The sequence below is a fragment of the Podarcis liolepis genome (genome assembly GCF_965112155.1).
Source record: "Podarcis liolepis genome assembly, chromosome: 9".
In the NCBI taxonomy this organism is placed as follows: Eukaryota; Metazoa; Chordata; class Lepidosauria; order Squamata; family Lacertidae; genus Podarcis; species Podarcis liolepis.
The window spans coordinates 3621975-3690461 of NC_139564.1; the positions used below are offsets into that span (position 1 = coordinate 3621975).

At 48.0% G+C, this 68487-nt stretch overlaps 2 protein-coding genes and 1 pseudogene across 4 annotated transcripts; 2 read left to right on the plus strand and 1 right to left on the minus strand.

Annotated features, from left to right (window-relative positions):
* Positions 1–7128: 7128 nt before the first annotated feature.
* On the minus strand, positions 7129–8301 carry LOC310686588 (G-protein coupled receptor 151-like; the record flags this gene model as incomplete). Its single annotated transcript, XM_083460417.1, has 1 exon — positions 7129–8301. One exon carries the CDS (start codon positions 8299–8301, stop codon positions 7129–7131), a length of 1173 nt encoding a protein of 390 aa, XP_083316543.1.
* A 19059-nt stretch (positions 8302–27360) lies between these two features.
* LOC310686495 (thymosin beta-4-like) lies at positions 27361–27700 on the plus strand (annotated as a pseudogene). The gene has a single exon. The product of its transcript is annotated as a thymosin beta-4-like (transcript).
* Positions 27701–39153: 11453 nt separating this feature from the next.
* On the plus strand, positions 39154–59943 carry LOC310685779 (RING finger protein 145-like). Of its 2 annotated transcripts, XM_083458695.1 has the most exons (11): positions 39154–39800; positions 39854–40087; positions 42377–42485; positions 44193–44284; positions 44761–44996; positions 47699–47877; positions 49189–49329; positions 51246–51428; positions 53313–53460; positions 56812–57168; positions 58415–59943. In XM_083458695.1, the coding sequence occupies exons 2-11, from the start codon at positions 39916–39918 to the stop codon at positions 59183–59185; spliced, it is 2388 nt and encodes a 795-aa protein (XP_083314821.1). In that variant the 5' UTR covers positions 39154–39800; positions 39854–39915; the 3' UTR covers positions 59186–59943. The 2 variants fall into 2 exon arrangements, with proteins under 2 accessions (XP_083314821.1, XP_083314820.1); XM_083458694.1 differs by having other exon boundaries at positions 39555–40087.
* Positions 59944–68487: the final 8544 nt, after the last annotated feature.

Consider the following 68487-nt stretch of genomic DNA (forward strand, 5'->3'; position numbering starts at 1 on the left):
AACAGGCATGCCCAAAACTTTCTCAGCTGTGCCTCACAGAAGCCTATGGAGAAATGCAAAACCTCTGCAAAGCCTTCCACTGGGCCTCTCCACTTGTTCGGTCTCCAATGAAGCATGTAGAGTTCAAAGCTTTAAGTAAGGGGGGGATTATGCTAGCTAAAGGCACATAATAGGCTGCCTTAGATGTGCCTTTACAAAGTGGGGAGGCTCCGATAATTGGCAGGCGTCGGGCAAAAGTGCCACCTGCAAGAGACAAGTCAAGCTGGAAGCTTGTTAAGTCAGGCCCACTCGAGCACTTTCATTTTCAAATGAGGGAGAGATCTCCAGAGCTGGAAATGGGGGAGGCATTGTATCACATTTTGCTGTCACCCGTCAATCATCAGCTGGCTTTCACGGTGCTCTACAGAGGAGAATTGTGACATTGTTGTTGTGATAGTCATCCCTTTATAATCAATTAATTATAGCGATTGTGATTATGATAATCAACAACAACAATAACATATTTCGGAGATTCTGTTAATGAGATCTAGCGTGTTTTCTTATGGAAGACAATCTTACTCGGCTACGAGTGATCGCCAAAGAAGAAGAAGGTGTCACACCCATCAACCGTCTCGCTTTAAACGGGACATCCCAAAACTGCAGAAGCCACCCCAGCTTCTGATGGGATCTCAGAATGTCCCCCTTTTTTGGTCCCAAACATCCGAAAGAACTTTCTTAGAGTAGGAGCTGTTTGACAGTGAAGCAGACTTCCTAGGGAGGTTGTGGAGGTTTTTAAGAAGTGGTTGGATGTGCATCTGTCATGGATGCTTTAGCTGAGAGTCCTGCTTTGCAGGGGGTTGGACTAGATGACCCTTGGGGTCCCTTCCAACTTTACAATTCTATGGTGGGCAACTGTAGGATTGGGATAATGGACTAAATGGGTCATTGGCCTGATACAGCTGGCTCTTCTTGTGTTTTTCTGAGAGGGCAAACAGTTGTACCTTCTCCTTTCCTTTTGGGCTATCCACTTGGATTTTTGAAATCTGTCTGCTCCCCTATCCACTCCCAGCCCACAGTCTTCTCCCCCTAGACTACCATGTTTCCTCGAGGCATTCCTAGGTCGGCTTTCTCATCCAGAGAGGAGGATCACTGCCGGCTCTCTGCCTCCTCCATATTCATGCGCCTGGGCCACAGGTCAGTTTCCCCATCAGACTGGTGTGCTTAACATCGCTTACCTCTATAAATAGCTTGGAGGTATTTGCAGAGATGGCCCCCGTATAATTCCCTGGCATGATTATGAATTCTGACAGCATTTAAGCTGGCAAAACAAGAAAGGCCCAACCAAGCTGGCTGGCATTCTTCTCTGCTCTCATGTGACTGAGGACAAATTATCAAAAGAGCTTAAAAGATTGCAAAGCTTTATTCTGTATTAGTTTATTGTTGAATGGGTTCCCCCCCTTTCCTTTTCAGCTACCCAGACCAAAATCCAGCCTTAGTTTGAAGGGAGGTGGGAGTCTGATGAAGAACAAAGACCAAGAGAGAGGGAGGAGGGGAAATTATGTATTGTCATGGACTCATGTGGCTTGCCATGGCGCTGTCTGTGGTCCCTTTCTGGAACAAGGATGCAAGAACTGCCTTGGTGGATCAGAGGAAGGTTAAGGGGTGGGAAACCTGTGGCCCTCCAGATATTGTTGGACTACAACCAGGGCCGGGTTTAAGTTTGATGAGGCCCTAAGCTACTGAAGGTAATGGGGCCCAGCTGTCCTTTGTCAACAACAAATTGTCGCTGTTTTTTGTATATGCTACGTGGTAATTTATGGACCTTATAGGTATCTAAAGCCATTTGCACATAACAAATGGGAGCCTCCACAACACAAAACACTGTTGCTGTATGTAGGTTTTATTTTATTTGTTTTTCATCTTACATTTTGGAAATGTACATCCACTTGTTGTTTTTTCCTTTAATTTTTTTGGGGGCCCCCAAGAGAGTGGGGTCCTAGGCTATAGCTTGTTTAGCTTATACATAAATCCAACACTGACTACAACTCCCATCAGTAAGAAGAACATGGGAAGAGCCGGCTGGATCAGGCCAGTGACTCATATAGTCCAGCATCCTGTTCTCACAGTGGCCAACCAGATGCAAGCACAAAAAGAATTATCCTCTGTGGAGGTGACGCTCCGCTTGTGCTGAGGCAAACCTCGCACCAGGCATGCAACAGTGTGCCAAGGAGCGTTGCGCCCACGCTCCCTGACCTTTTGCCTTCTTGGCTAGAAAACAGGGGTTTTCCCCTGACCGTTTATCCTCTCACAGATTTGGTTACTAGACATAACACTTGGCTGGAGCATGACCGGGGACGCAGATGTAATCAAGTATCAGGGGAACATCTGAGGGAAACACCTGCTGACATGTGTATTTGCTAATGCTGGAAATGTGCTTAGATGGAAATACGTCATGTTCAGAACGTTTTCACTACTGTTTCCAATTGCTGACTTCTGCTAATAAAAGGAGCCTCTGAAGAGCTAGTCGGCAGCTTGTTTGGGGCATGCTTGCCAGCGTGCTTCTGCACACCTCACCTGCATCCAACCTCCTGTCGTCCTCGTTATTCCTACAATCCTCTCCTGTTGTTTCCAGCGAATGGCATTCAGAAGCATCTCTGCCTCCGTCTGTGATGGGCAGAGCAAAGCCATCCTGGCTAGTAGCTGACATAGCCTTCTTCTCCATGAATTAGTCCATTCCTCTTTCCAAGCCATCCAAGTTGGTGGCCATCCCTGACTCCTGTGGGAGTGAGTTCCACAGATTAGCTATGCACTGCGGGAAGAGGGACTCCATTTTATGTGTCCTGAATTCTTTGACAGTCAGCTTCATCAAATATCCACGAGCTCTAGTGTTATCAGAGAGGAAGAACAACTTTCCCCCGGCCACTTCCTCCATGCCCTGCAGGATATTCTAAACCTCCATCATGTCACGTCTTACTTGCCTTTTCTCTAAACTAAAACCTGTCCACAAAGCTGCAACCTTGCTTTATGGAGGAGTCACTCTGTCCCATTGGCGACTTTGGTGGCCTGGGGTATCAGACAAAGGACATCCCCAGTCGTACTTGTAGATGCCAGGCTTGAACCTGGCTCCTTTGGCCTGCATAGCAGGTCGTGAGTCACAGCCCTCCAGTGTATGACCATCTCTATACGTGTGTCTGGATCGGTCTTTGCTAACCTGGTGACCTCAAAATGTTTTAAACACTGCAACCCCCACCTGCTCCAGACAACTGGGAGTTGTAGTGTGAACATTTCGAGGGCTCTAGGTTTGCAAAGCCTGGTGTTGATATAGGGATTACTGTGTTGTTGCTGTTTTTTTAATAAAAAAATCTCAGCTCCAACACCTCTTGTTCATTCTCTATGCTTTTATTTAAACCAAAAAAAGAGCACATTTAGAAAACACAATCCATTGCATTCTTCATGTTCACTTTCTTCCCAAGGAATTGTCCTTCTCCAATTGAAGTATGCCTCTTTTTTCCAAATAAACATCTACTGTCAAGGGGAGAGGGGTTTTCTTCCTTTCAGAACAAGGTGGCATCCCTTTCTTTAAAGCAGCCACACACCCCCCCAGGGGAGAACAGGGGGTGGGCAGTTGGTAGAACTTTTGTACAGTGGTTGAGATGGTTTGAGGGTGCTGCAGAAACAGCTCCTGACCAAAGCCCTTCTCTAACTAAGGCTGCAGTCCCAGGCACACTTAAAACGAGAGCAAATGTGCAACTTACTGCCAAGTAAATTCACATACGTTTGTACTGCACAGGAAATAAAAAGAAAAGCCAGGGAAAGGAAACAGCATTACAGTGGTACCTCAGGCTACAGACGCTTCAGGTTACAGACTCCGCTAACCCAGAAATAGTACCTCGGGTTAAGAACTTTGCCCCAGGATGAGAACAGAGATTGGGTGGCGGTAGCAGTGGGAGGCCCCATTAGCTAAAGTGGTACCTCAGGTTAAGAACAGTTTCAGGTTAAGAACGGACCTCCAGAACGAATTAAGTTCTTAACCCGAGGTACCACTGTATGGGGAATGGTTGAGGGAGTTGGTTGTGTTCACTGTTCAGCCTGAAGAAGAGGACACTGAGAGGAGATACCGATAGAAGCCATCTTCCAATAGCTAAAGTGCTGTCACGTGGAAGATGGAGCAAGCTTGTTTCCTATTGCTTGTTTCCTCCGGGTTGCAGACTCCGAAACAATGACTTGAAAGAAAGGAGATTATGTCAAGACATCAGGAAGAACTTTCTGGCGGTAAGAGCTGTTTGACAGTGGAACTGACACTCTCAGAAGGTGGTGGACTCTCCTTCCTTGGAGATTTTAAAGCTGAGGTTGGATGACCACCTGTCAGGGATTCTTTAGCTGTCATTCCTGCATTGCAGGAGGTTGGATTAGATAACTCTCGGGGTTCTTTCCAACTCTACAATTCTATGAAGGTTATGAACTTTACAGAGAGAAAATGGGGGGGGGGGTTCCTCTCTGGTGGGCTCTCCATTAGTGGACAACCAACTGTCAGCTCACAACTCTAGTGCTTACATGTTCCTCTTATATCTGTGGGAGAGAGCATCTTGCTTCTCTCTGGAACAGGGGTAGAGAACCTCAGACTCGGGGACCAAATATTGTCCTCTGGCCCTTGGAACTTTCATTGGCCACGCCCCCTCTCCAGGCCACACCTCTCACCAGCCCTGCTTTGCACCTCAAGTGTTTTTTCACCAACTGCAATGTGCCCTTGAATTCCCACTTGTCTGGGTGGAGGATAAATGCACTTGCTACTCCACCCACTTTTGGCCTCCAGCCTCATCAACCATGAGGCCCTTGTAAGGTTTCTCTGAAGGCAATGTGGCCCTTGGGATGAAAAAGGCTCCCAAGTCCGGAGTAATATTCTGCACCATCTCTGGATAGCTAATGTGGGCCATCTCCTTGTCCTGAAAACCAACACACTACAAAAGGGAAAAGACGGAGGTGTCCTGGAACCAGATATTTCACTTACTAGCTGAGAGCCCTGTTGATATGTCTTGCAGTCTTGGTTTTGGCACAATACTGATAGGTTTTGGTCTGTTTTTAAAGCCATGAGGGTGGGGAGAGTTACTGTTATACCGCCAAAATTCAACAATGAAGAATATATTAAACATGGTGGTTCCTTCTAGCAAAGAATGGTGGTTCTTGTTTTTATTAAGCTGTAAGTTACCTAAACAGAAAAGCTCATGTATGGTGCAAGATACACCCCCCTTTCCATAAACTTGGAGCCATTCGTGGAAGGTATAATATACATAAAATGAAATCTCTGAGACCATATACGTGGGTGTCTTTCTTATGAGAGGGACAGTCACTCACTGCTTAAAAGCCACCATTACTATTGACAGCTAAACAAGCAATAAAGATAGAAGCCTCTTTTGCAATACCATTTTTTTGGTGGGGGTGGGGGTTTAGACATAACATTCCTTTCCCCACCACGTCCCCTAACTACAAGCACCAGATAAACTTTCTCCAAGTTTCTCTTTTTTCAGCGTAGACACATACACTTGACATTACCCTGGGAAGAGATAGGGGTGAAAAGCAGGAAAAAAGTGTGTGTGTGTGTGTGTGTGTGTGTGTGAGAGAGAGAGAGAGAGAGAGAGAGAGAGAGAGAGAGAGAGAGAAGTTGGGGCTTGTTTTCTTGTTTTGCTTTGTTAGGGGTGGGAAGCTACTAGAGGCAACACATTAGGTTGCCATGGGCCTCCTTATCTCACTGGGGATTATTTGTCAATGGGAAGAGGAACAGGGTCATCTTCCAACATGAGAGCATCAGCAATCTGGTTTCGGAGGACATGCCACTCAAAGGGAGTAAGGTGGAATTTGGGGGATATAGATAACATGGAGCACTTATGGGGTGCTTTGCAGCGTTTGAAAGTATTTCTCATTATGTGGCTACCCTTAAGACAGTCCCTGTAAGGTAGGGCCAATAGCAGTAATAATAGTCCCATGTTCCATATTGTGGGGATTAAGTGAGTGATGAATGACACACACACACACACACAGAGAGAGAGAGAGAAGGGGTGCCAACTTGAGTTAATTGGGGGGCAGGTAAGCCCCACCCTGCATAATCGATCACAAGATGCAGCACACATACTCCATTTGAATGGCAATGCCCATTGACTTTGGGGCAGGGACGGCCTTCTCAAATATTTTAGGGGGGGGGCCTGAAGGGACCTCGGCCCCTAGGAGTTGGTGTGTGTGTGTGTGTGTGTGTGTGTGTGTGTGTGTGTGAAGGGGAGGAGAGACTATCTCACAAAAGGGCCCCTAGTGAGGGACAGACACAAGGTGAGGTGAAAAATTCATGCCTGGCTCTCCCATATGACTTAGAGAAAGGGGAATATCAGATGTGGATCAGGGTCACAACACTGGGGGTTTAACACACAAACTGCACCTGCAAGCCATAATTAGCCATGGAGTGGGAGAGAGAACGAGAAGAGTGGGTGATTCATGGTTGAAGAGAGATTAAAACTCAGGACAACGCAGCTTCTACTTTTAATGTCACTGCAGTTCTTCTCTCTCTCTCTCTCTCTCTCTCTCTCTCTCTCTCTCTCTCTCCAATATGGTGTCCTAGTTAGTGGGTCAGGTTAGTAGCACCTGGGAGATCAGGGTTCAAATCCCCATTCAGTCATGAAGTTCACCGGAGGATCATGGGCCAGTCACGCACTCTCAGCCTGACCTACCTCACAAGACTGTTGTGAGGATAAAACGAGGAGAAAAACTATGCATGGCATCTTGGGCTACTTGGAGGAAGGTGAGCTATATATCCAATCAATCAATCAATCAATCAATCAATTTGCAGGGGGGCGTCAGAATGTGCCCATTTCAGGAGGAAAAGGGGGGGTAGAAAAGATCGAATGAAAGCGGTGGTTCAGGCATTATTATTATTATTATTATTATTATTATTATTATTATTATTAAAAATTACTTAATGTGAAAAGCAGAAGCAAAGTGTTGGAATGCAATGATTCCGCCTCCTTCAAGGAAGCCACCTGCTCGTTTGCTTTTTGGAAATGGGGTGGGGGCGGGGCTTGGAAACAACGGGAGGTGGCGAGAAACAGCAGCAGCAACAAGTCCTACAAACCGGAGAAAAGCGGCTCTCCCCTCCCTCCCCTTTTTTCAAGGGTCTCCCTGGTGCTCCCAGGGGACCGGGTCGCTCTCTTCCCCAGCGACGGTGTTCCTCCGGTCCTTCCAAAAGTGCTCCACGTCGGGCAGAACTTTCTCCTGCGCCGCTGCCGCCGCTTCCCCATCCTCCTCCTCCTCCTTCAGGTCCTGCAAAGACTGGGGGGTCTCCTCGCTCCTGGGCCTCCGGGCTTCATCTCCCCTGCAGCTCAGCCCCCTCCTGAGGCTCCTCAGCCCTTCCCGGAATTCCCCGGAGGTGGCCAAAAAGACGCCTGGGTTGAGCGCGCCATCAAGAAAGATGAGGACTTCAGCAGCGAAGATCAAAGCCGGGGGCGGCTGGGGGCCCCCTCCGCTGTGCCTCTCCCACAGCCAGGCCACCCAGGCAGGCAGCCACGTGGCCTGGAAGAGGAGGGTGAGGCCCAGGAGCACCCAGGTCACCTTCTTGCTTTGGGGGCTACCGGGCTTGGCCAGTCGGTTCCGCCTGCCCCCTCTCTGGGCGCGCAGAGCCCTCCAGTAGCAAGAGAAGGTGAAGCCCGCGGGCGCCAGGTAGGCGATCAGGGGGTAGACCTTACTGAAGACGTCCATGAAGTTGACGGCGTAAGGGGGGCTCCGGAAGACGCAGTAGAGGAGCCCGCTCGGGGCGCCGCCGGCCTCCAGGTAGGTGAAGAGCAGGTGCGGGAGAGGCAGGATCAGCGCCGCCAGCCAAGCCGAAGCTAGGAGCCCCGCCAAGCGCCGCCAGCTCAAGCCCAGGCACTTGGAAGAAGATGATGATGAAGAAGAAGATGAGGAGGATGAGACCACATGCTTGTACCTGGCTTGCCCCACCGCCGCCCAGGTGAGGCTTTTGGCCACCAGGCAGCCGTGGAGGAGCCAGTCCGTCGCTTTGCAGACGAAGCTGCCGAAGACCCAGGAGCGCCGCGAGTAGGTGGCGATGCGCGTGGGGAGGCAGCAGACGACCAGGATCAGGTCCGCCGAGCACAGGTTGAGCACCAAGGCGTTGGCGGGCGAGATCTTCCCTCTTCGGAGCTCGTGGATGAGGACCGTCAAGAGGAGCAGGTTCCCGGCCAAGCTCGCCAGGCACAGCCCGGCCAGCAGGAGGGGAAGGACCGCGCTTCCAGCGCGCCCCCACTGGGGTCCGCCGGCGGAGAAGACGGCTTGGGAGCTGTTCATGGTGCTGAAAGGTTCCTCCGCGGCCAGATCCGCGCGCAGTGGCGTCGGAAGAAAAGCGAAGTGAGAAGGCGCGTTGGGTTGAGTGGGTGGATGGAGAAGGGTTGCTGTCAACTCTCTCTCTCTCTCTCTCTCTCTCTCTCTCTCTCTCTCTCTCTCTCGGAAGGGGAGTGGGTGGAGGTGAGGAGGTGGGAGGAGAGAGGACTACGCCAAACCTTCTCGACAGGGAATCCGGAGCTCTTGACCGTGGTAGCTGGAATGGAGCGGTTGCTTATATTTCCTCCCAACCCCCTACTCCGGGGAAAGAAGTCACCCACCAGAGAGGGCGACCCGGAGGAGCTGCAGGCGGGAGAAATGAGTCAGGCGCACCTGGGCAGGTGAGCAAAGGACGGAGAGATCGGAGGAAAGTGAGAGGCACGCCTGTAGCGCTTTCCCCCTCAAAGGGCGTCCCGCGACTCCAAAGGGCAGGGAAAGGCAGCTCTGCGACCCCTGGTCTTTTCGAGTTCCTGGATTCTGAATGAGTGAGTGAGTGGGTTTTTTTGGGGGGGGAAGAGGCCGAAGAAGCGCAGAGCAACAAGTCTTGCCCTCTCTCACACATGCACTTTTCCCGGTCTGGAATCTCAGCAATTAAAAAAGAGCAATCACTCTCTGGTGCGCTGTGAAGAGCCGCGGAGCTGTCCACGAAGCGTGGTGCTGGAATTCCAGCGTCAGCGTTCGTCTTCCCGTGCAGTGATTGGAATGCCTGTCCCGCCCGCTCTTTTGTAAGGGGAGAAAGGCAGCCTGGTTCATTATGAAACCTACAAAGGGCTGCTCTGTGTGGTGTCCCCAATTATTAATCAAGCCCCCGTCAGCCTTAAGAATAATAATAATTTTTTAATAAAACCAGCAGCTAAGGGATAGCCTGCCTTAGTTCAGTGGTGGAGCATCCTCTTTGCGTCAGGGAAGTATAAGATTCAATGCCTTTCATCTCTAGGTACGGCTGGAAAAGTCTTCTGGTCTGAAACACTGGATAGCCTGACAGTTATTGTAGAAAATACTGTGCTAAAAGGACCAATGGTCTGACTCTGCATACAGCAGATTAATAATAATAATAATAATTTTTTATTTATACCCCACCCTCCCCACCCAAGGCCGGGCTCAGAGCGGCTTACAAGCAATAATAAAAACAAGATGAATGATTACAACTTAAAAACAAAAATAAAATACAACATTAAAATAATGGAACATTAAAATATTAAAATGTAGTCTCATCACAGCAGGAGAAGGAAAAGAAAAAAGAAAGAGAGGGAGGGAGGGAATCAAACTGGCTCCAAGCCAAAGGCCAGGCAGAACAACTCTGTCTTACAGGCCCTGCGGAAAGAAATCAGATCCTGCAGGGCCCTGGTCTCATGAGGCAGAGCGTTCCACCAGGCTGGAGCCAGAGTTGAAAAGGCCCTGGCTCTGGTTGAAGCCAATCTAACTTCCTTACGGCCTGGGACCACTAGGGTGTTGTTATTTATGGACCTTGAGGCTCTCCGTGGGGCATACCAGGAGAGGCGGTCCCGTAGGTACGAGGGTCCTAGACCGTGAAGGGCTTTAAAGGTCAAAAGCAGACCTTAAATCTGACCCTGTACTCCACCGGGAGCCAGTGCAGCTTGAAAAGCACTGGGTGAATATGCTCCCATGGCAGAGACCCCGTGAGGAGCCTCGCTGCAGCATTCTGTACCCGCTGGAGTTTCTGGGACAGCTTCAAGGGCAGCCCCGCGCAGAGCGAATTACAGTAGTCAAGCCTGGAGATGACCGTCGCATGGATCACTGTGGCCAGGTCGGGGCAGGAAAGGTAAGGGACCAACTGCTTGATGCGGTGAAGGTGGGAAAATGTCGCCTTGGCTGTTGCTGTAACTTGCGCCTCCATGGAAAGGGAGGCGTCAAGGATTACACCCAAACTCTTAACGGAAGGCAATGGCATTAATTGGGCCCCCGCAAGAGAAGGGAGTTGGTCCCTCATCCCCATGCCATCCCGACCTAGCCATAGGACCTCTGTCTTCGAAGGATTTAGTTTCAATCGGCTCCCACGAAACCATCCAGCCACAGCTTCCAAGCATCTGGTGAGTGTGTAAGGGGCCGAGTCGGTGTGGCCATCCATCAGCAGATAGAGCTGAGTGTCATCAGCATATTGGTGACAGCCCAGCCCAAAGCTCCGGATAATCTGGGCAAGGGGGCGCATAAAGATGTTAAAAAGCATCGGGGAGAGAATTGCGCCCTGCGGCACTCCACACACCAAGGCGCGATGACATTTCCCTCCCTAGTGCCACCCTCTGTCCCCGACCAGAGATAAAAGAGCACAACCAGTTACGGGCTGTGCCCTGTATCCCCACGTCTGCGAGGCAGTGGTCCAGAAGATCATGATCAACCATGTCAAAGGCTGCTGACAAATCTAAAAGGATCAGCAGTCCTGACCTGCCTCGATCCAGTTGTGTACGGAGATCATCTGTTACGGCAACCAGAGCCATCTCCATCCCAAAACCAGGACGGAAACCGGACTGAAATGGATCTAATGCCGATGTTTCCTCCAGAAACCTACCAAGCTGTTCAGCAACCGCTCTCTCAATTACCTTACCCAGGTAAGGAAGATTTGAAACTGGGCGGTAATTGGATAGGTCTAAGGGATCTAATGAAGTTTTCTTTAAGAGTGGACACACCACTGCTTCCTTCAGTTCCCCTGGGAATGTCCCCGTGTCAAGGGACAAATTGATAATTTCAACCAGGGGGGTCCGCGCAACATCTGGACACAATATGTTGTGGAGAACTATATGTAGAACAATAGCCAATGCTCTCACTCTCATTTTGAAAAGAGATCTAGCCATATTCTGCAAATAAAGAAATCAATGATACCATACTATACTACACTGCACTGAAATGTTTAAATGCACTGAAATGTTTAAATGTTATTTGATTGCCCTCGAATGTTCCTGCCACTCTTGCCGCCCTGTCCAGCCACGCCCACGAGAACCACTGCTAAAAACTTCCTTTTTTCTCTTTCTTTTTCAGTAGGGATGTGTTCTGAAATTGAAATGTAAAGCCTGCATTGTCCCCTGGACACCCCTTCTCACTCATTTTCTTGCTGTCTTTGCTGTTTGGGGGCAGGGGGGCTTCCTCTGTAAACTGGGAAAAAATCATAATAATTTCCATCTCATTTTCTGAGTGCTCAAAGGATTCCACCTGAATATTGCCAGTTATCTTTTCAACAACCACATAAGATAATTAGTTTCATTGCATCCATATTGTCAGGCAGGGGTGGGAGTGTGGTGTGTGGCTGGAATAATAAGGGATTTATCCCACTGCTGGGATGTGGGTGGCACTGTGGTCTAAACCACTGAGCCTAGGGCTTGCAGGTCAGAAGGTCGGCGGTTCAAATCCCCGCGACGGGGTGAGCTCCCATTGCTCAGTCCCAGCTCCTGCCAACGTAGCAGTTTGAAAGCATGTCAAAGTGCAAGTAGATAAATAGGTACCGCTCCGGCGGGAAGGTAAACGGCATTTCTGTGCACTGCTCTGGTTGCACCAAAAGCGGCTTAGTCCTGCTGGCCACATGACCCGGAAAAACTGTCTTCGGACAAACAGCAGCTCCCTCGGCTAGTAAAGCGAGATGAGCGCCGCAACCCCAGAGTTGTTTGTGACTGGACGTAACTGTCAGGGGTCCTTTACCTTTTATCCCACTGCTATCATGGGGTCATTGTGTAGCACCAAGCAAGTGATTCTCAGCCCCAGCTTCCTATCAGTAACATGAGGCTAAAGATGGCCTACTTTACAGGTATGTTGTGAACACAACGAGCCAAATCAAAGCTGATGTCTGTGTTTGAGGTACCCAGATGGGCAGGGTATAAATAATGAAATTATTCTTATTATTATTAATCAGTGAATGAGTGTCTCACTCTTTCAAAAGAGAATCAAAATATTAGGGGTCTTTGCCCAACATGGGGTATGAACCCACAACCCTAATATTAAAAGTCTCATACTCTGCTCACTGAGCCATCCTCGAAAGATGACATTTTTATGTATCACATGAGAAGTGTGTGGCATGAAATCTGCCTAATACTTGCAGGCAGATAAACAAAAGAATGCACAGAACTTTGGGACTGTTGTGGGGTGGGAATTCCAGCATCAGCCGAAATGCACCTTTCCCAGAAGAATGCAAGTTGCATTAACTGATACCAAATTCCTTTGTTCACACTCCCTTTGGTAACATCCTCTTTTGTGAGCGCTTTGCAATCTTGTCTCCTGCTGTTTATTGAAAAGGAAATCCTGGATTCCGAACTCAAAAACAAACTGGCACAAGCTGTCGACAGAAGGCTTGGAGAGGAAACTGGCTCCCTCCAGCTTTTGAATAAAGAAGATGCGAAGTCAACAAGCTGCCTGTTGGTGTTTGCTTTCGAGGATGATTCAGACACACACGCCGTGAGGAATTTTAATAAATAAAATGAGATTGCATCAAAGGCCGGTTTGTTTTTCGAATAAGAACCAAAATGTGGTGTCATGTCGTGTGCATCTGTTGCACAAAAGATCTTGATCATATCCAGCTGCACCCCACAAATAATGTCCACTCGCACATCGGCACCCCACTTTCAGGTGAGCCCATGCAGTCTGTGTCACATTGAGGCATGTGCCAAAGAGGCCACTCCAGTTTACTCAAGCCAGTGAGCCAAGCTGCACTGTAGATGAAAAGGAGGGAGCCACACAGGGTCACTATCTAACAGGAGGATTCCTTTTGTTCTGCCCAGACACTGAGGCCCAGCACCAAGGGCCTTCTGGCAGTTCCCTCATTGCGAGAAGCAAAGCTACAGGGAACCAGGCAGAGGGCCTTCTTGGTAGTGGCACCTGCCCTGCGGAACACCCTCCCATCAGATGCCAAAGAGATAAACATTCAGAAGACATCTGAAGGCAGCCCTGTTCCGGGAAGTTTTTAATGTGTGACATCTTAGTGTATTTTTGGTCTTTGTTGGAAGCTGCCCAGAGTGGCTGGGGAAACCAGTCAGATGGGTGGGGTACAAATAAATAATAATAATAATAATAATAATAATAATAATAATAATAATAATAATTATTATTATTATTATTATTATTATTATTATTATTATTATTATTATTATTTTGGCAGAGGCAGGTTTAGGGCAACAGATGCTGGACTAGAGGGGCCACTGGGTTCTACTTATGTTATCTTTAGATAATAATGTGCATTATGCCGCTGGCTTCAAAATGCGGCAAGGCAGTCTGGCTGCAACCGGGCACCTCCTGCTCATTCAGCTGAATGGGGCCCTCAGGCCCTGCCCCCAAAGTCCTCCCCTAAATGGTGCCACCAGCCGTACCTCTGTAGCAGAAATGAAATCAGAGGTAGCTTCGAGCAGAGAAGGAAAGTGCAATGCGGAAAAATCCTTCCTGCGATGAACCAGCCCAGGTAGAGAGGTCAGCACGGAGCAGTTGCTAAATGAGGATCAATTCACCCAGGGAATCAGTCTTGGCCCCCTTCTCTTCCTCCCCCTCCCCACCAATCTTTGTTAGCAATGTCACCACTGCTCGGTGTTAGGCTGACTTACTAACCTTATCTTGATTGCCTGTCATCTTTCTTAATCAAAGCGCTTTGTTGGTGCAGGAGGTGGTGAAAGGAAGAGGAGGGGACAGATTCTGAACTGTTGAGTGTTTACCTGCACAGAGTGTCCTGCAAATTTGAAACACCCCTTGGAGGAGTGACTCACCCCATTCCCCCCCCATTAAACCCTTTCCCCTCAATAAGTTATCATTATGAATTCATGCTGGGAGTGATGTGGTGGTGTTGGGGGGGGGGACGGTGGGGAGGAAATGTGTAAAGTGGAAGAGATGGGGAGGGGGAGGCAGCCCATGGAAGAAAATGACCAGGTGAGCCAAATGCAACCACCTGACTTCCTTTGAGGAAAGAGGCTCTTGACTCAAATGAGTCCTCTTGAAATTAGATAGTCTTGAAGAAAGGAGGTGGGACAGTTTATGAAACTGCTGGGATCGAGTTTGGACGAAGGGAGAGATGGAGACCTGTTGACCTGCCTATCTATCTATCTATCTATCTATCTATCTATCTATCTATCGCCCGCCCACCACCCTAAGATCCCACGGCAGGTCACAACATTAAAACGCAACATTAAAAACAGTTTAACTCATCCAACAACCATAAGAATAAGGCGGGCCCTGAAACTCGAACCAGCAGCTTCAGGTTACAAGAAAGGAGATTCTGACTAAACTTCAGGAAGACCTTTCTGACAGCAAGAGCCCTTCGCAGGTGGAAAAGACTCCCTCCTGGAGGGAGGTGGAAAAGACTCTCCTTCCTTGGAGGTTTTTAAGCCGCGATTAGATGTCATGGATGCTTCAGTTGAGATTCCTGCATCGCAGGCGATTGGACTAGCTGACACTTTTGCTCCCGACTCTACAATTCTATGATTCCAAGTGTCAAAAGCCAGGATAAAGAGGTGAATTTTCAGCTCCCTGCAAAAGTTTTACAGTGAAGGTTCCAGGTTCACCTCTGTGGGGAGGAAGTTCCAAAGCTTAGGGGCCACCCCAGAGAAGGCCCTCTACTTCTGAAGATGGAGATGTTGGGTGGATTCGGAGAGCAGGATACAATATTGTTTATTATTTACCCTTCCTCTCATTCACTTGTGTGAGAATAATGTCTAGTTAGCAGAGTTTAAAATTACAACCCCTTCACAGAATAAAATGTGGAAACCTCTGAGGCAAGGTTACTTAACCTTATTAGTAATTACCCAGGGTGCTTTAGCAGAATGGACCTTCCCCTTTTTATCCCTCCAAAACAAAGGAGGAACACAGAAGTCTGTAGTGTAAAAATAAAAATAGTTTTTACTTACATAAAGCTTCGGACTTGATTCAGGAGTAAGCATCAGGGAAAATAACTCAGGCAGAATCTACTTTTAGATTACAGAATTCATGGTGGAGATCAAAATGGAGTCTGTGCTCAGGAGAGCACAAAACAAGCAACCTCTCTCTCCAGTTCTGAACGGGGAGGGTGTAGTGAGAATTACCGTGTTTTGCTTTTCTTAATTTACCCACCAGAGGGTATGACCTGACAGAGTGCCCTCTTTAGGAATTTAGCAGGGAACTCCATATGTCCTAACCCTTTGCTTGTCTGACAACACATGAATTTTTATTTTGGCTGCAGCATTATTCCTCACAGGAGGAACTATGAAAGGGATCCCCCTGTGCCAATCTCAGCACCCTGAAGGGTTTGTAAGGAAGAAGGTGGCCATTCTGATACCTGGCTAGCATGGTGTTTTTGAGTATCATTCACTAGTGCCCAATTTTAAGCCCTCAGTAGCTCCTGGAGTTGGGCCACTCTGGTGTCCCATAACTCTTTGTCCATCAAGGTGGTTTTTAAAAAAATCATTTTGTTGAATTTTACATTTTTATCATAATAGCAACATATCATAAAACAAAAAATAGTACAATTCCCAACCCCCAAATTCCCTCAACTTCCTCTTCTGGTTTTAAACATATTAACTTCTCCTGCTTGCTTTATATCTTGATCTTAAGTTCTTTAAATTCAATATTGTTATACTTTCACAATTTTAACATCATCTTTATAATTTCTATGTTTGTTTTCTTAGTTGTACGTGTTTACTCAAACCCTGCTAGTGAGTCTATTTCTTTGCATTGTTTCTGTAGATACAACCTTAATGGTTCCCAATCTTTTTTTAAAGTCTTTCTATTAGCTTTGCCATTTCAGCATATTCCACCAATTTTTCCTCGCCATTCTTCTTTGGTTGGTATTTCGTGGCTTTTGCATCTTTGGGCTAGGAGTATCTTAGCCGCAGCTGTAGCATACATGAAAAGTTTCTTCTTCTCTTTTGGCAAATCTTGACCTGAAATGCCTAATAAAAACGCTTCTGGTCTTTTAACAAACTTTATCTTAAACATTTTTAAAATTTTGTTATAGATCATATTTTGTCCATCAATGTGTTGATGAAATGCATCTCCCACCCTTCCATCAATGAACTCAGAGTAATAAACTGCAAACAAACAAACAAACAAACCATTTTTATTCCCACAACAACCCTGTGGGGTAGATTAAGCTGCAAGGTGTGATGGTCTGAGACTCAGGCTCGGACTTGGTACCAGAGAAGACTCAGTCTGCACCAGATCCTTTGCCTCAGGTGGCATCTGAACCAAGCCTGGGGCCTGATCCTGAAGAGTCCCACTCTGCACAGGTTCCCCTGCAACAAGTACCAGCTGGGCTGAGTCAGGGGGCTGAGCCTGCCCTGGCTCCAGATGTGGGGATGACCTCCTTGCCTCCAGCTGGGCCATCACTTACAGCTGCTCCACTACCGGTTGGGTCAGGGGAGGCTGAGGCGGCCTCTGGGTCCAGTAACCCACCAACATCTCCCGAGCTGCAGAGACTAAGGTCTGAGAGAAGGAGAGACCTGAGTACTCGCAGGAGGAGTGCTTGCCTTTGGGCAAAGCAGGGAGGTGAGTCGCCGGGGGATCAGGAACGGCCGCTACCCTGACAAAGATAAAAGGCTGTCGGACCCCGCCCCAGGTTGAGGGAGCAACATTGCTGTTTGCTAGAACCTGCCTGAGATCCTGTACCTGTCCTTGCCTGGTTTCCTGCCTCGTGTCCTGCCTTGGCCCTGTTGGACTGACTCCTAGTGGAACCTATGGATTCTGCACCGGACCTGGACCGCGGTTCTTGGGTTACCCACGGACCCAGCAGACGAGGTGGTGAATGTCCCATAATCAGCCAGTGAGTGTCATGGCTCAGGGGGAGGAGAATTAAACCTCAGTCCTCTCAAGTGCTACTCCAACACTCTAACCACTATACTACATTACCCTGGCTCTCTAAAAATGGGTTAGAGGAGCACAAGCTGGAAGCAGATATTCTGAGGTGCCCTCCTTAATTTCTCAAAGTATCATGGGCTATAAATAAAACAAACCAGCACACATAGCCCCAAACTGAGGTTCCTTCTATATCCAGCACCCCAGGATAAACAGATCATGGAAAGATACACTCCAATTTAAAATTAGGGTGGGGGGTTCAAACTGCAGGTGTCCCTGAAAACAAAATCACATTAAAAATAGAGCACGTCAAGAGAATCCACAAAGCAGCAGGCAGGGGGGGGGAGAGCATAATCAAAAAATTAATAGACATGTCTGATTAAAAACAACAGAAACAGTCTGAGTGGAAGCTATCCTCCCCGGTTTGCAGGATCACTGTTCACTGAAAAACAAAAATAACAACCAAGTATAATTGACGCAAAATTGACTCTTGTCAGACTGAGTTACAACTGCCATACACAAAAATAATCAGGGCAGTTCCACCCACCCTACTTAGATTGCACTGACACCTCTGCAAAATGCAGATTCTTTCCATGAAGGCAAGGCAAGGTCCCTGTGGCATCCTTTTGGCAGCGCCACACACCTCGTTCCAGGGCATCTGGCTTTGACAGGCAAATTCCAAAGCTCAATCAAGTCCTTTGATTACCGTTATTGAGAAGCTCTGGCAGCAGATGCCTTGAAAACAGTAATTTGCAGGGAAATGGGGTGGGGGGGTGGGGCGAGGAGCTTTTCAAACATCAAAAATCATTTTATTAATCTGTAGGAACTTGACACCTTAATATGTGGGTTGATTTACCTTGAAAGGGAGAGGAATACAGAGAGAGAGAGAGAGAGAGAGAGAGAGAGAGAGAGAGAGAGAGAGAGATATGGATGGATCGCTCTTAGAGGCAAAGAGGGATGTGCCTCCCCGCTCAGCTCACAGTAAAAGCATCTGGTGAAGATTCCCAGGAAATGCAATGAAGAAAAGATGAAATTCATTAACCTGGCTCTATCTGCACACACACACACAAACACCCGCACACACCCGCACATGCACACACAAACTGTTGGGTACTTAATTTCTGCAAGCCTTTGAGCACCACAAAACTCCTTGCTTGGGAGAAGGGTTTTCACAGAAGCATAGATTTCGTAGAATTGTGGAATTGGGACCCTGAGGGTCATCTACTCCTCCCCTTGCAATGAAGGAATCTCAACACACCTGGTCTCCCAGATCCCACTTCAGTGCTCTTACCACCACCCCACACTGGCTCTCTCCACTTGCTGCAAAGTCAGGTATTTGACGGCTAATACGTTGCATTAACTTGCTGGCATCTGTCTGTCTCGGGAGACAACAGAGGAGTGCGCCTTTGGGGTGAAGTCAAAGCGTTGGGGAGTTACAGCGCCTGCTGTGGCTGTAGAGACCAATATGGGAGAGACATGTTTTGTTGCAACTGGGGCAGATGAAGGCATACAGTTTGGCTGCTGCAGATGCACGAGGGTGTTTCTTCTCTCTGCAGTCCTCCCAGCAGTCATTCCTCCTCTGGTCACTGCTGTGGGTGCATGACCTGCCTGCCTGCCTCTGGGCACTGCGGTCGTCTGCAAGGGATCCCAATAAACAGTGGGGTTAATGTTGCCAGCCTGCGGCATCCATGCAACACAAACCCTGCAGCAGCTAAGACCTGCCTTTTTGTTCTTTGCACACAAGCTTTGGACAGCCTTGCCCCTGCTTTTCTCCTCCAGTCCTTGCCCAGATTTTGTGAAGCGTCTCCCTGGATATACAGGGAGAGAGGAAGGCACCCGTCTTGTGTTCAGAACTGCCTGCCAAAATCTCCATGGCAACAGGAGCAACTTGCGCAGGTGCAACCGAAAGTTGCCCATGAGGATCAGCAGGAGAGGAAAAGGTGCAAAGACTGAAACCTGCATAGACGCTGTGCCTCATATTCCTGCAGTCATTAAGGTTTTTTTGGGGGGGGCGGTGTATGCTCTGCGCACTGGTTAAGAGCCTTTGGCTCCCCCTGTGCTCTCTGGAAGTCATTTGCACCACTTTCGGAGTCACAGGTCCCTTCCATGCATTGGAGCTAAGTGGACAGCAACAAAGTGCCTTGGAGTGCATTGCATGGTGGTTTCTCTAACGCTGAGCTGGGGTTGCTGCTTGAATTAGCAACAAGAATTCTGCTAAAGGAAGAGCAGGGGGAAGACCACTCACTGCTGAAAGCGGGGGTCCTTTAAATGGGCAAGGACTGCCCCCCCCCCCCAGCTGTGCTACCTTAAGATACTCAAGCTCTTAAACAAAGACCATCTCTGGTCTAAATAAAAAAAATCCTTCCAGTAGCACCTTAAAGACCAACTTTAGAGCACCAAAGAGCACCTTAAAGACCAACTTTACACAAAAAGGGACTCCACATGGACCCTTCCTGATGGACGCAATACCACACTGGACTAACTTAGTTGGTCTTTAAGGTGCTACTGGAAAGATTTTTTTTATTTTGACTATGGCAGACCAACATGGCTACCTATCTGCATCTCTGGTCTGTTTCAGAATGGATTTGCTTGGGAACATAGCTGCTTATACTGAGCCAAACCATTGGGCCATTTAGCTCAGCACTGTGTGCACTGACTGGCAGCAGCTGTCCAGGGTTTCAGACAAGGACCTCCCAGCGCTAACTGGAGATGGACTTAGACTCCAAGTTCCAGAATGCTCTGCTCCTGAGCTACTGTGTGTGTGTGTGTCCCCCCCCCCCCCCCGCTCTCTCCAGTTAAACAGCCGTCTTTCCTACCCAATACATCCCACTACAGACCGCTTGCCTCCATCCTAGAGGCCAGACTGCAATATAGGTCAGCGTTTAATTTTCTCCCCACTCCGGCTTGCAGACAGAAATTAGCTCCGCGTGGCGGCTCCAGCTGAGACAAGCTGTCTCTGGGGACCTTCCTCTGTTCCCGAGGATGCCAGTTTTCTCTTGTCTCCCTTCATAGCCATGCAAACTGCAGCTGCTTAACTCCCTTCTCGCACGACTAACTTGCGGGGGGTGGGTGCGGGGAGACAGGTCTGATGGCTTCCGGGGACTTCCAGGCCATGGGAAGAAGGTGTTTCAGTCTCTATCCTTGGAGAGCCTAGACGTTGGCTGGTGTGCAGTATTTGTTGTTGTTTAGTCGTTTAGTCATGTCCGACTCTTCGTGACCCCCTGGGCTAGAGCACGCCAGGCACTCCTGTCTTCCACTGCCTCCCGCAGTTTGGTCAAACTCATGCTGGTAGCTTCAAGAACACTGTCCCACCATCTCGTCCTCTGTCGTCCCCTTCTCCTTGGGCCCTCCATCTTTCCCAACATCAGGGTCTTTTCCAGGGAGTCTTCTCTTCTCATGAGGTGGCCAAAGTCTTGGAGCCTCAGCTTCAGGATCTGTCCTTCCAGGGAGCACTCAGGGCTGATTTCCTTCAGAATGGAGAGGTTTGATCTTCTTGCAGTCCATGGGACTCTCAAGAGTCTCCTCCAGCACCATAATTCAGAAGCATCAATTCTTCAGCGATCAGCCTTCTTGATGGTCCAGCTCTCACTTCCATACATCACTACTGGGAAAACCATAGCTTTAACTATACGGGCCTTTGTTGGCAAGGTGATGTCTCTGCTTTTTAAGATGCTTTCTAGGTTTGACATTGCTTTTCTCCCAAGAAGCAGGCCTCTTTTAATTTCGTGACTGCTGTCACCATCTGCAGGGATCATGGAGCCCAAGAAAGTAAAATCTCTCACTGCCTCAATTTCTTCCCTATTTGCCAGGAGGTGATGGGCCCAGTGGCCATGATCTTCATTTTTTTGATGTTGAGCTTCAGACCATATTTTGAGCTCTCCTCTCACCCTCATTAAAAGGTTCTTTAATTCCTCCTCACTTTCTGCCATCCAGGTTGTGTCATCTGCATATCTGAGGTTGTTGATATTTCTTCTGGCAATCTTAATTCCAGCTTGGGATTCATCCAGCCCAGCCTTTCGCATGATGAATTCTGCATATAAGTTAAATAAGCAGGGAGACAATATACAGCCTTGATGTACTTCTTTCCCAATTTTGAACCAATCAGTTGTTCCATATCCAGTTCTAACTGTAGCTTCTTGTCCCACATAGAGATTTCTCAGGAGACAGATGAGGTGATCAGGCACTCCCATTTCTTTAAGAACTTGCCATAGTTTGCTGTGGTCGACACAGTCAAAGGCTTTTGCATAGTCAATGAAATGTGCAGTATAGAAGAGTCAATTTGCTTCGTTTGGAAAGTAACTCCCTTTTCTCACTGTCCCATAACTATTTCCTGGGGGAGGGGGTGCTTCGCAGTGTCCACCAACCCAGTTCAGTCCTGAGAGTGTTGTTGTTGTTGGCACCTGCATGTCTCGGGGGACAATGGAGGAGTACGCCTTCAGGGTAAAGTTAAACCGTTGGACGCTTGCACGCCTGCTGTAGCTGCAGAGACCAAGAGGGGAGAGACATGTTTTGTTGCAGCCGGGGCAGCTGAAGGCATCTGGTTGTGCTACTGCAGATGCTCTATGGAGTTTCTTCTCTCTGTGCTCCTTCCAGCGGTCATTTCTCCTCTGGTCACTGCTACGGAGGCACAACCTGATTGTCTGTCTTCAGGCACTGCAGTTGTCTTCAAGGGATAGCGGGGTTGGTGTTGCCAGCCTCTAGGCCATGTTTGCAGACATCTTTGCAATGCAGACTTCAGGCCTGGTGCCTGAAGCTAGCTCCCCACAGAGCACGTCCTTGGGGGTCCTGCCGTCTTCCATGCTGTGGGCACGACCAAGCCAGCGTAGACATCGCTGAGACAGGAATGTGAACCCGCCCTTCCCATGTGAAGGGCTGGCACATGGAAGAGGGAACAAACTTGTTTTCTCCTGCTCCAGAAAGACAGGACACAACCTATGCCTTCAAGTTACATGAAGGGAGATTCTGACTAAACATCAGGAAGAATTTTCTGATAGTAAGAGCTGTTTGTCAGTGGAGCAGACGCCCTCGGGAGGCTGCAGACTCTTCTTCCCTGGAGGTTTGTGTGGGATGTGAAACACAAGAGCAGTCAAGTACAACATTCCTAGAGTGAACATGTTTACACATGGGGAGGAATGTTTGTCCAGCCAGCAGGTCAACTTCCTGTTCCCTTCTGGGCTGGGACAGACTTCCTCTGCATGTGACTAGAGGTGGGCGTGGACTCACCTGTGAAGGTAAGGACAAAAGCACAGGGCAGGGCAGCTATCTCTCTCTCTGTGACTACATGCATCGAATAAGCAACATCTGCTTAGCCAAAGATGCTCTCTTGACTTCCAGCCAAGAGAGGACAAAGGGACTGTCTCCTTATGAGATAGTTTTCAGGTATATGTTACTTCTCTAAGCAAAGTTTGCCTTCTGGGATCCAATTGTGAACAAAATGTGAGTAAACTCTTTTTATACTTTTATAGAAGACTGTGTCATGTCTTATCTTTTATGAGGGAATAAAGGGAAAATACGAGTTTGACCAAACTGCAGGAGGCAGTGGAAGACAGGAGTGCCTGGCATGCTCTGGTCCATGGGGTCACGAAGAGTCGGACACGACTAAACGACTAAACAACAACAACAACCAGAACAGTTATTATAGAGGCTTTAGCGAGTCTGAGCAAATGCATCCGCTGCAAGTTTTAAAAAAGGGGAATGTTACTCTGCTAAATTGTGAACTTGTTAACACAAGTTGGAAAGGCTATAACCCAACAATATATCCTCTCCTGCATCCCTGAACATTCCCACAGTTTGTAAGCAGATGCTGGATTGTCATGGATGCTTTAGATGAGATTCCTTGTGGTGGGAATGCAAATGCATTAAAAAAAATACTGGGCAATGATATACAATGAACTGAAAAAAATGTTTAAAATGAATTTTGGTAAACATCCTGAAGCCTTTCTACTAGGTATGGTATCTCAAATCAAGAGCTACCAAAAGAAAAATGGACATTATTTATGTATGCTACAACAGCGGCAAGAATCTTTATTGCACAATACTGGAAGATGGAAGAAATACCATCAAAAGAACAACGGCAAGAAAAATTGATGAACTATGCAGAATTGGCTAAGCTAACAGATAAATTAAGAGAGAAGGACAAAGAAGAAGAAGAAGAAGAGTTTGGATTTGATATCCCGCCTTTCACTCCCCTTCAGGAGTCTCAAAGCGGCTAACATTCTCCTTTCCCTTCCTCCCCCACAACAAGCACTCTGTGAGGTGAGTGGGGCTGAGAGACTTCAGAGAAGTGTGACTGGCCCAAGGTCACCCAGCAGCTGCAGGTGGAGGAGTGGAGACACGAACCCGGTTTCCCAGATTACGTGACTACCGCTCTCAACCACTACACCACACTGGCTCTTCAAAAGGACTTCAGAAGAGTTTGGGAACCATTTACAGTTTATTTGCAGAAACAGCAAAATGGGCTGGACTCACTGGCAGGGTTTGAATAAACGTTCACAACTTTATTTATAGTAACAGATATTTTAGAGAATGATAAGGGAATTTACTTTGATACAAAGCAGGACACAATAAACAAAACCAAATAACTCAGTAGAGGGGGAGTTGAGGGAAGTCCGAAGGAGGGGAGGGAGAACATTTGTATACAATATGATGAATGAGATTTGTATTTTTATTTGTTATAAAACCCAATAAATATTTAAAACGGGGGGGGGGGGATAGATGAGATTCCTGTATTGCAGGGGGTTGGACTAGATGACCGCTGGGGTCCCTTCCAACTCTGCAATTCAGTGATTCTGTGCTGAGCTAGGAGAGGCCACTGGCCTGACCAAGCAGGGCTATTTTTACGTTCTTTTTCATTAGGAAAGGTTGCATCACACAAAGAGCTCTGCCCTCCAGCATTTCAGGGCTGCTAACCTTCCTGCCACTGCTGCTGGGCCAGCATCTTCTGTCTCCTCACACTGCCCAATGGTAGGACCGGCTCCAAGGTAGACCAGAAAACACCTTGCGCTGTCTGATTTCTCCCCCCCCCCCCCCGTTTCTCTCGCTCTCTCTTTTTCTCTCCCTTTGCCTTGGGCCTGAAGGAAGCCCCAGAAAGAAACCTGCCAGCTTTTGTTTCCCCTTCTACTGCAACCCCCCCCCCCCCAACTTTTCATGCTTTTGACTGCACTAGTAGAACAATGGGACTCCTGGCAGTGGTGGATTTCTATTAGCACTTAGAAAGGATTGTTAATTGTGAGCCCGGGACTCGGGAGGTTGGCACTGATTGAATAGCTGCCCAGTGGCAAAACCTTTTGTCCCGTGTTTAGCAGAAGGAGCTGCCCCGGGGATGGAGAGCGTGGAGGAGAATTCAAATTAGCAGGGCCTCCCCTCTCCCCCGGGATGGGATTGTCGCTGCTGCTGTATCATCTTGGGCTCAGGAAGGCCCTATAACTCTTCCTAGGAATAATGGGATTTAGAGGACCCCTGGAGAGAAGGGTAAAGGGAAAGGGAAATTTCCTACAGATGCCCCCCCAAAATCATCACTGCTTCTGAAGACAGCTTTACATATTTCAGATTTCACTTCTGCATCTTTTGCATACTAGCCATGATCCCTATTCTCTGCTTCCGCAGGAGGAAGGAAGCAAAGCTTTTGAATACAGGCGACTCTCAACTTACGAGGGGGTCACGTCCCAGGGATAGCTGCACTAAAAGCAAAAACTGTGGGTAGTCAAAACACATTGAGTTCAATGACAGACAGGCTGGCCAAAGACTTTCCCCTGGATGCCCACTGCCTTAAAAAAATAAATTCCTTGCATTGCAGGTGACCCCTGGACTCCCTTCTGTGGGAATGTTGTGGGTATGGGTCCGAACTTCAATGTCTAAAACTCCTGGTAGAGGACAAGGATCCAGAGATCACGCTAAGGGTGGCCAAATTCTGTGCGACTGCCCTAAAACCTAGGGAACAAGCTGCACTACCAAAATGATTAAGGTTTTAAATGACAATTTTAGGTTATATTTTAGTGATCAAGATTTAATATATATTTTTATCTGCCGCTATATCTGAATTGTCTCTGTTATACCCAATTGCAATTCAATGTATTCCTCTTGTGTTTTATGATTTTCCTGATATTGTGAGGGAGCCGGAACTGGTCTGTGACCGTAATAATAAAATTCAAGTTGTGGGTTACCCCATATGGGTATATCCCTGGCTCTCAGCCAGCAGTGCAGCCCAGGAGGCAAAAGGAGTTTAAAAAGAAAAGAAAAGAAAAGAAAAGAAAAGAAAAGAAAAGAAAAGAAAAGAAAAGAAAAGAGGGAGATGGCTGAGTGGCTGGACCTTTTGTTAGGTCTGGGAGGGTCACGCCCACCTACCTGGTCACATGCAAAAGGAAGGATGCTCCAGCCAGGTGTAACAGGAAGTTCAACTGGCTGGACCAACATTCCCCTGCATGTTCACTCTAGGCAAACAGGAAATGTTGTATTTGACTGCTCCAGAGGTGAAATATACTCAGAGTCGAGTGTGGATTTCATGCTCTTTATTTAGCTCAGAATAGTGAGAAATGGAAGTTCCCCCAGAATGTCTGCTTTATATACATTATTTACAAAATGGGCCCCACATGATTGGCTAATTCTGGGATTCTCCTGTAGGCCAATCAGGTTGAGGATACACTTCCACCCAGAGTTGGATTGGGTGGCTCCTGCGGACCAATCAGGCTGGTGCATTCTGGATCCTATTGTTCTAGGACCAATCAAACTGCTGTATTCTGAACCCTATTTAACTCAGTACATAACAAGAGGATTACATCCCACACCTTCCAACTCTATCCTTCTGCAATTCTATGAAATGAACAACAAGAAATGCTGTAATGAATCCATCCTGCCCAGTCTGAAAAAGTCAGTATGAAGTCAGAAGGATAGGGAAGGTGGGTGCAAGAGCCATTGATCTTGCTCGACCCAACATTTCCTGGCTAACTTTCTCACTTCAGGAAGAAAACTCAAAAACTTCTTTCCATTTCTCTGCCTCAGCTGGTTCCCACTGGGAAGGTGTCAGCTGTGTTGACATGGAACAATCAATCTAATTAAGAACCTAAGGGAAGAGCCTGGCTGGATTAGACCTAAACTCTGTCAGGTCCAAAATCCATTTCCCAACAGCAGCAAAGCAGAGGCTTCTGGGAATCTCTCAAGGAGGGCATGGCAAGCCCTGTCCTTTGTTTCCTTCAGCTGGTAAGCAAAGGTTTACCGGCTCTCTAGACCGCAACACCTGTGGGGGCAGGTTGCAGGTTGGAAAAGGATGAAAGGGTCAGTTTCTTCCCACCTTTGTGGATAAATTTGCTTATAAGCAGCAGTTTAACATGGAACTGCAGCTGTCCAAAATTCTTGCCAGACCACTTCCGATGCTCTTGCTAATAATAATAATAATAATAATAATAATAATAATAATAATAATAATAATTTATTTATACCCCGCCCATCTGGCTGGGTTTCTCCTGCCACTCTGGGCAGCTTCCAACAGAATATTAAAACACAATAGTCTATTAAACATTAAAAGCTTCCCTAAACAGGGCTGCCTTCAGATGTCTTCTAAAAGTCTGGTAGTTGTTGTTCTCTTTGACATCTGGTGGGAGGGTGGTGGGAGGGCGTTCCACAGGGCAGGTGCCACCACCGAGAAGGCCCTCCTGGATCTTTTACAGCCAGAGTCACTGAGGTCTTCCTGGGGGTTTCTGGAAAGATGGTTCACACTCAACTCCAAGTCCATAGCACCACATGTAAAGGGTTGTACAGTGGTACCTCAGGTTACAGATGCTTCAGGTTACAGATGCTTCAGGTTACAGACTCCGCTAATCCAGAAATAGTACCTCGGGTTAAGAACTTTGCTTCAGGATGAGAACAGAAATCGTGCTCCAGTGGCGTGGAAGCAGCAGGAGGCCCCATTAGCTAAAGTGGTGCTTCAGGTTAAGAACAGTTTCAGGTTAAGAACAGACCTCCGGAATAAATTAAGTACGTAACCAGAGGTGCCACTGTATTCAATGCTCTGCAACAGGTTTGCTCATCCTCTCCCCTGTACACACACCCCAAATCTGCCCCAGTGGCTCCACCAGCCCTCTAAGGTGGATTTTGAGGGTTGGGGGTGCAGAGGAGAGGAAGCTGGAGCTCCAGTCCACAAGCAGAAATCTCTGCTGGTGGAACAGGATTGTTGGAGACCACCCCATAATCCTTTCTCTTTACTCCTTCTCCTCCCCCATCCAAATAATAAAAATATTAGGGACACGGGTGGCGCTGTGGTCTAAACCACTGAGACTGATACGACGGTCCATAGCAAATGCTGCGAAGAGCAGAATTGTACCTGAAGAGAGCGCCTCACTGATCAATCGGCAGATATGTCTGACAAACCAGATATGGCTGAAATTTGACAAGTCTAAGTTGAAGAAGACGGAAACGCAAGAGAAAAACCCACTGCCTTCAAAAGAAACAATTGAACAGGAGAAGCAAGCAGGTGAATCGTAATGAAACCGGCCCTTCCAAATTATGCACTGTACATTCCACAAGCGTTGCCTTCTTATTTTACTTCTTTTAGCTGTTTTAACTTTGTAAGATGCAAAAAGGTTGGATAAAGTTTGAATGACTGAACTGCCCCTTTCACATCCAATTTTTTAAAAAGGATAGAGAGAACTACTTATGCCTGTCCAGCTTGGTCCTGGTGGCATGAAAGAGCTTGCATGTGTCTCGAAAGAACATCCCGGGTGTTACTAGATTACAGTAATCTAGTAACACCCAAATATACGCAAAGCTGTACCAAGGTCCCGCAAGCTGTAAAATGCAGTTAACCGAGTGCCTCTTGTTGTTGTTGTTCAAATGATATTAATTATTGGAATGCACAATTTATTTATTTTTAACCACTGAGCCTCTTGGGCTTGCCGATTGGAAGGTTGGCGGTTCGAATCCCCGCGACGGGGTGAGCTCCTGTTGCTCTATCCCAGCCCCTGCCAAACTAGCAGTTCTAAAGCACACCAGTGCAAGTAGATAAATAGGTACCGCTGCGGCAAGAAGGTAGACGGCATTTCCGTGAGCTCTGGTTTCCGTCATGGTGTCCCGTTGCACCAGAAGCAGTTTAGTCATGCTGGCCACATGACAAGGAAAGCTGTCTGTGGACAAACGCCGGCTCCCTCGGCCTGAAAGCGAGATGAACACCACAGCCCATAGTTGCCTTTGATTGGACTTAAGTGTCATGGGGTCCTTCATCTTTTACCTTTTTTAATAAAAATACAGGGTAGAAGCACAAATGAATAGTTAGAATGTAAACGAAACAATACACACTCCACATGCAACACATTTAAAAGGCCACAGAATATTAATCAGCCAAAGGCCTGGTTGAAGAAGAACCGGGGTACACAGTACTAGCACCTTTTTTCAAAATAGCGCTTACTATAACAACTTCGTGGAGAGTACCAGCACCTTGTTTTCTTTTTAAAAAAGCCCTGAGAGGAATGTTTTCGCCTGGAGCCTAAAGATGTATAATGAAGGCACCAGGAGAGCCACAAATGGGGAGCCAGTGCAGAAAAGGCCCTGTTCTCATGTTGCCACCCTCCGGAGACCTCTCGCGGAGAAGGCACACGGAAAAAGGGCCTCAGAGAATGATTGCAGGCCCCGGGTTTGTTCATATGGGGGGAGGCAGTCCTTGAGGTATTGTGATTCTTTCTTTAAAAAATATTTTTTATTAGAAATTTCAAATTAACAGTTTTTCAAAAATACATCACCCTCATTTTTCCCCCTCCCCATTTTCCCCCTCCCCCCTCCCCGGAAAACAGAAAACACTCCCTCCCCCCACCCCACCCCCAGACTTCCCTCAGCTCCTCTCTCTGGTTTTTCAGCATTTATTATTCTCTGCATGTTACAGAATTGTACAGATCCTTAATTCGTCTATCTAAATGTTATCAATAAAAAGTTTCTGTATGTTTATTCAAAACCTGCCAAGGAGTCCAGTTCATTTTATTGTTTCTTTAAGTACTTTGTAAAGGGTTCCCATTCATCTTTAAAGTCACAGTTATCCTTGTCATGTAATTTATGTGTCAGGTTTGCCAATTCTGCGTAGTCTATCGGTTTCTCTTTGGTCGGTGTTTCCTCATTCTTCCATCCTTGTGCTATTAAGACTCTCGCCGCCGTTGTCACATACATAAAGACATTTTTTAGTTTCCTTGGCAGGTCTTTTCCTACAATCCCTAACAAAAATGCTTCAGGTTTTTTAAACAAATGTTAGTTGGAACATTTTCTTCAATTCATTATATATCATTTCTCAATTTTTTTTAACTTGTGCTACAATCCCACCACATATGATAAAAAGTCCCTTCTTTTTCCTTACATTTCCAACACAAATTTGAACCAGTTTTCTACATACTGAAATTCTGAGCCGTTGGTTGGCTGGCCATCAGTCAGGGATTCTTTGGTTGCGATTTCTGCGTTGCAGGGGGTTGGACTAGATGACCCTTAGGATCCCTTGCAACTCTGCGGTTCTGTGGTTCAGGGATTCTATGATAAGTCAAGATGAATGCTCAACAATTACCGGTAGTCCTCTGCTGGAGTCACGGGGGATCTTGGGAACAGGTTTTGTCGTAGCACGTACCTGATTGAGCCCCACGCAAAAGGGTACAGCAATTGCGTCAGTTCCTCCCTTTTCCCACCGGCAGCTCTGCTTAGCACCTGGGTGCCATGAGTAATTAGCCGTAAACCGATAAGGCCATTGGCACGGAGGGGAAACGGGGTGACGTTACGAATGCCCGGCCAGCAGAATGCAATGTGCGCACCTCTGGCTTTCGCTCTGCAAAGAGTCTTGGGCTGAGCAGATATTGGGATGGGATTGCAAGTCAGACTAAGCCCAAGGTGGCAGGATTGCACCATAGCACAGGTGGTCTCTTGGCTTCTATCACACAGGTGAAGGCAGTTTGTTGAAGGATAACGAAAGCAGTGGTGTACATGGCGACACAGGAAGCTGCCTTGTTGTTGTTTAATCATTTAGTCGTGTCCGACTCTTCATGACCCCATGGACCAGAGCACGCCAGGCACTCCTGTCTTCCTCTGCCTCCCTCATGCTGGTAGCTTTGAGAACACTGTCCAACCATCTCATCCTCTGTCGTCCCCTTCTCCTTGGGCCCTCCATCTTTCCCAACATCAGGGTCTTTTCCAGGGAGTCTTCTCTTCTCATGGGGTGGCCAAAGTCTTGGAGCCTCAGCTTCAGGATCTGTCCTTCCAGTGAGCAATCAGGGCTGATTTCCTTAAGAATGGATCGGTTGGATCTTCTTGCAGTCCATGGGACTCTCAAGAGTCTCCTCCAGCACCAGAATTCCAAAGCATCCATTCTTCGGCGGTCAGCCTTCTTGATGGTCCAGCTCTCACTTCCATACATCACTACTGGGAAAACCATATGATAAGTCAAAACATTGGCCCACCAAGTATCGTCCACACTCAAAGAATTACAGAATTTCAGAGATGGAACGTACACCATACAATGATCTAGTCCAACCCGCAGCAGTGCAGGAATCTCAACTAAAGCCTTCATGATAGGTGGCCAGCCAACCTCTGCTTACAAACCTCTGAAGAAGGGGAGCCTACCACCTTCTGAGGGAGTCTGTTCCACTGGCGAACAGACTTGATTATTGTAACTCACTCTACGTGGGGCTGCCCTTGAGACTGACCCAGAAACTCCAGCGGGTGCAGAATGCCGCGACGAGGCTCCTTACGGGGTCCTCGCTGCGGGATCACATTCACCCAGTGCTCTACCAGCTGCACTGGCTCCCAGTGGAGTACAGGATCAGGTTTAAGGTGCTGGCTTTAACCTTTAAAGCCCTATACGGCCTAGGACCCTCGTACCTATGGGATCGCCTCTCCTGGTATGTCCCACAGAGGACCTTACGGTCTTCAAACAAAAACATCTTGGAAGTCCCGGGCCACAGGGAGGTTAGGCTGGCCTCAACCAGAGCCAGGGCTTTTTCGGCCATGGCCCCGATCTGATGGAACGTTCTGTCACAAGAGACTAGGGCCCTGCGGGACTTGACATTTTTCTGCAGGGCCTGCAAGACAGAGCTGTTCCGCCTACCTTTGGCCAAGGCACAGTCTGACCCCCTCCTTTGGTAATCCTCACAGAACTCTAGCCCAATGGTCGCCATTAATTAGATTTTGAATTGATTTTAGAATGTTGTGTTATTTTTATTGTTAGCTGACCTGAGCCCAGCTTCGGCTGGGGAGGGTGGGATATAAATAAAATGTATTATTATTATTATTATTATTATTATTATTATTATTATTATTATTATTTAGCTCATTTGGTAAAGCACGAGACTCTTAATCTCAGGGTCATGGATTCAAGCCTCAAATATTCCTGTATTGCAGGGGGTTGGACTAGATGACCCTTGTGGTCCCTTCCAATTCTATGGTTCAATTTTTCCTACCATCAGAAAGTTCTTCGTAATGCTTAGGCAGAATCACCTTTCTCATTTACAGTCTCCTTGCTCTAACTTCCATGGGGCGGCCCTTCAGATATTTGGTGCCTATCATATTACTTCTCAGCCTTCTCTTCCCCAGACTAAACATACCCAGTTTCCTCTGCTGTTTCTCCAAAGCCCCAAGTGGGGATTTGAACCCCAGCCTCCCAGGTGTTAGTCCCAACACTCTAACCATTGCACCACACTGCCTCCTGCATCAATTAAAACTTTAATTGAGCTGTTCCACCTGGCCTTTGGTTTGGACTCAGTCTGACCCTTATGTTTCCCTCCCCTTATGGTTTTGATCTATGGGCTACTTTTAAAATGAGGCTGCATTTTAAATTGCATTTTAACCCGTATTTTAAATTGGTTTTGTTTTTCCCCTATTATGTTTTTACTGTAATTTTACTGGTGTTAGCTGCCCTGAGCCCAGGCTCTGGCCAGGGAGGGCAGAGTATAAATAAAATTTATTATTATTATTATAAAGCAAAATTGAATGAAATAGCTATGACTGTGGAGCAGATTTCGATTTGCTGCACCCTGAGTCCCTCCCCTCAGCTGCCACCCCCTGCAAATGCACCCCCCTTTGCAATTTATAATAATAATATAATAATAATTTATTATTTATACCCCGCCCATCTGGCTGAGTTTTCCCAGCCACTCTGGGCGGCTTCCAACTGAGTGTTAAAAACAATCACTACAAAGGAAACTGATGGATCCTGAGTCGAGAGCATTGGTCCTGGAAATGCTGTTGGGAATCGAACCCAGGACCTTCTGCACGTGAAATGGATCCTCTGAGCCACGGCCCTTTGAGGTAGGCAACGGTTCCCAAAAGTCAGTGGTTTGAAAGACGGCCGAGATGCATTATATGGTGGAATTGTTTAAACATCAAACAATTTTAGGAAACAATATATAATGAAATGAAAAAAATGTTCAGATATTCATTTAGGAAAACACCAGAAGGTTTCCTATTGGGAATAGTACCAGGAAGTCTAAAGGAAGAAGACAAGACATTATATTTATACAGTAGCCGCAAGGCTATTGATTGCGAAAAATTGGAAAAGTGGTATTGTAATAGGTATGAGTTACTTGTGCGTAAACTGGTGCCTTTCTCAGTTAATTTGCCTTGTTAAACCTTTCTGACTGCACAGCCCCTTCTCATCGTGGCTGCCTCAGTCACTGGCAAAATCTGTCTGTGGGCGTTTCTTGAACCTCTTCCAACATAAAAGTTGTTTGACACCCAGTCTCCTCCTCCTCTCACTGCGCGGGAGTCTTCTGTGCAGGGAAGGCGTGGGTAGCGGAGGACCTGGTGTCCAGTGAAGAGTCCTGGAGCCCTCTCTCCAATTCCCCCGTCTGCCCCCCTTTATCCCTGGCGTTGCGCTGATTGGCTTCCCCCTCTACTGAGCTGTTTCTCCCCCTGCTGCTGGGTCCTTCGCCAGCATCATCTGGGAGCCTCCCCTTTGCCTCTCGCTCCGATGTCAGTTCCCTGACAGGTATAATACCGACAAAAACAGAGTGGCTTGCCAAATTATTGGAGTATTACAATATATCCAAAACAATGGGAGAAATTGGAAAGATCTCAAAAGAGAAGATAGACAAGGACTGGAAGGTGTTTAAAGGATACTTGTAAAATCATACTGAGAAATCAGAACTCCTAATGGAATAAACAAGTTCCGTTATAAATACTGAAATACTAAATAAGATGGATAACAATGTGTAACAGAAAAAGAAGTAGAAAAGTTGGTTTCTAAGTGTGTGAAAGAAAGTAATAGAAGTGGAAAGAAATTGCAATTGAGTAGATTGGAAGTCTAACACAAGGGTGGGGTGAGGGGTGGGAAAAGGAAGTATCTGGGATTGAGTGGGGTATGTATGAATATTTTTAAGGATTGTATGAAATGTATGTATGTTTGTAATATGTATGTATTAAATGCTGAATTATTTTAATAATAAAAAATAATTTAAATTTAAAGAAAGAAAGAAAAACGACCGAGATGGATGTCTGAGCAAGCTCCCTCGCAGGCTGCCAGTGTGTTGGTCATAAGCAACGCGCCCACCCTCTCGTGTGGCGCTGAGCCCCTTGTCTCAGCCTCTGCCCGCTTTGCAGGCTTGTTAATTGCTTTTGCGCTGTCTTTTCACAGGATGCCAGAGCTGATGGATTGCAACAGTGAAGCTCAGTCAAGGGAGACCTGGTTTAATTCTCAGGGGTCACAGAGGGGTCACCCCAGCGCACACGTCACTGCTAGGTTTTGCTTTTCCTTCCTCCTGCTTTTTCAGTGAGTGGAAGCGAACTGGACTTCCAACCTCAGCCCTGCAGAGAGAAACCGTGCGGTGCTTTTGTCTGTCTGTCTGTCTGTCTGTCTGTCTGTCTGTCTGTCTGTCTCTCTCTTGGAAACCGTTGCAGCTAGTTAACTGTTTGAAACTGTTTGCTAGGGAAGCTTAGGAAAGGAAGTGGAAATAAAACGGTCAGCATCATAATGCCGTTGTAAAAACCTGTCGTGCATGCGCTCCAAGTGTTCCAACTTTCCAGGGACAGTCTTGTAATTATGAAAGCTATCTTGGCTTCTGATCTGATCCCATAATGTCCCTGTTTTCCCCACCAGGGGGAGGAGAATGGGCCAGCGATTGTCCTGAGCACCCGTAAAAGCTACAAGAGAGCATCCCATGGCCTTTCCATGGCTGCCACTATCAGTCTCTTCCCTTGTGCATTATTATTATTATTATTATTATTATTATTATTATTAGAATTTTTATACTGCCCTATACCCGGGTGGCGCTGTGGGTTAAACCACAGAGCCTAGGGCCTGTCGATCAGAAGGTCGGCAGTTTAAATCCCCGCTATGGGGTGAGCTCCCGTTGCTCGTTCCCTGCTCCTGCCCACCTAGCAGTTCGAAGGCACGTCAAAGTGCAAGTAGATAAATAGGTACCGCTCTGGCGGGAAGGTAAACGGCATTTCCATGCGCTGCTCTGGTTCGCCAGACGCGGCTTAGTCATGCTGGCCACATGACCCGGAAGCTGTACACCGGCTCCCTCGGCCAGTAAAGCGAGATGAGCGCTGCAACCCCAGAGTCGGCTATGACTGGACCTAATGGTCAGGGGTCCCTTTACCTTTATACAGTGGTGCCCCGCAAGACGAATGCCTCGCAAGACGGAAAACTCGCTAGACGAAAGAGTTTTCCGTTTTGGAGGTGCTTCGCAAAACGAATCTCCTATGGGCTTGCTTCGCAAGACGAAAATGTCTTGCGAGTTCCTGCGGGGTTCCCCCCCCCTTTTTTCTAAGCCACTTATCCGCTAAGCCGCTAAAAGCCGCTAAAAGCCGCTAAAAGCCGCTAATAGCGCTAATCCGTCAATGGGCTTGCTTCGCAAGACGAAAAAACCACTAGACGAAGAGACTCACAGAACGGATTCTTTTCGTCTTGCGAGGCACCACTGTACCCACAAATCCCAGGGCAGTTTGCAGGATAAAATCATAATATAAAACCACAAAGTACATAATCAGAATAACAACAATAGCAACCCAATTAACACTCCCCCCGAACACATTTTAAAAGGGCATAGGATGTCAAATCAACCAAAGGCCCGGTTAAAGAGGAACGTTTTCGCCTGGCGCCTAAAGGTGTGTAATGAAGGCGCCAGGCGAACTTCCTCCCTGGGGAGAGCATCGCACAAGCAGGGAGCCACTGCAGAGAAGGCCCTGTCCTCGAGTTGCCACCCTCCAGACCTCTCGAGGAAGAGACACACAAAGAAGGGCCTCAGAAGATGATCTCAGGGTCTGGGTTTGTTCACATGGAGGTATGGCAGTCCTGAACCATTTAAGGCTTTATAGGTTTAAAGCAGCGGTAGGCAACCTAAGGCCCATGGGGCGGATGCAGCCCAATCACCTTTTCAATCCGGCCTGCGGACGGTCCGGGAATCAGTGTGTTTTTACATTAGTAGAATGTGTGCTTTTATTTAAAATGCATCTCTGGGTTATTTATGGGGGATAGAAATTCGTTCATTATTTTTTTTCAAAATATAGTCCGGCTCCCCACAAGGTCTGATGGACGGTGGACCAGCCCACAGCTGGAAAAGGTTGCTGACCTCTGGTTTGAAGTCTTAGAATCATAGAGTTGGAAGAGCCCACAAGGGCCATCGAGTCCAACCCCCTGCCAAGCAGGAAACACCATCAGAGCACTCCTGACATATGGTTGTCAAGCCTCTGCTTAAAGACCTCCAAAGGAGGAGACTCCACCACACTCCTTGGCAGCAAATTCCACTGTCGAACAGCTCTTACTGTCAGGAAGTTCTTCCTAATGTTTAGGTGGAATCTTCTTTCTTGTAGTTTGGATCCATTGCTCCGTGTCCGCTTCTCTGGAGCAGCAGAAAACAACCTTTCTCCCTCCTCTATGTGACATCCTTTTATATATTTGAACATGGCTATCATATCACCCCTTAACCTCCTCTTCTCCAGGCTAAACATGCCCAGCTCCCTTAGCCGTTCCTCATAAGGCATCGTTTCCAGGCCTTTGACCATTTTGGTTGCCCTCCTCTGGACACGTTCCAGTTTGTCAGTGTCCTTCTTGAATTGTGGTGCCCAGAACTGGACACAGTACTCTTTATTGGCTTTGTAGCGGATGCTGGAGAGCGGGCAAGGAGAAGCAGCTGCTGCTGCCATCGAGGGCCAGCCCCGTGTGACATGCCGGCTCTGAGGGGCCGGCAGAGGGCAGGGCTGTCCTGGGTGGGCAGGAAGGAGGAGCCAAGCCAAGAGCAAAGAGTCTTGATTTAAAAGGGGGGAAAGGCTTTGTGCATCCCTGTCTCATCTTCCCCCTTCCTAAAAACTATATATCGGTGTGGGTTTTCCTTTTTGTAAATCAGCCAAACAGGAAAATAAAATAAAACCGGGATTAAGGGGTGTTCCCAGGGTGGAGAGTGTGTATGCTGAGTCCCGCTGGTGTAGAGGGAGGGACAAAGTTAAAGGGGGGGGCAAGAAGGTTCAGCTGAGGAGGAGCGAGAAATGCCTCAATTTTCACCTGAGGAATGTTGGAAGGTTTGGTGGCGCAGCCTCATTTGTGCACCGTTCTGGATGCCTCACCTCCAAAAGGATAGCGTAGAGCGGGGAAAGTTTCTGAAAAGGGCAGTCAAAACAATCAAGGAGATGGAGCAAATCCCCTGCAGACTTCAGGACATTTTAGAGAAAAGACAACGTGATAGAAGTTTACAAAACTCTTTCTTTGTGAGATTCCTTGAGTCCTGTTTCTGGGGGAAAGGTGGAACCATAACAATAATAACTGAAAAATGTATTATTTTTAAATTTATATGGTTCACAACATAAAAATAGAAGATAAAAACACAAAACACATAATAAAGACAAGGAAAAAGTTAATAATAATTAATAATCAATTAATAATAATTGGAGGAGGAGGAGGTCAACACGGAAAGAAAAATGTGTTGTGCATGTAGCAATGCAAGTCTCTTGAGTCAGTTCAGCAGTGAAATTGGCCCACGGTTTGATTTGGAGTTTTGCACTGTTTCACACACAGAGAAGTGAATCTTCTTCGCTCGTTTCTGACACACAAGGAATTTTCTGGGAGTTTGGCGCCTCCTGCTGGGTAAATGAAGCCATGCTGTTATTTGATCTGCTGACTCCTCAAATTCTTCCTCGTCTTAAAAAAATATAAATCGAAGCAACCGTTTTAAAAGCAAGAATGGCTTCAGAATGGAAGCCCATCAACAATGAAGATCTTCCAGAGTCAGGGATTATTTTTTCCCTGACTCGGGAAGATCTAGAAATCTTAGTTCTGGATGGTTTAAACCAGAACTAACTTGATAACTGGCAGGCTTTGAGAAAAGATGCCCACAGACAGCACCAATTGCAAAAGAAAAACTGATCCACAATACCAACCAAGTCATTAACCTGCATGTTGCAATAAATAAAAAAAAAGTCCAGTAGCACCTTGTTGTTGTTGTTTAGTCATTTAGTCGTGTCCGACACTTGGTGACCCCCTGGACCAGAGCATGCCAGGCACTTCTGTCTTCCACTGCCTCCCACAGTTTGGTCAAACTCATGCTGGTAGCTTCGAGAACACTGTCCAACCATCTCGTCCTCTGTCGTCCCCTTCTCCTTGTGCCCTCCATCTTTCCCAACATCAGGGTCTTTTCCAGGGAGTCTTCCTCTTCTCATGAGGTGGCCAAAGTATTGGAGCCTCACCTTCAGGATCTGTCCTTCTAGTGAGCACTCAGGGCTGATTTCCTTCAGAATGGAGAGTTTTGATCTTCTTGCAGCCCATGGGGCCCTCAAGAGTCTCCTCCAGCACCATAATTCAAAAGCATCAATTCTTTGGCGATCAGCCTTCTTTATGGTCCAGATCTCACTTCCATACATCACTACTGGGAAAACCATAGCTTTAACTATACGGACCTTTGTTGGCAAGGTGATGTCTCTGCTTTGTAAGATGCTGTCTAGTTTTGTCATTGCTTTTCTCCCAAGAAGAAGGCGTCTTTTAATTTCGTGACTGCTGTCACCATCTGCAGTGATCCTGGAGCCCAAGAAAGTAAAATCTCTCACTGTCTCCATTTCTTCCCCTTCTATTTGCCAGGAGGTGATGGGCCCAGTGGCCATGATCTTCGTTTTTTTGATGTTGAGCTTCAGACCATATTTTGCGCTCTCACCCTCATTAAAAGGTTCTTTAATTCCTCCTCACTTTCTGCCATCAAGGTTGTGTCATCTGCATAGCTGAAGTTGTTGAGATTTCCTTTGGCGATCTTAATTCTGGCTTGGGATTCATCCAGCCCAGCCTTTCGCAAGATGAATTCTGCATAAGTTAAATAAGCAGGGAGACGAGTAGCACCTTAGAGACCGACTAAGTTTGTTGCAGATCAGCAGGATGTAGCTGAGACAGGATGGCTCACAACAGCCCTGCAGAGTAGGCAGAGTAGCTTAAGCAGTATGTGGACCGAGAACTCCCAGAAGTGCAAGCTGGATTTAGAAGAGGCAGAGGAACCAGAGACCAAATTGCAAACATGCGCTGGATTATGGAGAAAGCTAGAGAGTTCCAGAAAGACATCTACTTCTGCTTCATTGACTATGCAAAAGCCTTTGACTGTGTTGACCACAGCAAACTATGGCAAGTTCTTAAAGAAATGGGAGTGCCTGATCACCTCATCTGTCTCCTGAGAAATCTCTATGTGGGACAAGAAGCTACAGTCAGAACTGGATATGGAACAACTGATTGGTTCAAAATTGGGAAAGGAGTACGACAAGGCTGTATATTGTCTCCCTGCTTATTTAATACACTGGTGCAGATATTTCCCCTCTATTGCAATCACATTTATACCCCCGCAGGGTTCCCTGTGCTACATTCCAGCAGTCCTTGCCCCGCACATGGCGGGGGTGAGTGGCACGGTGGAGAGACAAATGGGAACCGGAAATGACGCCTCTTCGGGGTCGGTCGAAGTTGCACTTCTTTGTACCCAACGGGGGAGGGGAAAAAAGCGGGCGCCCTCACCAAAGATGGCGGCGTCGCTTTCAGGCGCGCTCGCGTCCCTGGAACGCCACGTGGCTCCCGCGGGGCGGCATTGAAGGAAGGGCGAGCCCGGAGCCAAGATGGCGGCCGAGGCTTCACTAGGGGAGGGGCGGGGAGGGGGAAGGGGGCGGGGCTTGAGGGAAAGTGAAAGTACGGCGCTGGCAAGGTGGGGGGGCGTCGCTTGACCCGGAGAGGAGGATTTTTCTGCCCCCCCTCCTCGGTGGGGGAGGGTCCCCAGCCTTGAGGGGCCCCGCACCCCATTACTGGGGCTGCCCCCCGGAAGGAAACCCGACCCCCCGCGCCTTCTTTCGCAGCCCCCTCCCCAAGTCCTCACTCTTTTCCTCCCCCTCCCCTTTTATTTGAACCTGCCTCCCCCCCCCTCGAGAATTATTTGACCCTCCTAACTTTCCTTGAGGGGGGGAGAGGAGTCTTGCCCCCCCCCAACTCCTGTTTCTTCCCACCAAACCTGACGCCCCCCACCCCCTGGCCCCCTCCCCCATCTCGTTTTCTCCCCACCCCTTGAGCTTCCCCCCTCCCAACTCTTCTTAACACCCCCCCCCCAAAAAAGAGATTTGACCCCCTCCCTCCCTGCCCCCATTCCAGCTTCCCTCCTGCCTTCCTCTGCATCTCTTTTGGGGTTGCTGCCCCCTCTGATTTCGCCCCTCCCCTGAGACCACCCACCTGGAAGGAGGCCTGGGGGGGGAGATCCTTCTGGGGGGGGGGAGAGACACCCCCGCTGGACCGGTAAGGGAAGCCCTCGGGAGCAGAGCCTCAGGTCCCTGCTGGCTTTCTTTGGTTGGGGTGGGGAGGCAGAGAGAGGAGCCTCAGGTCCCTGCTGGAGTTGGGGGTGTTCTTTTCTTTGGGTGGGGGGTCCTTAACTCCGAGCTGCCATGCCCAGCCTGGAAGAGGTGGCCAACGTGGCGCTCCGCGTGCCCAGCATCGCCCTGCTGGACCTGCTCTACCGGTGGGATGTGCAGGCCTTTGCGGAGCTGCTGTTGCACCCGAGGAGGCCGGAGGGGACTTACCTGTGGCGGCATCACCTGTGGAACGCCTATTACGCAGGTGAGTGATGCAGGCCTGGGAGACGGGGTGAAGTCTCCGCAATGGTGGTTGCATCGCTCATGGTCTTGATGGTGCCTTGCTTGAGCATGTGCAGAGTGCCCAGCTCAGGATTCAGGCTTCTGGTGTCGACTTTGTTTTCTCAACAAAGCCCACCAACTTGAGCCAAAAAGATTACTTTGGTGGGGAGTTATTGAACCGATTACTGGCCATCTTCTGTGATTTTATGTACCGTTAGATGACCTCCATGTGCCAGTATGAACCTACAAGCCTAAGAGGCAGTGTGGTGTAGTGGTCAGTGTATTCGACCAGGACCTGGGAGACCTGGGTTCGAATCCCTTGGTGCCTTTCAGCCTAGCCTGCCTCACAGGGTGGTTGTGGGAATTTATGTTGTTTTGAGCTCCTTGGAGTAAAAGAGTGGCTTATAATTGCAATTATTATTATTCATAATAACACAACTGAGTTTCTGCAGATCAGGGGTTTTAGGGGGATAAAAGTCGCCTTGCCGATAGCAATGCTGAGGAACTGGATGTCAGAAACACGTGCCAAACTACTGCAAATAATCCATTGATTATACCAGTAAATCCCAGGCTGCTTTCTGCCCCGAGTTGTCAACATGTTGTGTTTAAAATCAAGCTTCTGGATTCTGCATCAAAGTAACTAAAATTTTCCCACTCACGCACACAAAGTTAAATTATGCAACCTGGAATAAGTTATGTAAACTGAGGACATTTTTGCATATGGGTGCTCCGGGATCTGTGTATATGCTCAAATGTTCATGCACACATACACAAAAAGTGGAATTATACATCCTGGAATAAATTATGTCCGCTGAAGAAATTGATGCCTGTAGCAGGTTATGAATTCTGGCTGCTCCAGAGGTCTGTCTGTCTGCTGGAATGTATTTGATCAGAGATAATTCAGTTCACGTTGCTAGCTGTTGTAAGTTTTTATTGCCAGAAATTTGGAAAGTAACAAATGTACCTTCGGCTTAAAAAAAAGAGTAATTAAACATTGGGGATGTGGCAGTGATCAAAAATCATTACTTACAGTGGTGCCCCGCAAGACGAATGCCTCGCAAGATGGAAAACTTGCTAGACGAAAGAGTTTTCCGTTTTGGAGGTGCTTCGCAAAACGAATCTCCTATGGGCTTGCTTCGCAAGACGAAAATGTCTTGCGAGTTCCTGCAGGGTTTCCCCCCCCCTTTTCTAAGCCGCTAAGCCGCTTATCAGCTGATCCGATAAGCCAATAAGCCGCTAATCCGCTAATCCGTCAATGGGCTTGCTTCGCAAGACGAAAAAACCGCTAGACGAAGAGAATCACAGAACGGATTCTTTTCGTCTTGCGAGGCACCACTGTATATAGAAAGCAATGAGAAAATGATAATCTGTTACGCGTCTTAATAAATGGTATATAGGTTTATGATACTACGGAACAATCTAGGGCTGGCCTGTGGATTTGAAAACATGTTTGCAGATGTGGAAAAAATGGTGTGTTGCAATTTTGACTGGATTAATGTTCTGCTGAGACTGACATTTTTCGCTCTATAATCATTGCAAAGTTATGTGTACACAGTTCTTTCTGCCTCTTCTACCCAGTGGGACCTTTGCGGACAATCTCAATCCCCTGGCCTTTCTAAGTCCCCATCAGCCAGTATTTTAAGTTTCCTCTGCTTGTTGCCGCACGTTTTCTGCTGTCATAAGCAGTTAGAAATTAGCCAGGCGCCGGGTCCATTTTGCAACTGGCAGAGACCCAATTGTGACCACTGGGAGATCTCTGGGTCCTAGGTTGGCAACTGGCAGAAGTAGAATGTCACTTGGAACAGGATCTGAAATATTCCCTTGGAGCATGAATTTGTTTTATTTTTAAAATGTGTTGTAAACCGTTTTGGTATATAAATATAAAGCAGCAACAACAAGAACAAACTTTGGGGGGTTGGGGTATGATGCTGAGAAATCCCATTGTGGTGACCGTAACCTAGGTTTAAGGTGCCATTTGGCGATTCGATTATTTATCTGAGTTTTCAACATTTTTTCTCAGTCAGAAAATAATTAAGATTCATTGGCATGCCGAGTTCTTTGCTTGCTGCCATGTTCTATGTTTTTCAGTTGCAATCATGGCCAGGCAGAATATTCACAGGTTTGGAGAGGGGTTCAGACAAGTGTTTGGCACAACAGCCTGACCCTTGTACCTTTGACGGAAGGCAGCTAAGGGCTTTTCTGCAAAACTAAACAGGTGGACGTAAGAGTGTTTAAAATGTTGGCTTTTCTCTCCTCTTCCTCATTGTTTTAGGTCACTTGGTGTGTGTGGTGGTTTTGCTGCTCCCAGTCCGGACGCTTGTGAAGTTGTATCTCTACATCCTGACAGCGTTGCTGCTGTATGTCAGCCACCAGACAGCCCGGTAAGGATGCGGTTGCCTCCTTCTGTGAACTGGAAGCAGCAGATCATAGAGTTGACTTGCTAGAAAGGAAGGGTTGGAGGTCATGGGGGGCAGCAGCTGCTGTGGAGCAGACTCTGCTCTCAAAAAAAAAGTTCTTGGCAATGGCATTCTCAAAAGGAACTAGAAGCGCTGTACTCTCCTGGTCCTTTGCCTCTAAACTGCAGGAGCTGATGGATGGGTCCTTGCCATTTTTACATCTTTTGTGAGGTACAGCTACATTTTGGGGGGCTGCTAGGAGCAGGTCAGACTTTCCAGTGGTGCTTTCCACCTGCCAAGGCCTATGTCAAATCTTGGAAGTACAGTGGTACCTCGGGTTACAGACGCTTCAGGTTAAAGACTCCACTAACCCAGAAATAGTACCTCGAGTTAAGAACTTTCCTTCAGGATGCAAATAGAAATCGTACGATGGCAGCAGCGGGAGGCCCCATTAGCTAAAGTGGTACCTCAGGTTAAGAACAGTTTCAGGTTAAGAACAGGCCTCCAGAATGAATTAAGTTCTTAACCCGAGGTACCACTATATGTTTCTGAGCACAGTTCAGAGTGTTGGTGCTGACCATTAAAGCCCTAAACGGCCTTGGCCCAGTATACCTGAAGGAGCGTCTCCACCTCCATCATTCAGCCCGGACACTGAGGTCCAGCTCCGAGGGCCTTCTGGTGGTTCCCTCCCTGCGAGAAGTGAGGTTACAGGGAACCAGGCAGAGGGCCTTCTCAGTAGTGGCACCCACCCTCCCATCAGATGTCAAGGAAGTCAACAACTATCTGACTTCTAGGAGACATCTGAAGGCAGCTCTGTATAGGGACGTTTTTAATGTTTGGTGTTTTATTGTGCTTTTTATTTTATTTTGCTGGAAGCCTCCCAGAGGGTGGCTGGGTCAGGAAAAATCATGGTGGGCCTCTGGGACTAATATCCTTGCAGGAGTGTACGTATCCCTGGCTCCCAAAGGAAGGGTTTGAAATTCCGCATTGAGAGAAACTGAATTCTGCAACCTGTCTAAATTACGCAAAGAGAGCCCTCACTTAGGTCTGTTTTTGCATACCGTTGGGCTTCTGTTGTTCATTGGGAAAGCAAAGAAAGAGGCTAGACTCTGAAGCCCCCGCCCCAAGCAGTGGTCACACTGCAGTCCTAAAGACTTGAAACTTGCTTTTAAGTAAAAATGGGAGACTCAAGAAGCTGAGTCCTGTGCTAGGTTCCCGTTTCTGTAATCACGTAGTTCAGTTGCAGAATCGCAGGGTGCTCTTAGCTCTGGGCACTGGGAGCAGCAGAAAAATGCAGCCACTGTGCTGGCTGGAAAATGGAGCCTCGTTGCCAGCTTGCCAAAAATTGAGTAATGCTTCTGACATTGGCGACAAAATGCGTTGTAGTTGCTAATTCCTGGCCTGGACTATGACAGCCTTTGCCACTGGCAGCTCAGATCCAGCTCAGATACCTAGGCCCACACTTGGCCGGCCATCTCTGCTGTTGGTGGGAGTTGAAACAAGCCCAGAGTTTGCAAAATTGAAGGAACATCATGTGTGAATGGGGCCTTGGTTGCTGGAGAAAGAGAGGGCAGGGGAACTGTCATAGGAAGAGGTACCAAGATTTCTTTTATTAAGCAACGGAGAGCTAGTTCCTCCTTGGGCTTGCGTCTTGCATGGCCTTACAAACCATCTTCCCGGCTCCCATTCTAGAGACTACATCCGCCACGAGATGGAGCGGGATTTCCACGGCGCCGTGTACAATGACCCCGTGGCTCTTAGCCACTTCGCCACAGCACTCACAGGTGAGGAACCATAGCTGTCAACTTTCAGATTTGCAAATAAACGATCAGCAGCCTCGGAAATAAGGAATCAGCAGCCTCACCTGTCCCAGGGACAGTCTTTGGGATATCTAACAATCCGGGATAGCAGCGGGAAACGGCGCTGCGATAAGGGAATTTCCCGCAAAAAAAGGGAAGGTTGCCAGCTTGTTCCTTCTCTTCCACTGCTCTTTGATCTGCTTATATGCAGAAAAGGGGGCACTTTTTTTAACCCAAGGGCCACGTTTCCGACTGGGCAGCCTTCCAGGGGCCAGGTGGGTGGGGCCAGGGGCAAAAGTGGGCGGGGCATTGGATGTGCATTTTACCGTTGTGCTGTGGTCTGGTTTCTACATCCAGACAAGGACGTTATCAGAGTTACCAGCTCCTTTGCTCCTTGCCCTGCCTTCCTGCATTTGGGATACCCATCTGACCCCCTACTTCTCTCCTCCTGTCCTGCCCAGGTCAAGTCATCGTTGCCACCCTCTGCGCCCTCCTGCTGAAGACCAAGCGAGTGTGGCTCTTTGGGGCTCCTCTCCTCCCTCTGGCTGCCCGCCTGTGCTGCCTCCCGCTTCGGGCCTTGCCCACCGTGAACAGCGTCGCCACAGCTCTCACCACGATGGAGGCTCTTTACGTCGTGGCTTCCTGCCTGGTGGTTCCTCTCCAATGGGCAACGGTTGCCTGCCGGGAGGTTGCTCAGGTGATGAGAGAGGTCCAAGGGGATCGCTCCTTCGAATGGTAGCGGTTTCTGGTTGGCAGCTGCTCCCTGCCAGCTGGTCCTTGTGCATACCCATCCTCCATAGTTCAGTCGTAAGGAAGCTTAGAATTCATAAGAACCCCAGACCTTTGGGTCCAGCTAGCTCATAGAATTGCAGAATGAGAATCGTCCGGTCCAGCTCCCTGCAGTGAAGGAACTGTCTTTGAAATACAATACAGTGGTGCCTCACAAGACGAAAAGAATCCGTTCTGTGATTCTCTTCGTCTAGCGTTTTTTTCGTCTTGCGAAGCAAGCCCATTGGCGGATTAGCGCTATTAGCGGCTTTTAGCGGCTTATCTGCTTTTCGGATCAGCTGATAAGCGGCTTAGCGGCTTAGAAAAGGGGGGGGGGAGGAAAAAAAACCAGCAGGAACTTGCAAGACATTGTCGTCTTGCGAAGCAAGCCCATAGGAAATTCGTTTTGCGAAGCACCTCCAAAACGGAAAACTCTTTCGTCTAGCGAGTTTTCCGTCTTGCGAGGCATTTGTCTTGCGGGGCACCACTGTACTCAATATTGATCCAGAGCAGAACTCTAACGTATAGTTAGAGTAAAAACTTAAACACGTTGCAGGATTCCCAAAAAATAGACCAGAGGCAACATTTCATCTAGCAGAGCTTTACTGCTACTGAAGGCAAATGAACTTAACGGCCACAAATCCAATACATTCAGGATTGGCACTGCCCATAAGAAATCCAGTTGCAGCAGACTTAACTTAAACTTACAATAACTTATAATTAAAACTTACCACTATGTACAAAACACCACACCAAAAGGAAAGAGATAAAGAGAGTGAAACCCACGCTCCTTCTAGCCTTACTTTTATAGTTAGCATGATCTTGACAGAAAGAAAAAAGAGAACCAGTTGAAGCCAGCTGTACTCAGCTTCTCTGAAGGTATAACCCAAACATCATGAACCTTCTGCTTGTTTCTTTCAAGCACAGAAGCTTCCAAAAGCTTCCAGAGCCCTCTTGAACTCAGTAGAATAGGAAAGGTTTCTACACATCAGATCAATACTTTCTGCACTAAGAAATGCAAACTGACAGGAACCTCAGCTAAAGCATCCCTGACAGTTGCTTTAAAACCACCTTAAAATCCTGCAAGGAAGGAGAGTCCACTGCTTCCCAAGGGAGACTGCTCCACCACCAAACAGCTCTTAGTGTCAGAAAGGAATTGCAAGCAAGCACCCAAGTCTTCCAGTGAGCTCTTGCTTGGAGTCCCAATCCAATGCTCCAGGATCCTGCAGAATTGCATGAGCATCTGGCTCGAATGCTAGCGAAAAGGTGTGTGAGGTCCTGATTTGGAATTCTGCATAGACAGGAAGGGTTGCCACCCTCTGCGCCCTCCTGCTGAACACCCCAGAGGACAGGATTACACTTCAAAACGACCTTGACAGATTAGAGAACTGCACCAAAACAAACAAGATGAATTTTAACAGGGAGAAATGTAAAGTATTGCACTTGGGCAAAAAAAATGAGAGGCACAAATACAAGATGGGTGACACCTGGCTTGAGAGCAGTACATGTGAAAAGGATCCAGGAATCTTGGTTGACCACAAACTTGACATGAGCCAACAGTGTGACGCGGCAGCTAAAAAAGCCAATGCAATTCTGGGCTGCCTCAATAGGACTATAGCATCTAGATCAAGGGAAGTAATAGTGCCACTGTATTCTGCTCTGGTCAGACCTCACCTGGAGTACTGTGTCCAGTTCTGGGCACCACAGTTCAAGAAGGACACTGACAAACTGGAACGTGTCCAGAGGAGGGCAACCAAAATGGTCAAAGGCCTGGAAACGATGCCTTATGAGGAACGGCTAAGGGAGCTGGGCATGTTTAGCCTGGAGAAGAGGAGGTTAAGGGGTGATATGATAGCTATGTTCAAATATATAAAAGGATGTCACATAGAGGAGGGAGAAAGGTTGTTTTCTGCTGCTCCAGAGAAGCGGACACGGAGCAATGGATCCAAACTACAAGAAAGAAGATTCCACCTAAACATTAGGAAGAACTTCCTGACAGTAAGAGCTGTTTGACAGTGGAATTTGCTGCCAAGGAGTGTGGTGGAGTCTCCTACTTTGGAGGTCTTTAAGCAGAGGCTTGACAACCATATGTCAGGAGTGCTCTGATGGGGTTTCCTGCTTGGCAGGGGGTTGGACTCGATGGCCCTTGGGGTCTCTTCCAACTCTATGATTCTATGGTTCCTCTTAAGGAAAGGACGTCCAACTCACAAGAGACTGAGATCTACTCACGGGGGGGGGGGGAGAAATGGCAGCGAACTACCCCTTTTTTTAGGGGTTCAGGTCAAAGTTGTTGAGCTTTTTTTAGGGGGGATATCAAAGTGGTTGACCTTTTATGGGAGGGGCAGGTCTAAAATGTTGAGCTTTCTTTAGGGGGGAAAGGGAAAAGTCGCTCACCAAAACATTGATCAGGGGAAAAAACAGCCTCACGGCGCAAACTCCGTCTTCCGATCTAGCGATCCTGTGTGAATGGAGGACAGGGCCAGATCCTCTTTTTTCACCGCAAAGGAAAAAGATCCCACGATCAACTCAAACATCCCCGGGGTCCACCAGTTGATCGCAGTCGACCGGTTGGACATCCCTGCTCTAAGTCTAATTCGCGGTTCTCTTTGGCCTCCCCTTTTTTGTCCCCAGGTGCTGGAGGTGTATCGCCTGGTGGCGCTGGCGATGTCCCTTTGGGGGCAGCTGGCTGTCCCGCTCTTGTTCCTGGTCTTCTGGCTGGCGCTGTTCACTCTGCAGATCTGTGCCCTGGTTTCTTCCTCCTCTGGCAACCCTTTGCCCCAGCAAGGCTTGGTCTTCATCTTCCTCAGCAGGTAGGAAGGTGGTGCGTCGGGGAGGGGAAGTGAGCAGCAACTTCCCACAGAGTCATCAAATTGTTGGAAGGGATACCCAAGGGTCATCCAGCCCAACCCCTTGCAACGCAGGGATCATAGCCAAGGCAGCCCCGGCAGATGGTCCCCCAACCTCTTGAGAACCTCCAGAGAAGGAGTGTCCACCACCTTCCAAGGGGAGTCCATTCCACTGTCCGACAGCTCTTGTCGTCAGAAAGTTCTTCCTAATTTTTATTGCGAATCTCCTTCCTTGTCATTCAAATCCACTGGTTTGGGTTCTGCGGCAGAAAACAAGCTTGTTCCATCCCCCATGGGAAAAGCCCTTCCGATGGGGCCAGGGCCTTTTCAGTACTGGCCCCGACTTGGTGGAATGCTCTGTCACAAGAGACCAGGGCCCTGCAGGGCTTGACATCTTTCCGCAAGACAGAGCTGTTCCGCCTGACCTTTGGTTTGGACTCAGTCTCACCCTTATGTTTCCCTCCCCTTATGGTTTTGATCTATGGGCTACTATGAAAATGAGTCTGAATTTTAAATTTGTATTTTAACCCGTATTTTAAATAATTGTTTTTTTTCCCTTTCTTTTCTCTCCCCCCCTTATGTTTTTATTGTAATTTTACTAGTGTTAGCTGCCCTGAGCCCGGCTCTGGCCAGGGAGGGCGTGGTATAAATAAATTATTATTATTATTATTATTATTATTATTATTATTATTAAGTTGGCTTCCAACCTTTGACATGGCATACTCCCTGGCGCGCTTGGCCCCTCGGCTATGCCCATTGCTGCGTTGAGCCATGAGGAATGGAAAGGGCTCTTGGAACATGCCAACATTTTGTCCACATTGGGCAAAAAGGCCCCTGCATTGCAGGGGGTTGGACTAGATGACCCTCAGGGTTCCCTTACAGCTCTACAGTTCTATTATTCTGTGTCTTTCTTCTTCTTCACTGTGAGAACAGGGTGCTGGACCAGATAACTTGATTATTACCATTGTTTATCAAATTTATATTCACCCTAAGATCGCTGAGCCATTGGCGCAGGCCAGACAGGCCCCTAGAATCCTAATAACTTCCCGCAGTGCAGGATTTCCTGTCTTGTGGCAGAGTGATAGCCCCTAGCTTGAAAGCAAGTGTGATGCTTAAAGGATAAATCTTTGGCAGTGGCCTCCTGAGTCTCAGCGGCTGGAGAAGGGCTTTTCCCTCCATCTCCCTGTTTGGCCACTCTAGGAAACAGGGTACTGGGCTCGACGGCCTCTGCTTTGTCTGATCCTGGAGGCTTCTTAACGTTTTCCCTCTCCATAGTGTGGCCGAATGTTGCAGCACCCCGTACTCCCTCATTGGGCTCACCTTCACTGTCTCCTACCTGGCCCTGGGCCTCCTCAAACTCTGCAAGTTCTACCTGGCAGGTTACAGCGCTTTCCAGGACGGCAACGTGATGCACAGGTGAGAGAGCTTGAAAGAACAGCTGCCTAGACCATGGGTAGGCAAATAAGGTCCGAGGGCCGGATCCAGCCTGATCGCTTTCTAAATCCGGCCCGCGGACAGTCCGGGAATCAGCATGTTTCTACATGAGTAGAATGTGTCCTTTTATTTAAAAGGCATCTCTGGGTTATTTGTGGGGCATAGGAATTCGTGTGGTTTTTTTTGTTTGCTTGTTTTCAAAATATAGTACGCCCCCCCCACAAGGTCTGAGGGACAGTGGACCAGCCCCCTGCTAAAAAAGTTTGCTGACCCCTGAACTAAACCATTCAGTATTCCATTACTACATCCATCAAAACATATTTGCACCGTTGAATGTATCTTAATGCTGCCCACGTTTGCAAGTGCACACAATTTTCTCCCATAACATTTTCCAATCTTATTTAAACGAACATTCTTCTTGTTCTCTTATTCTGTATGTTAAGTCTGCAAGCGGCACGTATTCCGTCATCTTAAGCTGCCATTCTTCTTTAGTTGGGACCTTGTTTTCCATTTGGGGGCTAACAAAACACGGGCCGCAGTAGCGGCATACATAAATAACCTTTTTGGACACCTGGGAATTACTGTCTGGATCATCCCCAAGAAAAGAGGAATGTTTCTTGCCTGGCCCCTAAAAATATGTAATGGACCTCCCTGGGGAGAGTGTTCCACAACCAGGGAGCCACCAAAAGTCTTGCTGTTGTTTAGTCATGTCCGACTCTTCGTGACCCCCTGGACCAGAGCACGCCAGGCACTCCTGTCTTCCACTGCCTCCCGCAGTTTGGTCAAACTCATGCTGGTAGCTTCGAGAACACTGTCCCACCATCTCATCCTCTGTCGTCCCCTTCTCCTTGTGCCCTCCATCTTTCCCAGCATCAAGGGTCTTTTCCAGGGAGTCTTCTCTTCTCATGAGGTGGCCAAAATACTGGCGCCTCAGCTTCAGGATCTGTCCTTCCAGTGAGCACTCAGGGCTGATTTCCTTCAGAATGGATTGGTTTGATCTTCTTGCAGTCCATGGGACTCTCAAGAGTCTCCTCCAGCACCAGAATTCAAAAGCATCAATTCTTCAGCGATCAGCCTTCTTTATGGTCCAGCTCTCACTTCCATACATCACTACTGGGAAAACCATGGCCTTTACTATACGGACCTTTGTTGGCAAGGTGATGTCTCTGCTTTTTAAGATGTTGTCTAGGTTTGCCATCGCCTTTCTCCCAAGGAGCAAGCGTCTTTTAATTTCATGACTGCTGTCACCATCTGCAGTGATCATGGAGCCCAAGAAAGTAAAATCTCTCACTGCCTCCATTTCTTCCCCTTCTATTTGCCAGGAGGTGATGGGCCCAGTGGCCATCTTCGTTTTTTTGATGTTGAGCTTCAGACCATATTTTGCACTCTCCTCTTTCACCCTCATTAAAAGGTTCTTTAATTCCTCCTCACTTTCTGCCATCAAGGTTGTGTCATCTGCATATCTGAGGTTGTTGATATTTCTTCTGGCGATCTTAATTCCGGCTTGGGATTCATCCAGCCCAGCCTTTTGCATGATGAATTCTGCATATAAGTTAAATAAGCAGGGAGACAATATACTTGTCGTACTCCTTTCCCAATTTTGAACCAATCAGTTGTTCCATATCCAGTTCTAACTGTAGCTTCTTCTCCCACATAGAGATTTCTCAGGAGACAGATGAGGTGATCAGGCACTCCCATTTCTTTAAGACAGAAAGTCAAAAAGTCCCCAAATTTATCTAGAACAAGAGAGCATTTTTTTAAAAAAGCCACTACCCGCTAAGTCTAGAGAGGTGCACTGGCCAGTGGCGATTTTCTCTCCCCATCCTTTTTTTTTTCCTGAACCACCCCACGCGGGTAAAAATCCAATATACAGGTGCCTACTTTTCCCCTTGTTTCAGGGGTGTGACGGAGGGTGTGACCTTGCTGCTCCTTGCCCTCCAAACCGGCCTGCTTGGGTTGCAGCTCCTGGAAAGAACGTTCCTTCTCAGCATCATCCTCTTCATCGTGGTGACGTCCACCCTGCAGTCCATGATCGAAATAGCCGACCCCATTGTGTTGGGCCTGGGGGCGACGCGGAACAGGTGACAGTGCTTTCTCCTTTGTGCGGACGCACGGGAACAGGGGGCGCGATCCGTGTCCTCATGGTTATAAATGTGCGTAGCCTGGAGGGGGTGGGGTGGTCATTCCCTGCACGCAAGCAAGCCCAGCCTCACTGTCGAGGGGCGCTCAGAAAGGAGCCGCCAACATTTTGGGGCCGATGCAGAAGCTTGAGGAGGTGCCGTGGGCGCCAGTCACAAAATGGCGGCCACAGTAGAGGGGGCGTGGCCTAACACAAAGTGGCCGCCACAACTTAGAGAGCGAGAATAGGGAGTGGCAATTGCTGGCTGGGCCTGACAGCAGCTGTAGTCCAAAAGATCTGGGGGGCACCAGTTTGGGGAAGGCAGGTCTGGAAGGATGTACAGCCTGGCCCATATTCTCAATGGGGCTGGATATCCCCCTTTCTTTCTCAAATAGCAGTTCCCACACATCATGTAACGTGTGTGTATATAAGGGGGGACACCTGAATATATATGTATTTTTAATTGTCATATAGCAGTATGTGTCATTTCAAGGGTGAAGCTTGGTTTTTGCAAATTTCTTCAGTGAGTGGGCTTAAAAATACACTTTTGGCTATGCAGATTTAGCATGGTAAGTCTACGTTTGATGAAAAAGCACATAAACTGCTTTGAGAAAACCAAAGGATTTTAATTTTGCCTTCTGAAAATGTCAGGTAACGCTAAATAACAAGAACAACAATAATAATGTATGTCCTTGGCATCATTTTTAAATTGTTTCTGTGCAACTTTACACATCTTTTATGTACCAAGCGAAACTGAATTATATATGGTAAATTTAGCCAAAATACCTTTCGAATTCCCAAGTCATGTTACGACTTTTTAGCACCCCTCATCATTTTGGCGAATTTGAAAGTTGAAAACTTCAGCAAGCCCTATTCACACAGTCTTCATAAGAAGCTGACTGATGCAGAGTCACACCATTGGCTCATCTACCTCAGTACTGCCTGTTCTGACTGGCAGAAGCTCTCCAGGGTTTCAGGAATGAGTTTTTCTACAGCACTACCTCAGAGATGCTGACTGTTGTTGAACCTGGGACTGTGTTCTGGATCTTGGAGATTTAAATAGGAAGCTGCCTTCTGCTGAGCCAGGCCCCTGGTCCATAGCTGTCAACTTTCCCCTTTTCTTGCGAGGAATCCTATTTGGAATAAGGGAATTTCCCTTAAAAAAAGGGAAACATTGACAGCTATGCCCTTGTCCATCCAAGCTCCGTATCTGAGGCCGTAGCTGATAGGGATGGACTTTGCAGCAGCCTTCGTGGGCCTCTCAAACTGTCCCTCCATCTCATAGAATCGCAGGACCATAGAGTTGGAAGGGACATCTAGTGTCATCTAGTCCAACCCCCTGCCATTTAGGAATCTGTTGGCCAGCATGGGACTCAAAGGCCTGGAAACGATGCCTTATGAGGAACGGTTAAGGGAGCTGGGCATGTTTAGCCTGGAGAAGAGGAGGTTAAGGGGTGATATGATAGCCATGTTCAAATATATAAAAGGATGTCACATAGAGGAGGGAGAAAGGTTGTTTTCTGCTGCTCCAGAGAAGCGGACACGGAGCAATGGACCCAAACTACAAGAAAGAAGATTCCACCTAAACATTAGGAAGAACTTCCTGACAGTAAGAGCTGTTTGACAGTGGAATTTGCTGCCCAGGAGTGTGGTGGAGTCTCCTACTTTGGAGGTCTTTAAGCAGAGGCTTGACAACCATATGTCAGGAGTGCTCTGGTGGTGTTTCCTGCTTGGCAGGGGGTTGGACTCGATGGCCCTTGTGGTCTCTTCCAACTCTATGATTCAAACCCACGACCCTAACAGCCTCGTGCTCCGCCCACTGAGCTTTCCAGCTGTGTTGTTTCAGGAGTTTCTGGAAGCACTTCCGGGGAATCAGCATGTGCCTCTTCCTCCTGGTCTTCCCGGGCTTCATGGCGTACAAGATCGCTCACTTCTTCCAGATGGACTTCTGGCTCCTGATCCTCGTCTCCAGCTGCATGCTGACCTCCCTGCAGGTACACTTGCCCCTTTTTTGCCCGTAGCCGGAGCGGGTTTATTTCTGGGACGCCTTTCCCACGAGGGCATCTGTGCTCACAGCGGTTTCCCTTTAAAAATTACTGCGTCCAAATCCCGTGTAGAACAGTAATGGCGGCTGGCATCTGTCTGTCTGGGGAGACCACAAAGGAGTGCGCCTTTTGGGGGTGAAGTCAAAGTGTTGGAGAATTACAGCGCCTGCTGTGGCTGTAGAGACTGACTCAGGAGAGGCATGTTCCCTTGCAACTGGGGCAGATAAAGGCGTCTGGTTCCGGTCCTGCAGATTGTGATCCACGCGAAAGTCACCTCCGGACTTGATTATCGTAACTCGCTCTATGTGGGGCTGCCCTTGAGACTGACCCAGAAACTCCAGTGGGTGCAGAATGCTGCGGCGAGACTCCTTACGGGATCACATTCACCCGGTGCTAGACCAGCTGCACTGGCTCCCGGTGGAGTACAGGATCAGGTTCAAGGTGCTGGTTTTAACCTTTAAAGTCCTATACGGCCTAGGACCCTCGTACCTACGGGACCACCTCTCCTGGTATGTCTCATGGAGGACCTTACAGTCTTCAAACAAAAACATCTTGGAGGTCCCAGGCCACAGGGAGGTTAGGCTGGCCTCAACCAGAGCCAGGGCTTTTTTGGCCGTGGCCCCGATCTGGTGGAACGCTCTGTCACAAGAGACCAGGGCCTTGTGGGACTTGACATCTTTCCGCAAGGCCTGCAAGACAGAGCTGTTCCACCAGGCCTTTGGCCAAGGCACAGTCTGACCCCCTCCTTTGATAATCCTCACAGAACTCCAGCCCAATGGTTGCCGTGTATTTGATTTTGAATTGATTTTAAAATGAATTGATTTTAGAATGCTGTGTTACTTTTATTGTTGTTAGCCACTCTGAGCCTCTGAGGGTGGAATATAAATTAATTTATTATTATTATTATTATTATTATTATTATTATTATTATTATTATTGCAAATCTTCTCTCTGTGCTGCTCTCAGCAGTTATTCCTCCTCTGGTCACTGCTGTGGATTAAGCTTTCATGGGGTGGTGGGTGGTTGATGGAGAGCATAATAATAAAATAATCATGATAACAGTCCCAGTCCCCTTCCACACTTAACAGGCCATACATAGGTGCCAATTCTAGTGGGGGCATCTAGGGCCCCCACAAATCTTTTGGGTGGGTGCTCAGAACCCACAATGCGGGAATCCAAAGGGACTTCTGGTTCCTATAGGAAGTCGCATCGGAACCCCGATGCGAGTTCCCAGACAACGTCCAAGGCCCTGCGAAGCCTTGGAAGCGCCACCACGCCGCCAGCGTCACGTTACGTCATGGGTGTCAGTATGCCTTTGAGCCGATGCCAACGACTGGGCTCAACAACTGGTTCTGCCCCGAATGGTCTAGGTGAACTGGAGCACTTCCAGAGACCTTCCACTCCTGGAAAGCAGGTCTAAGCGCACTGGACCCACAACTGTCCATTGTGGGCACCGAACTCAGCAGAGTATGAACAACACAGAAGAAAGCTGTGAAGCATAACTTCCTTTATTTCTAACAGCTACTGCAAACTAAAACTAAAGAGCTACTGGCTTGCATGAGTGTTACTCAGACTCCACACAGAGTCAGGCAGGAGCGGAAGAAGCAAAGAGCAGTTTGTGCCCCCTCCTTTCTGAAAACATCATATCAGGAAATTCTCGCAGTGGGAGGGGGTGAAAATATCCACATTGGGTACCATTGGGCACCCATAACCCGGGGCCCCTGAGGCCATAGATTAATTAATGGCCAAACAGGAATGTTTTTGCCTGGGCTCTAAAGACACATAATGGTGGTGTCAGGAGAGCGTCATTATCCCTCTGTATAGAGACAGTATACCGTATTTTTTGCTCTATAAGACTCACTTTTTCCCTCCTAAAAAGTAAGGGGAAATGTGTCTGCGTCTTATGGAGTGAATGCAGGCTGCGCAGCTATCCCAGAAGCCAGAACAGCAAGAGGGATTGCTGCTTTCACTGTGCAGCAATCCCTCTTGCTGTTCTGGTTTCTGAGATTCAGAATATTTATATTTCTTGTTTTCCTCCTCCAAAAACTAGGTGCGTCTTGTGGTCTGGTGCGTCTTATAGAGCGAAAAATACGGTACCTCTGCTTTCCAGGTGCTGGGAAGAATTGGAGGGCTTTCTCCATTGAGCCCTGATGATGAGCTTGCTAGTGCATCCCAAGTGGAATAAGAATAAAAGAAAATTATTACAAATTAGTTTGGAGATGGTACAGTGGTGCCTCGCAAGACGAAAAGAATCCGTTCTGTGATTCTCTTGGTCTAGCGGTTTTTTCGTCTTGCGAAGCAAGCCCATTGACGGCTTATCGGATTAGCGCTATTAGCGGCTATTAGCGGCTTATCGGATCAGCTGATAAGCGGCTTAGCGGCTTAGAAAAAGGGGGGAGGGGGAAAAAACCGCAGGAACTCGCAAGACATTTTCGTCTTGCGAAGCAAGCCCATAGGAGATTCGTTTTGCGAAGCACCTCCAAAACGGAAAACTCTTTCGTCTAGCGAGTTTTCTGTCTTGCGAGGCATTCGTCTTGCGGGTCACCACTGTATTTAGCACCAGTCAGATTAAATGAAATAAACAAGGAATATTTGGTGTTATGTTGGAAGGGATGCCAGGAAATGGGATTATGTTCACATGTGGTGGGAGTGTAAATATGTACAATTTTTTTGGCAAAGGGCATTTAAGGAGATAATTAGATATCGCTGGGTTAAAGCTGACCAAAAGTCCAGAGGTAGCACTATTATCAATTTACGATGGGGTGGAAGGTTCACAGGCTATGAAGGACTTGCTCACAAATTGATTGACAGCTGCATGAATTATTATAGCTAGGAAGTGGAAGGGGCAAGGTGAATAAAGAATGGAAGAATGGTATAAAGAGGTGTGGAATATAGGTATTAATGATACATTAACATGTGCCATTAAGGTAAGACAGGGAATATGCAGGAGAAATGATTTTGAGGAGATATGGAAGGTGTTTGTAGAAGCTGTACTGTTAAAACGGAAAGGGGTCAAACCATTGCAAGAAGTGTTGAAATTTTGGGAGGTTGGTTAGTTACAATGGAATGGTCTTGGTGGCACATTTTTATTCTTATTTATTTATGATTTTTACGTCGTCAAAATAAAATTAAAAAATGAAATGAAATGAAATGAAATAATAGAATGGTGCATAGGCATTGCAGCTAGTAGCCATCAGTTGCTGGCCAATGGGCTCTGGGCTTGATCCAGTCTGGACCTCTGGGGCCTTCAGCTTTGGCTGGAGAAACCAATGGTTCTCCTCCTCCTCCTCCTCCTTTCAGGTGATGGGGACCCTATTCATCTACACCCTCTTCATGATCGAGCTCTTCCAGGACACCCCGATGGAGAAGATGGACGAGATTGTCTACTACATCAATGCCGTCAGCCGCGTCCTGGAGTTCCTGGTGGCCGTCTGCGTGGTAGCCTACGGGACCTGGGAGTCCATCTTTGGCGAGTGGAGCTGGCTGGGGGCCTCCGTCATCATCATCCACTGCTACTTCAACGTCTGGCTGAGGGCCCACTCCGGGTGGAAGAGCTTCCTGCTCCGCCGAGAGGCCGCCAAGAAGATCAGCTTGCTGCCAAGGGCCACCAGCAGACAACTCTTGGACCACAATGACGTCTGCGCCATTTGCTTCCAGGTGAATGTCAGGGAGCCGCAACCCCCCACAGTTCCCTCCTCTGGACCGTCTGTCCCCTCGTGCCCTTGTTCACTTTTAGTTTGGGGGACTGGCTTGGGTTAGGGCCTCAATCTAGAGTCAATACTGGACCAGTTTGGGGAGCCCTGCGTTAGGCTATCCCCACTAACTTGTGGGTAGCCCAACACGGTTTCCTCCATAGCAGGGTATAGTCCAATGTGGCCCTCGAGTCCTTTTTTGGTGGCCCTCAACAACATTTGATGCCCACCAGCCCTCGCGCTGCCTTCCCAAAGCTGGGTAAACGAGACGCTAAGCTTTGGGAAGGAGGGATAAGGCTCTGGCAGAGTCTTCCCTCCTCCTCCTCAAAGCCTATATTAGGCTTCAGGGAATCCAGTGCCTCCCATGATGGCAGCCAAGAAGCAGATAAAGAAGAGTTCTTACCAAGTATTGTATTCAATACTCACACAGAGAGAACATAGAAATGCCATCTCTTTTGGGTAACGGCATTGCTCTGAGTAAAGTCCCACCCCCTCCGTCTCTCCTATTACAGTGGTACCTCTGGTTGCGAACGGGATCCGTTCCGGAGGCCCATTCGCAGCATGAAAAGAACACAACCCGCGTCTGTTCATGACGCCGTTTCGCGCAGCTGCGCATGCGCGAGCGGCGATACCCGGAAGTAACCCTTTCTGGTACTTCCGTGTCTCCGCGGGATGTATCCTGAAAGAACGTAGCATGAAGCGGACGTAACATGAGGTATGACTGTATACGTCATCCCTGCGTCAGCTGATCTGAGCTTCTGCCTCTGAGCTTCCTGTTCTACTACCTTCAATGCACGCCGGGTCCTTGGGGGGGGTCTGTCTGCTGTCTCTGCCCTAGTGCTGCTTCTCCCTTCTACAGTCTCTGAACTATGACCTTCTGCAAACCACTGTTGTAAAACTGTACTGTCCTCCTCTTCCCAGAAAGGTTCAGAAAGGGTGGGCGGTGGTCCCCACCATTCCTCCTTAGTCCAGTCCCTGACAGCCTAGTTTTTCCAGCTTTGGAAGGGGATGGAAGGACTCTAGGCTGAGGATTACCTGTTCCACTTTGGCAGCGGGTCTCCAGCAAGTTTTCCAATATACCACCTGTTCTATTTTAACCGGTGATGCCAAGGAAGTTCTGCATGCTGAGCAGGTGCTCTACCTCAGGGCCGCGCTGCCCGTTGCCCCTCCAGGCACTTCCCCGCTAACCGCTTCATTCTGCCCCCTTTCAGGAGATGACCCTGGCCGTCATCGTGCCATGCAGCCACTTCTTCCACGACGGCTGCCTGCGCAAGTGGTTCTTCGTGCAGGACACATGCCCCCTCTGCCACCAGCAGGTCAGGCTCGAGGATCGCGCTCAACAGGCAGAGCCCGCGGCAGGGAGGGAGGAGGCTTCCGGGAGCACAGAGCCCGCTGTTCTCGACCGCGTGGTGCGCCCCGGTGGGGACAGGACTGCGGAGGCCGACGAAGCTGGTGGGACGGAACAACAAAGCACCCTCTCCGGACACTCAGCTGGGGAAGGCCAGCAGACGTTCGACAGCTCGGGAGAGGTGGGGGAGAGCGTTCCCGGATATTACGCACCCCAGAGGGACCTGGGCCTGCCCACCTTCACAGGAAACGGCAGCCAAGTGCTGGATCTCCCCATTCCCGAAGTGCCTCCAGGGGACTGGCGCTGCAGCTCAGGAGAGCCTATGGCCCCAGAGCGGGATGTTCCTGGGTGCGTCTCTCTGGGAAGAGAGCCTGACTTAGCCAGCAAACCGGGAAAGGGCTGTCCTCAGCTCTCAGTTGCTCCGGGAGTCCCAGCTGAGGGTCGCCTGGAGGGGGAGCCCCCAAGCCCAGTGGCAGCCTCCCCAGTTGCACCAGCAGAGGACACAGTGGAGATCTCAGCCAGGAAGCTCCCAAAGCAAGGTGACGCCAGAGGGGAGAGCCTAGGCCCGTCGGTCCATTTCGACAGCAAAGCTGAGCTCGGTCCTGGTCTTTCCACCGCCTTCTCCCCTCCCTAGCTCTTTGCGCTCACGTGCCATTTCCCTTTTCCATAGCCTGGGAATCCGATGCGCCGAACAGCTTCTCCTACACCCAGGGAAGCAGGCCGCCCCAGCCGAGTTAGAGCAAGCACAGTCTGCGCTGCATCTAGCAAAGAGCGCTTTATCTGGAGCCGGGGAGACTCAAATTCCCCCTCTCCTCCCAGAAGTGCTGAAGGACTTCTACTCTGCAGGCTAGACCTTCTATACCAGCAAGGCGACGCAGTACGTCTTATTCTTCTAACCAGAAGCGCAAGGGTCTTGCCCCAAACACCGGCCACTGCCGTAGTTTAAAAGTTTCAGCGCTGGCCGCAACACGGAGACACGACCCGGCAGAATGGCAGATTCGGAGACGGATGCTCTATTCCAAGATGGCGGCAGCCTCATTCCAAAATGGCTGCAGGGTCTCCGTGTCTGCCTCCCTACCTATGCGTCCCACCTGCTGCCTGCCTATAATCTCTGGCAAGTGTGTGAAACGGGGAAGGTTTGGACTTCTGCCCAAGCGACGGGTCCTTGCAGGTTTTCCCCCGGGTCGGCTTAGAACGTTTGATGAGCCAGGGAGCCCCTTCCGGGGATCTGGGCCACCAGCAAACCTTTGTGGCTTTGGTGTCCTGTCCCGTCATTGACCGTTTTATTTTTATTTTTTGCGTAGAGGTGATTACAGCGCGGGGCAGGTGAATCAAACAGCTGTGGACAGCGGGAGACCTTTGCTTGCAAGTTAAATAAACAAATCAAATGGATGGCGTGAGCTGGTTGTGTGCAGTTCTGCAAAAGAAAGGGGGGACAGCAAGAAACAGCCCCTCACCGCCACAGAGTAATTGCTAATAATAATATTATTTGCACCACCACCACCCCATCCGACTGGATTTCCGGTCTAGGGGAAATGGGTCAGAGTGAGGCAGCTGAAGGACAGCGGCAGAGATGTGCTTGCAGTCTCTGATATACCTGCATCATACCTGCCCAATCTTAGAAGCAAAATGATGCTTCCTTAATAATATAATAATAATTTTATTATTTATATGCCACCCATCTGGCTGGGTTGCCGCAGCCACTCTGGGCAGCTTCCAGCAGATATAAGAACACAATAAAACATCAAACATTAAAAAAATTCCCTATACAGGGAAAGTCAGATAGTTGTTTATTTCCTTGGCATCTGAAGGGAGGGTGTTCCACAGGGTGGGCGCCACCACCAAGAAGGCCCTCTGCCTGGTTCCCTGTAGCTTCACTTCCCACAGTAGGGGAACTGCCAGAAGGCCCTTTGAGCTGGACCTCAGTGCCCGGGCTGAACAATGGGCGTGAAGACGCTCCTTTAGGTCTACTGGACCGAGGCTGTTTAGGGCTTTAAAGGTCAGCACCAACACTTTGAATTGTGCTCGGAAATGTCCTGGGAGCCAGTGTAGATCCTTTAAGTCCTGGCGGCCACTCCCAGTCACCAGTCTAGCTGCCGCATCCTGGATTAGTTGTAGTTTCCGGGTCACCTTCAAAGGTAGCCCCACGTAGAGCACATTGCAGTAAACCAAGCGAGAGATAACCAGAGCATGCACCACTCTGGCGAGACAGTCCGCAGGCAGGGAGGGTCTCATCCTGCGTACCAGATGGAGCTGGGAGACATCTGCCCTGGACACAGAATTAACCTGCGCCTCCATGGACAGCTGTGAGCTGCTGGTAGAAAATGAAATTTGGGAAGGGGGCAGAACGACCCCTCCACAAACAAATAGGTAGAAACAAGATTGTTTCTCTGCTGTTTCTTTCACTCCCTAAAAAAAATTCCTCTATTATTGTGATGCATTTGTATCACAAGGTTTTATTTAAGGAAGACACAGAGCCCCGAGGGAATACAATTAAATGTCAAGCCCCTAAGCATGCTTAATTTTTCAAAGCTCTAGGGGTTTGATAGCACAGTTGTAAGTTCTAGATGCTGGGAAGGGGGTTGTCAAAGGTGATTCTGGAGCCTCAGCAAGTTCTGTTTAGATGAGGGATGGAGAGCATCATCTAATATTGTTGGACTACAGCTACCATCATCCATGACCTTTGGCTATGCTGGCTGGGCCTGATGGGACTTTGAAGGGGGCACAGTTTCCCCATTCCTTGAGCCCATCGAGCTTCCAAGTTTGGGAGGTCGCCTCCCCTATTCTCCTGCCTGTAACCATCATAGAAGATTGCCAGTTTAAGTGCTTCTTCGAAACTGGCCGAGAAAGCAAGGACAGAGCTTCCTGAGGCAACCTGTGTCCTTGCAGGTATCAAGTGTTTCTGCCCTTCTTAAAATTAAAATCTGTGTTCTGCTAAGAGCCAGGCACACACCTGAATTCTGCAACATCAAGAAAACATGTTTCATTCTTACGAATTTGCATTCATCTGTTCCGGTTTGGTTAGTTAAGAGGAGGGATGTTGTCCTGTCCTTTGGCTTCTGAGGTCTGCCAGGTTTCAAAGTCAATCTTCACAGCCTTATGCATTGCAAACGTACTTTTTTTAAAAAAAATAAATGAAAATGTCCTAAGATTCCTGTAATAATAATAATAATTTATTACTTATACCTCCGCCCATCTGGCCGGGCCTCCTCAGCCACTCTGAGCAGCTTCCAACAAAATATTAAAAATACAATAAAGCATCAGACATTAAAAACTTCCCTAAACAGGGCTGCCTTCAGGTGTCTTCTAAAAGTCAGAAAGTTGTTTATTTCTTTGTGGAACACCCTCCCATCAGATGTCAAAGAAACAAACAACTTTCTGACTTTTAGAAAGTCAGGGCGCCACCACCGAGAAGGCCTTCTGCCTGGTTCCCTGTTCAGAGCTCACAGCTGTTCCCAGAATAAGATGTTGTGCTACTGTAGATTTCATATGTTGAGAGGGGGGGTTTCCCTCTCTTAAAAGTACTGAGACCTGCATTGTATTTTTCTGCATAGCTGAAGGTTTTCCCCAGTGCAGGAGGTGGCCCCATTTTGCACGCTGTTTTCTTTATTTTAGGGAAGAAGGGCCATATTGCATGAGATTTGGGTCACTAACCGCCTTTGCAACTTCTTGCCACTAGGTGGGGCAACGAGCCTGTGTTCTTCCATGTCTGACTCTAGTCCTGGGCGGTTTGTGCAGAAAAACGCGTTCCGAGTTTAAGCCCAAAATGAAGAAAATGAAATGCCAAAACCATAAAGGAAATAAAAACCAGCCCCTTGACCTGTCACCCTCCTGGAATTGCTGGACTCCCCAACAGTCTGGAACAACCTTTCTCAATTTTGGGTCTCCAGATGTTGCTGGACTACAACTCGGATGGCTTTAAAAGAGGACCTCAAAGGCTGTCACAAGGAAGGGGGAACAACTTGGTTTTCTCCTGCTCTGGAGGGTAGGACTTGAACCCGCGGCTTCAAGTTACAAGGAAGGAGACTCCAACTGAGCATCAGAAAGTTTTCCCTGATGTTAAGAGCTGTTTGACAGTGAAACGGTCTCCCTTTGGGGGGTTATGGACTCTCCTTCCTTGGAGGTTTTTAAGGAGAAGTGGAACGGCCATCTGTCAGGGATGCTTAAGCTGAGATTCCTGAGATTGCAGCGGGTTGGACTAGATGACCCTCGGGGTCCCTTCCAACTCTACAATTCTATCATTCTATTATTCTATCCGTTGCTGGAAACTACAGGAGGAGAGGAGGGGGCTCTGGTGCTCAAATCCTGTTAATAATAATAACAATAACAATCATCATCATCTGGGTGGCCAGATGTTGGACTTCACTGCGAGAAGCCAAGTTACAGGGAACCAGGCCGAGGGCCTTCTCGGTAGTGGCACCCGCCCTGTGGAACGCCCTCCCACCAGATGTCAAAGAGAACAACAACTACCAGACTTTTAGAAGACACCTGAAGGCAGCCCTCTTTAGGGAAGCTTTTAATGTTTGATGTATCACAGTATTTTAATATTCTTTTGGAAGCCGCTCAGAGTGGCTGGGGAAACCCAGCCAGATGGGCGGGGTATAAATAATAAATTATTATTATTATTATTATTATTATTATTATTACTTGATGAGCCATTGGTCTGATCCAGCAGCCTCTTCTTAGGCTCTTTTGCGTGACCCAGCTTCAAGGCCCTTCTTACGAATGCGAATGGTGCTCTGCAAATGGATCCCTAGTGGGCACTGCTTTGGTGCTCCACGGGTCCTGAGATCGAAAGCCGGAGGCTCCCATCCCATTGGGGAAGAAGCTTTTTCCCACGGCGCCTGAGGTCCGCTCAAAAGGACTTCTCTCCCATCCGCTAATGGCCTTGTGGGATGCAGGTGCTGCTATTTCCGCTAGGATAAAATGCCCAAATGAGTCCATTCCCAGTAAAAGGGGTTTCCATTATCTCCCATCTCGGCTTGGCTCCTCACAGCAATGACCTCACTCTTCCCGGCCACCCCTTAACATAATCGCTCCTCCATCTTTGGGTGCATGAACAGGGAATTAGCGCCTCTGTCTCATTACCAGTGGGACGGACTTTTTTCTGTGTGACCCACATTCCTCTCGTGGGGATGGGTAATACGCTGTCCAGCTGCAAGCTGGTGGTGGGTGAGACCGAATCTGGCAGTGGGTGGGGGTCAGAGCCAAATGGAAAAGACCCCCCTCTCTCTCACCTCCTCTCTCTCACACCCCTGGTCCCCCCCTCCCTGCCCAGCAGGTTGCGGGCAGGGAGACTTCCTGATGTCTGAAATCACAAAATCATAGAACTGTAGAGTTCGAAGGGACCCCAAGGGTCATCTAGTCCAACCCCCTGCAATGCAGGAATCTCAACTCAAGCATCAATGACAGATGGCCATCCAATCTCTGCTTAAAAACCTCCCTCTTAGGCCTGTTCCACTGTCAAACTGCTCTTAGCATCAGAAAGTTCTTCCTGATGTTAAGTCAGAATCTTCTTGCAACTTGAAGCTGTGGGTTCGAGTCCTTCCCTCCAGAGCAGGAGAAAACAAGCTTGCTCCATCTTCCATGAGATATTTGAAGATGGCTATCAGATCTCTTCTCAGTCTCCTCTTTTCCAGGCTAAACATACCCAGCTCCTTCAGCTGTTCCTCATCCACAATCAGGAGCCTTGGATCTGAAGGGGTTAGGTCATGAACAGAAAAAACCCTCTCATTTTTATTACCTGGTGACTGACAGCAACAAGACTGACCAAGAAAGAATGGCACATTGGAAGGCTAACAGATCTCATGTGGTGGTCCAGAGGAACCCACTTTGGTCGCATTAAAAAAGGATGACCTAGGTGAACAGTAGGATCATATAACGGAATCTGGGCTGGTTCCATTGCTGAGCTGCTCTCTCAGTCAAGACATTTGGGATAAGGTTTATCCAAAATCTGCTCTCCTGTAACTGATGTGCTTCCCTCCAAGGACAGCAGAGAACACATCTTTATTGTCTGGGTAGCTGTATTAAAACTCTTGCATACACAGCAACGAAGAAAAATACTGTTGCTTCGTAACGCAAGACCAAAAGGGCAAGCAGTTTTTTAGCCTTGGTTTTGTAAACCAGAAATATTTATCTTGCTCTCTTCCACACTTGGGGTCCCCAGTTTGGTAGTCGTTTCATGCGTCCCGTGAAGCTGGTTCCTCTAGCCCAACTGAAGACCTCGGCCAGAAGAAATCAGAAGTTACGCCGGTTGAGTTCAGTGGCACTTGCTCCCAGGTAAGTGGGTCTAGGATTGCAGCCCTAAATCTGTTGGTCTTCACAAGACCCTCTAAGATTTGTGTGGCTTATGCAAGTTTGCAAGATTTCCCTTCATCTGCATAATTTATTCAGGTCCCACCCACAGGGAAAAGCATCAAACCACCCAGGGCATTCCATCCTCTGCAAATCTTTCTCTGGCTTTTGAAATTTCAGCAAGGGTTACCCACACTTTTGCAGCCAAAGGGGGACAGAGACTTGCTGTGCGTTTTACTTTTCGGTGGCATCTGAGATTACCAGGGAGCTACATTCTGAACCCAGCACTGTATTTTGCATCCAGCACTCCCTGTGAAAATTTGCCCTGTGCTGCCTGGTAGCTGGGATGGAACTGTGAGCTGCTTAGCAAAGGAGTCTTTTATACATACTCACACAGAGATCTTGGGAATGAGGGAGGGAGACATCCAGGGCTGGGAGAGGGAAGTGGTAAATGTGAGGGGCAGGCCTGGAAGAGCAAAATAAAACAGACAGGATGGTGCTCCAGGTGAGAAGTATACTTTCCCCAAAAAACCCCAGAGTCCTTTCTGTTGGGGATAATTCAGACTGAAATTCCCAGGTGTCAAAAAAGGTTATTTATGTATGCCACCCTTGTTTTGTTAGCCCAAAAATGGAAAACAAGCGAGGTTCCAACAAAAGAATGGCAACTTAAGTTGACAGAATATGTGCAGCTTGGGGACTTAACATATAGAATAAGAGAACAAGAAGAACATAACATTTAGAGAAGACTGGAAAACGTTTATTGAATATATGGGAAATAACTGTGTACAGCTGAAAACGCTGGCAGCGTTAAGATAAATTCAACAGTGTAAATAAGTTTTGATGGATGTAATAATGGAATACTGAATGGTATAGTTTTTGTAAAATATGCAGGGGTTTATGATATGCTAAGTGGGACGCGGGTGGCACTGTGGGTTAAACCACAGAGCCTAAGATTTGCCGATCAGAAGGTCGGCGGTTCAAATCACCGTGACGGGGTGAGCTCCCGTTGCTCGGTCCCTGCTCCTGCCAACCTAGCAGTTCGAAAGCACATCAAAGTGCAAGTAGATAAAGAGGTACCTCTGGTGGGAAGGTAAATGGCGTTTCCGTGTGCTGCTCTGGTTCGTCAGAAGCGGCTTAGTCATGCTGGCCACATGACCAGCTCTCTGCGGACAAATGCCGGCTCCCTCGGCCAATAAAGCGAGATGAGCGCCGCAACCCCAGAGTCTTCCACGACTGGACCTAATAGTCAGGGGTCCCTTTACCTTTTATGATATGCAAAATGAACCATGGAAAGAGAAGAAGGGAAGTCCTTGATATCTTAAACCTGCTGGGTGGGGTTTGATTGCATGTGCAACTGCAATTGTGCAGTGTGTGTGTGTGTGTGTGTGTGTGTGTGTGTGTGTGTACCAAGAACAGGGAGTTGCAGAGCCCTTGGTGTTTGTGGCTTTTCCTGCTTCCTGAGAGTCGCAGGACAACTCTGGAGCTACCTTTTTGGATTGGGCCGCTTCCCTTGGAAGGACATAGAGACTCCATGGCTGCTGCGTTTTTTTCTGGTAAGATCTCTTTATTTACAAAGGTACACAGAGAGCAGGCAGGCATCCACACAAACTGGTACAGTCTCTTAAAAAGCAACGCCAGTTTCCTCAAGACCAGCAGCACGAAGCATTGTCCCCGCACCCCGAATGCTTCTTGCCACCCAGCTGCAAAAAGATGGAAGAGTTCTTCCACTGTGCACCTATAAAATACGACCACATTTCCCATCCACCTGCCTTACCCCCTCCCCAGCTTTCATGGAAGCTGTGGCATGCTCAATAGCTAGCAGTCACCAGCCATCAACGACAGTTAACTTGTGCCAAAGCCCAGAGTGGGATGGTGGTCTTTCCAGGGGACATTCCCACAGATCGTATTCACACGATCACTCGACATCTTGTATTTCGGTGGCTCATCACGATGTGCAGAATTGCTCTCTGTTGAAAAGCATTAAGAACAGAACAACAGGCGGTGGGATTGCAGAGAAATTTTTAAAAAATGGGAAATGATATATAATGAGTTGAAGAAAATGTTAAAATTAACATTTGTAAAAAAAAACAAGCATTTTTGTTAGGGTTTGCAGGGAAAGACCTGCCAAGGAAAATGAAGAACATAATTATGTACACGACAACGGTGGCAAGAGTCTTAATAGCACAAATATGGACGAATGAAGAAACCCCGACCAAAGAACTGTGGCAAGAGAAACTGATGGACTACGCGAAGTTGGTGAAATTGACACACAAACTACTTGATAAGGACAACTGTGACTTCAAAGAAGAATGGGAGCCTTTTACAAAGTACTTAAAGAAACAACAAAATGAATTGGACTCCTTGGCAGGTTTTGAATAAACAGACACAAATTTATTTGTTAATATAATAGATGGATAATTTAGAGATTTTTACATTTTTATAACATGCAGAGAATGATATGTGTTAATAAATCAGAAAGAGGAACTGAGGGAAGTTGTAGGGGGGAGGGAGGGGTATGAGAGTGGGAAAATATAATTGATGAAATAATTTGTTATGTGGAAAAAGTCAATTAAAAACATTAAAAAAGAAGAAGAAGATAACAACAGGCCGCTGGATCGGACCAAGGGACCAGTTGCTCCAGCATCCTCTTTTCTCAATGCCTGTAGGAAACCAGCATGCGGTATTTGAACACAAGAGCCTCCCCCCCCCCCCATTGTTTCCAGCAACAAGCCCCCAACTGCGGAGGCAGACCATAGCCCTCCTGGCTAGTAGCCATCAATATCCCTCTCTTCCTCAATGAATTTGTCCAATCCTCTTTTAATGCCATCCAGGTTGCAGGCCATCACTGCCCCTTGTGGCAGAGAGTTCCACAGTTTAACCATGGATGTGCAACCAGCTTAGTCCAGCGGTTCTCAACCTGTGGGTCCCCAGATGTTGTTGGACTACAACTCCCATCATCCCTGAGCTCTGGCCTTGCTAGCTAGGGGTGATGGGAGTTGTAGTCCAACAACATCTGGGGACTCACAGGTTGAGAAAGGCTGGCTTAGTCGGTAGAGAACATGAGACTCTCAATCTCTCTCTTTTAAAAAAATAAAAATCATTTTTATTAAATTTCCCCCTAACCAATCAAATCACAATAACTATTCCAAATTATACATATACATACCGTATATTTTTGCTCTATAAGATGCACCTTTTGTGTGTGTCTTATGGAGCGAATGCAGGCTGCACAGCTATCCCAGAAGCCAGAACAGCAAGAGGGATCGGAAATTTTTTTTTTCTTGTTTTCCTCCTCCAAAAACTAGGTGCGCCTTATGGTCTGGTGCGTCTTATAGAGCGGAAAATACGGTATCTAATAATCCAAATATTCCGCCAAATTTTAAATTTTTAATAGGACTTCCCCTGCTTCGAGTTCAGAGGGTTCTAATCATCTCCTATCTCTACTGCTTTTCATGGTCATTTCCAATGGTTCCTCCAATTCTTCCGGTTGTTGACCTTCCTTCTTTCGCGGCCTCTGAGCTGTTCCCACAAGCGAGTTGAGACTCTCAATCTCAGGGTTTTAGGTTCAAGCCTAAAGATTCCTGCGTTGTTTTAGCTGGCCCGTATGGTCCCCTTCCAAGTGTACAATTCTATGATTGTGCG

Coding starts and splice junctions, on each gene's coding strand:
- LOC310685779 (XM_083458695.1), top strand. CDS start 39,916: ATGCCCAGCCTGGAAGAGGTGGCCAACGTGGCGCTCCGCGTGCCCAGC. Junction 53,461..56,811: donor GCATGCTGACCTCCCTGCAG/GTACACTTGCCC, acceptor TCCTCCTTTCAG/GTGATGGGGACCCTATTCAT. Junction 57,169..58,414: donor TCTGCGCCATTTGCTTCCAG/GTGAATGTCAGG, acceptor GCCCCCTTTCAG/GAGATGACCCTGGCCGTCAT.